The following is a 72,089-nucleotide window of genomic DNA, read 5'->3' on the forward strand; positions in this document are numbered from 1 at the left end:
CAAGTAATTTGTAGTGTATTTATGTTCTAATGACACGTACAGACAGACGCGAAAAAAATAAATAATACGAAAGTGAGAAAACGAAAATATAACAGATTTTGGAAAAAAAAGGGTAGGGTAAAAAAAATGTCCTGTACCCAAGTACCTATGCTTACTATTAAAGCAATAATTTGAGAAATATATATTAAAGGTTATACTAATATGTGAATATTATGAGTCCAGGTAACTCGATCAACTTGATTTGTACGTATGAAAAATTATATTTATTATCTGGTCATGTCCCGCGTTTTTTTTGTATTGTTGTTATAATAACAGTGTAAGTTAAGACCAAAAAGTAGACCAGGAAAATACTTTATTATCTTTAATAGTTAATTTTTGGAGATCATGTGTCTGTCATTTATTCTGTTATTCACATCTTTTAAACAATTATATTTTATACGCATCATATCAATCTATCAATTAGGATACATTATTTTATTTGGCTTAATAACATATTATTGGTATTTAGTGCGACCGTGCACCTTTCGGTAGTCTCGAGTGTTTTCTATTATAGCAATGTTTAAGTCGTCATGTTGCGGGATTTTCAAATCCCAAAAGAAGAACACACTTCAAATTCAACATGATTTTCGATTTGGTAACCGCATTACTTTAATATAGATCATTAATTTTTTATATATTACATAACCTTACACAATCAATTTACTTTTTATGATTAATCTGATAGATGCATGCCCAATATATTTTATTCCCAAAACCTTATTTAAAAAGGAGGGGACATGGTCAAAGCGTCGTGCAAACCAAATTATTGTTTATTGTCACGGAATAATTACAAACTGTGCTATAGTTTTTAAGATTATTGGATAATTGACTTGTTCTATAGGTACATGTACCTTACTTACCCAGGTGACATATCAGTTGTACCCTTGATATTCTCAGATCTGCCGTGACATCACAACATGTAACTGACCAATCAATGATAAGAATTTGTGTTATGTAAACAATGTGGAGAGGTGATGCGGGTAAGAATCCTCTAGATTTTCCATAGACTTCAATGCAAATTAATTTAATTGATATATATTGACACCAGTTGAATCTAGTAATTTTACCCACTTAATATTGTTAAAGACACTATATAATATCTCCATTTTGATTTTTATCATATTATATCCTCTGGTTAAAAAATAATCAGCAAAATAAATAATCAGTTATCCCCTTCAAATAGATGAAAAATCTAGAGGAATCCTGTCTGCATCACCTCTTGAAAAATTTAAATACCAGGATGTTCGGATCTGAGAATTGGTATTAATTCAAATCACAGGCACTTGTTTCTATCCATTTGAAGACCCACTATTAACGTATATATTTACCAGAAATAATGGTTTTAAGCGGAGAGGTGAAAAAATTACTTGGGTACCTTCTCGAAAATATACGTTGATAGTGGTTCTTCCAATGGATAGAAACAAGTGCCTGTGATTCAAATGCTTAATGATATATTAAAAGAAGATGTGGTATGATTGCCAATGAGACAGCTGTCCACAAGAGACCAAAATGACACAGACATTAACAACTATAGGTCACTGTACAGCCTTCAACAATGAGCATAGCCCATACCACAAAGGCCCCGATATGACAATGTAAAACAATTCAAACGAGAAAACTAAGATACATGTATATGTACATTGTACATGTTGTATATGAAGATTAATTAGATTAAAGTAAACAATGTGGTATGTTTCCAAAATAAATGCTATCCGCTAAAGACCAACTGATGTTGATCCAATTACTATAGCCAAACAAATGATACATACATGTAGGTTACCATACTTCCTTCATTTATATTATGATTATTGAGTATTTTTTTGGAAACATTTCAAACCTTTACATACTGTTTATATATATGTTACAGTAAATAGGTGAAATTAGGAATTACATGTAATTACTAAAATTTAGAAATTACAGGTAATTCCTGATGCACTTAGTTAATACAAGTAATTCCTTAAACGGCCCAGTTATTACCAGTAATTACTAAATTTAAAATGAATATTTACACCTATTTACTGACTGCTAAAACAACCATAACTTTTGATCACCTGACCATAATACAACATTGTTTTAGCTGTGTAATACTAACTAGAAGATCAGTTAGTACTCTTAAAATTTTGAATGGTTGATATGTATAAAAAATATCTTAAATAAATATGGACTTTCAAATATTTGGTTAAATCAGAGTAACTTTAGTTTTAATCCAAAATAGTTTAAGTTGAGCATTATAATACAGATAATTTTTGACCAACTCCAAGTGTTTAGTAATTACATGTAATTCCTAATTTCACCTATTTACTGTAACATATACATGTTACTACAGTTCAGCGACTCAAGTTTAAAAGGCATTTATATAAAAGAATTTAAACTTAAGGTATTCGGCCCATAATTAGCCAATAAACAACAAGCAAAATAATTTATATTTTTATCAAGGATTGTGAGTAGGGGTATCTAAGAGTTCTTAATATGAAATAAAAATCCGCAAAATATTTCAGGTTAACAACAGAGCTGGGTTACAGTGACCCCCCTTTTTTGTCCTCATATTCCAAATAAGGGGTTTAAGTAGTATGTAATTTTAAAAAACCTATATAGTATAATTTACTAATCTTTCTTTCAAAAGGGACTTTACATGTAACCTTGTAACCTTAAACAAAAAAATTTAAAAAAAAATTTGCTTTTCTATTTTTAGAACAGTGTTATTGTTACTAATAATAGAAAAAGGGGGAAATTCTAAAATTTGTCAATCTTATATCTTCACCAGTTCAAAAGTAAATATTTAAGCAGAGCATTCAAAATTGACATTTAAATTAACTTTACATATTGTTGCATCCTAAAAAAAAAAATTAGAAACTTTTACCGTACCGATTTCGAGAATTTTCATTTATAATGTCAAGGTCGCAGATCCTAAATGGAGAATTGGTATCACTGTTCTGATGTTATTTGGTATAATTTATGTAAATCTTTAGAAAAACTCAATATACTTTATATAAACTTATAATAATAATTAACTTTGATAATTATGACATGTAAAGGTCAAAAGGTCAAAGGTCAAGGTCATTTTAGGAGCTAAAATAGGACAATAATCTTCCTTTTTGCTAAATTTTCAAAAGTGTATCTTCCTATTGGTCCCATAATTTTCATGACCTTTGTTAATAAAGACCATTTAATGATATCCAAAGGATCAAGGCTTGGTTTCGACCTTTAGGGGTCAACAGGTCAAAGGTCAAGTAATTTTAGGAGCATAAATTATACCATGATCCCTTTTTTGGTCATTTTTTTAAAGTAATCTTTATTAAAAGAATTGCTTCATCTGCAATTCATCTGTTGTGGGAAATAAATTTATGACATGTGGGTTTTTGTTAACTTTATGATCTGCAGTACATAAAGAAATAACTTCAACATTGAGATCAAAAGGTCAAAGGTCAAGGTTATTTTGGGACCTGAAATTAGACAATTCTCTCGTTTTGTTGAAAAATAAGTAATTGAAACATGTTAAAAGTTGGATGAATTAAAAGTATAGTACTTAGTATACATATTTATTTACTTTCATTTCTGTATGCCCTTGAAATTTGACCCTTTGACCTAAAGATTGAACCCTATCCTTTATCTAGTGAATATCAACTAATGGGATCTATTGGTTGAAACATTTATTTTAGCAACATAGTAAAATACATGTATGGATGTATGTCCTGTTTGTATATGTATGTGAAAAAATGAATAATGTGTTATATAGTGGCAAAGATATTTGTTTGAGGTTTTTGAAGAATGTAAACATAGACAATATTTAAAGTTATGCCAAATATTTCCAATTTTGTCACTGTGTAACACCAGACATCACAAAAACAGCATCAGGCTTTATTGAGTCCAGAGGATAGCTATTATTTGATTTCATACCAGCATTAACTACAGCTCACTAAAGAATACCCCATTATTCCTGTTTCACATTGAACTCAGGTCAATTATCTCCCTTGAAATATGTCTGATCAGGTTTATACTCCTTCATGCACATAGTAAAACATAAATTCAATAAAATTTCAATATTTATTTGCAAATTATACTTATATTTTTTAAATAAAGTATAATCATGGTCATGATGGTAAAAAGGATACAAATAAATAAGATCATATTTATATAATAAAAAAAGACTTTTTCTATAAAATATGTCAGTAAAGCAAATTCTAAATTGAATTACAAATACATGTTCAGTTTAAAAAAAAAAGAGAAAGCTTACAAGAGTGGACAACCAGAAATGTCACACCTGTTTCAATGTTTATTATCGACTTATATTGAATTTAAAAAAATAATGTTACACTATATATAAATGTAATACATTAAATTAGCAAATTTATGTATTTGAGATAAAGGTGACATAAAATGTTGATACATGAAGGCTGAATAATCATTTCATACAACAAATTACAAGAAAACTGAACTTTGACTAATAAATCACACAATGTGGTCAATTTGAGAGAAAACAAGTAAGCACAATTCATTTTTATTCTAAATGGTAGCAACTTTTAGAAAAAATGTTTATAAAGTCATTTATGAGTTCACAGAAAAATAATGCATGATAGAATATTTTGAATACACAAATATACCAAAAAAATTACACATACATACAAATTTATAATAACTGCTCAAACATAGTACTAAAGTATAGATTATAATACAAGTCATGACATAAAAGATCACTTCTTCAAGCAATCTCACAATTCTGAAAACATATTGCCCATTTTTTGTACCACAGAACACATTAATTTTTTATCATTAGAAACTCTTGGCTTACCAAAAGCAGTTTTAGACATAAGAACATCAATAAGTCCATCTTCTCCTTTACGAGTATAAATAAGTTTTAAATGAGCACAGTTCAAACCTGATCCAGCAATATTCTCTGCTGTTGTCATTTTCATTACACCGCTAGCAATCAGGGGATGAAAGCTTGGCAAGTTTTTAGCTTTTGCCTTGATGAAGTTTTCTTGCAGTAAATGAGAATTAGAATTGTAACAAAGTTTAAGCATTAGTTCTTTAGAAACATTAGCAGCAATAAGTATTTTATCAAGCATATTTACATCATCCACAGCATTGTGGGCATTATATTCCTCCTTACAAAAATGTTGTGCTAAAAATGGCTGATTATATTTTTCTATTTTGGGAAAGTTTGATCTAAAAAGGGCCAATGAGTCTATAAATCCCATAACAATCTGAGTAAAATTATCATACATATTACAGTTATAAACAGCTGTTGACAAAACCCGAAAATCAAAATTTTTCCCATTATGTGCTACAAGTACAGCATTACTGAATTGATTTAACCACATAAAAAAATCAGATATGGCAACCTTTATATTAACAAAGTCTAGTTCAACCCCTTTGTAAAAAAGCTTTCGTCCATCCCAAACAATACCAGTCACCTTTTCGGCTTCATTAGACATTGGTAGCTGTGGTGGTATGTAACGGTTGAAACTGGTTTGAGTTCTGTGTTCTTTGGCAGCTATCTGTACTATGTGAGGAATGATGTTTCTTCTGACTGAAAATATACAGAAAATCAATATCAAAATTTTAGTTTTTCCAGATGTTTGTCCAAGTTTGTTGACCATTTTGAAGGTGTTTTGTTTTCATATTGTCTACAGTATCCCTTTGTAACATAATTATAATGAAACTGGACTAAGTGCAATTATAAAGATATATCCTCTATTGTAACGATTATGAAGCCATGATAAACAATGAAAGATATTACAAAAGTTATTACTAGTTCTATATAGATTATTGTTGGTCATCTTCACGAAATTGATTTTCTCACTATAGGCGTTAACATGGAGAGTGAGAGATTGAGTGAAGAGGACCTATCATAATCTGTGTATTGCTGTTTTGCCCATGACTAAAGTGACGCTTGCATTGACAATGCTTAGAGATCAGCAACAATTTGAATCAATATCAATGTTTTTGTTCAATGAAACTTTTTTGCTTTTGACCTTCAAAGGAAAAATTAACAAAACAGCAATAATTTGAAATATTGATGTCAATGTGCAAGTAATTATCTTTAAAATTATTCTTTTTTCAATTTTTGTTTCAGAAAAATACTTACTCAAATCTGTAGTTTCTAAATCAATGATGACAAAAGTTGGGTTGTCTAAAGAGGACACTGCCGTAAATAAAGGCTTGGGGATAGCATCTGGAATCCTCTCAATGTCCTCAGCTTGTTCACTAAAACTTATTTCTATAAAAGACAACAAAACACATGCATTATGGTATTAAACAAAGGACCCTTTCCATCAATTTCTAAACATTATTTATACCAGGGATTATGTAACTTTTGATATTGTCTTACATTTGTATATATGCGATACTACTCAAACTGCAGTTAGGAGCTGTCTTAAAACTAGCATTGAGGTGAGAATGAGTTCTCTTTGTTGAAAATATCACTTATTTTACAGATGAAGAACAGCAATAAAAACATGGTTCCTTTGCGGGAAATTACGTTCCTTTTTTTTTTTCTTTTTTTTTTTTTAACTTTTCAGGATATTTTTAACCATATCCATTTTAATCCATTATAATATATTCATGTTTTTGGAATTCCTAGTAAATCCTAATAAAACAACTTGACTCATATTGCACTCACCAGATTCATAGCTGGCTCCTTCTGTTGCCTCACAGGCTCCTTTGGATGTAATTCTTTCTTCTTTAAGTTTTAATCGTCTTAATTTTTGTTCTGGTAATTTTGATTTCTTTTGCCGTTTTTCTCTTTCATGGTCTTTCTTGGAATTGTAAGGGACTGTGAAACTTCCAGGAGAAAGTCCATGTCTTTTGAATGTCTGTAATTACAAAAAAGATGTTTATTTATCAAATAGTTTGGTATTATATAATTACATCTTTAAAGACTTTAGACTTTCTTTGGGGAGGCTCAATCTTCAATAATCAAATTTAATTCAATAATTTGTTTACTCCATTAGTCAAAATACAAAAAACAGGATAAACATTGAAGCAGAAGAATGCAGATACCATAATTTATAATTTTCAACAAATATTTTGTTTTGCTAAATAGTAATGCATTTTAATGATAAATTAAGTTTGTCATTTATATTTACACCCGTATTTAAAAAAAAAAATGTGACTTAAATTTACAGATAAATTCTATTGTCCAATTGCAGAAATATGTTACCTAAATAATGAATTGTAATTGGATTTCCAATGGAAATAGTCACTACATTCAACAAGAGTGCACACACTGAAATGTCTCGCCTTCTTTACTAATCCTTGATACTATCTTGATAGACCTAAATATAAAGCTTTGTTACAACTGTAACATAAACTCAACATTAACCAAGAAAATGAAACATTGATCAATGAACCATGAAAATGAGGTCAAGGTCAGATGAACCATGCCAGGCAGACATGTACAGCTAACAATTCTTCAATACAACAAATATAGTTGACTTATTGCTTATAAATAAAGAAAAACAGACCAAAACACAAACACTTAAAACTTAGGAATGGACCGTGAAAATGAGGTCAAGGTCAAATAAAACCTGCGTAAATGACATATTGATCATAAACTATTTCCATACACCAAATATAGTTGACCTAATGCATAAAATATTAGAAAAATAGACCAAAACTAAAAAACTTAATTTTGACCACTGAACCATGATGACACCTGTCAGCTAGACATGTACACCTTACAATCATTCCATACACCAATTAAAGTAGACCTATTGCATATAGTATAAGAAAAACAGACCAAAACACAAAAACTTAACTATAACCACTGAACCATGAAAATGAGGTCAAGGTCAGATGACACCTACCAGTTGGACATGTACACCTTACAGTCCTTCCATACACCGAATATACTAGACCTATTGCTTATAGTATCTGAGATATGGACTTGACCACGAAAACTTAACCTTGTTCACTGATCCATAAAATGAGGTCGAGGTCAAGTGAAAACGGTCTGACAGGCATGAGGACCTTGCAAGGTACGCACATACCAAATATAGTTATCCAATTACTTATAATAAGAGAGAATTTAACATTACAAAAAATCTGAACTTTTTTTTCAAGTAGTCACTGAATCATGAAAATGAGCTCAAGGACATTGGACATGTGACTGACGGAAAGTTTGTAACATGAGGCATCTATATACAAAGTATGAAGCATCCAGGTCTTCTACCTTCTAAAATATAAAGCTTTTAAGAAGTGAGCTAACACCGCCGCCGCCGCCGGATCACTATCCCTATGTCGAGCTTTCTGCAACAAAAGTTGCAGGCTCGACAAAAACAATTCTTGAAATCAACCTTTGAAATGACACCATGCACAGAAATGACATGCAAGACAGAAAAACAGAAAAAATAACATAAAAATTTCATTTTGATTAACCTCGGACAAGTAGTTTCTTCCTTCATTAATACAGGCAGCAGAGGCTTTTACTCGAAAGTCCAAGCTTTCACTCTCTCCATAGTGCAGATGTTTTGGAGCACGCAAGGAAGCTGCTCTATTTGCATGCTCACATGCCTGGCTAGACCCTAAATCTGCATAAGAAGCTGCCTTCAAAATGACTGGCTCAAAAAGGTTTTGCAGTTTTTCTCGTAAAACAGGATCTGATAGTGGAGCCTTGTATGGTAAGCTTCTATGAAGGTATTTCACACTAGGTTTCCTTTTGTAGCCACAGAACCTGGGTTGACACAGGCTATGATCCCCAAATTGGTGTGGAATTAATGCTTCCAGGTTATTTTTCATGTCATCTGGTTGACCTTGATTTTTGGCAAAAACATATTTGATGGATTTTGTCAAATGTCTTATGACTAAGCTGCTAATTTTCAAATTCTTGTTATTTTTTTGTAGATCATATAATCTGGCAACAATGTTTTTGATGGTATGATTTTTGTCAAATTTTTTAGTAACTGTTAAATTAAGTTCAGATTTTAGCCTTGCTATCAATGTGTTATCCCCATCTCCCTCGATAGTCTTTACAGGGGTTCCTTGTTCCAGCAACTCTTTGACAGCCTGCATTCCTGCTTGGCTTTCCATCAATCTAGCTGACCCTCTGTGATTCCACACACATCTGTGTGGTCTTGGTTTTCTACCTGGCCTATTTCTCTTCCACCATTTGCATGTTCCACACGTACGATGCTTAACAATTGTTTTGATAACTTTATTACCATACTCACGCTTGCTCATCAAAAATGTATGACCTACAGACATATAAATTTTCGCTATTTTATATCAAAAAATAGAAATTAGATGTGAAGGAATTGATTAAAATTGGCCTAAGGCCAGGATTTTTTAATTTATTGGTTTACGGATCCGCCGACCCGATTTTGCTGATTTCCAGAATAAAAATAAAATTCACTTTTCACGCTTTTTTATTCCCGCCGACCTTAACAAATGCATTATCCCTGAAAAATAATTAAAATATTTTTTTTCCTGAAATGAAATGCATTAATCACTAACAAAATTGACAACACTTTCTGGTGTGAAAAAAAAACCCTTCCAGTTTACGTTTCTAAATATAGACAAATCAATTATAACTGACCTTGAAATGTCGTTTGCGCAAATAATTTTGCGGAACGAAACTTGTGTTTAAAACCAATTACACAATAAGTTCGTTTACCTTATTTGTCATCAGTCCGTAAGATGCATCATCTCATAGAAATAGACTTGTCCAAATGTGGACAGGGTGAAGGCATCAAATTAAAGAACTGAATATTAACAAATCATTAGGAATTTTCTTGTTTTTATAGGTAATAAAAAAATGTCGTTCATTTGGATAAAAAAACGGGAATGCAAGACAACAGATTAACCCGATATCGTTTTTCCAGTGGACGATTCTATTGGGTTTTTGACACGTGTGTTGAAACTTATTTTCGTACGACGTTTATGCATTTTTTCTTTATCAGTTTTCGTGCTTGAAGATCATTATTTACCAAGTTTTCTGGAATTGATTAAGAGCTACGCGAATCTATTTTTCTTGTTTCTGAAATGATGATTTAATTTCGTCTTTGTCCGTGCATCCCCTTTTTTTTTACTGTAAATTACTAGACAATGTCATGCGTAGTTTATAACAGCTGAGCAATAATATTTCATCGAACTAAAATTTTAGAAATGATGATAAAATAGCATAACAAACATATTGCTAGAAAGGTGAAATATATATTGATTTTGCATATCTTTTTGTCTTCAAAGATGATTTTTTTTCTTTTTTTTTTTCCCGACCGACCGACCCGACCTTTTCATGGGGAAAATCCGTAAACCAACAAATTAAAAAACCGTGGCCTAATAGTTTCAAATAAAAAGATCTCTATTAGATGATTTAACAGAATATTCATGGTAGCCAATATTTATATTGTTTACCACATTTATGCTCTTTAAGACCTTGACAATCAATAGACTTCAAGATTTTGTAAGAGCTAAGTAGTAAGTATGTACAAAATGGAATGATGGACGGTAGCATGACCAAATCTCTCTCTGTCAATGTCTGGCAAAATTATATACTTTTAAGATAATTAAAAATATACATTACCAGTTAAACTATCAAATCCCCTTTTCTGCCATCCATGGTCAGTACAAACAGTCATTCCAGAAAAATTAACAGCTGGCACAGATTCATTTCTGTTGAAAAAAAGCAAACAAATTCAAAGATACACACTAAAGAACAGCAATCAACATGTCAATATTTCAGTGGAATAAATCACAGTTGGTGTGCTGGGTCACCAGACACATTTTTTAAAACTAGATACCCTAAGACAGCAACCATTTGATTTTCAGGGGGGGGGGGGGGGCTATGTTTTTTTGGAAAAAAAAGTTTGTTTCTAGTTTTTGTTTGTTTCACCCTCAGCGGCCACTATATGTAATGCTAAAATTGAAAAAAAAATTGTTTTCGACTTGTTGCAAAAAAAATAGATTGTTTTTCGCCTGCCAGGTGAACTAAAAAATGGTGGAAATGATTTCTCTGTCTAACATGACATCCCTAAAACGCTTTTTTGACAAGGCAGTATTAAAAACAACATTATTTGGCTGTATTGGAGATTGCACTGTAATTTTCAAGATAAACAACAATAAAGGCACTTTTTATTTGCTTCAATTTTCTGTTTTGTCACGTGATCTGGTTCATCATGATCATCAGTATAAGTACATCATTGAAGATGAAAAACAGCATCGAAAGCATTGTTTAAGCCACACATTCTGTATGTATGTGCCTGTTCAAAGTCAGGGGCCTGTTAATCAGTGGTTGTCGTTAGTTTATGGGTTACATATTGGTTTTTATTATTTTGTACATAAATGAGCACGTCAGTTTTCTTGTTTTCTTGTTTTACATTGTCATTTTGGGGAATTTTATAGCTGACTATGCGTACAGGGCTTTCCTCATTGTTGAAGGCTGTACGGTGACCTAACGTTGTTAATTTTTTTGTCAATTGGTCTCTTGTGGAGAGTTGTCTCATTGGCAACCCTACCTGCTACATTATTTTTTTATTTTTTCCTATGCTTAAATAAATACTAATTTTATGTAAATTATAGATTTTGTGTCAATCTACAGTGTAGTTTTACCATATCCTTTCTTATATAAACATTGTGTAATTAAAAATCAGTGTAACTAATACCTATTATTTGAATTAGTATCTGTCATGTCAGTATGACTATCAGTATTAGTATCTGTCATGTCAGTATGACTATCAGTATTAGTCTCCAGCATATTCTCAGTTCCATTTTCATCCTCTGCAGCATTGCTGTAAAATATTCAATACACAATTTCTATTAATAAAATTCACATCAATTGAACCAAGATCAAACAGCAATAAATTTATATCAATTTCTTAACCAATTTTTAAGCTTACACAACTTTTTGCAAATATTGCGATTTAAAAAAAAACCCAATGATTTAGATATGTTATGAAAATCTATTTAAACCATAAAACATATTCTATATATGAGGGGGGGATAGGAGGGGTCCTCATCCCAAAATCCCGGGCTTAGAAACACGAAATTAAGAGTTCCCGATTTTAAATAAATTGAAATCCAGACATCCCTAAATTCAAATACAGAATTTATAGATCCTAACAATTAGGTCAATCCTGATATCACGACTTAAAAACACCAGATCCTGGATTCCCGATAAAGGTCCTACCCCCTTCCCCATATATGGCTATGAAGTATTCTATGATACAATTTTGATGATTCCTAATAACAATCACACACAAAAATCACCCCCCCCCCCCCCCAAAAAAAGAAAAAAAAAAAAAAAACTGTTGTTCATTTTATTGAAAATGTATGTTTATAAGGAATAGTGCTATAACTCATCACTTTAGAACTTCAATAAAAAGGTGTTTAACATGTTCTTAATTTGTGTTAATAAGGTCATGCATTTGTACAAACTTCCTTCTTTAAAATAAAAAAAAAACTCCTTTTTTTTGTATGCTTTCTGCATACATGATCATAAGTCTTAAAAAAACATGTAAACATGAAAACTAACCTCTTTTCAGCTTCAAATGCCTCTCTGCATCTTTGATCCATACTTAAATTGGCAAAACCTTCTATCATTTCCCCTGCTCTCCTCTCCATAACTTTTAAATTCTTATGTGAAATAGGTGGCAGGTTCAAAGTGGACAGTACATTGTTTACCCTCTGAGGACCACCTAAGGCATCAATCATTGCTGAAAAAAAAGTAAAACATTATATATACATCATTGTACATTATAACAACACTTGTACATGCATGTATGTTTAATTTAAGTGCAGACATTTTTGACAAAAGCTTTTCTCAGCAAAATCAATTTGAGTTAATATATGCTGATCATATTCCTCTGTAAATGTTTTATAAATGAAATGTATTTTCACAGATTAAAATAAAAATATTGTCCGTTCATCTTGCTTTTTTTTATATATAAAAAAAGCTGTGGAGTCTAACATCTTTTATTTCCCAAAATATCATGCAAAATTTCCTACATGTAAGCAAATATTACCATTTGTAAGAAAATAATAAAAAATGGTGTCTCAAGAATAATGCTTTTAAAAAATGATAAATATCTCTCATATATTTCTTACTAAGTACATGTACATGTAACTACATTGAAAAAGTTTCTATTGTAGGAGTAAAACAACTTTTCATATAAAAAATTAAAGTAAAAGAGATCTTGAAAATGATTTTGGCTTATAAACATGATAAATACTATAATTCAGTCCTATTTTTAGCAATCTGCTCATGAATAAAACATTCTCTGATTTCTCATCCAATGTCTTGATGAAAAGAGGGAGGCTTTTTTCAGGTGTTTTTAAGCTCAAAATTGGTATCATGTAGAATTTTTTTATTTTGGGATTATAGACCAGATTGAATTTTGTTTATCTCAAGACCTCAGGATTTCTCTATACTTGTGTTTAAAAGCCCAGGATTTTTGGATCAGGACCCACTTATTCCTCTTAAAATACATGTATGGGGTACCCGTGTGTGAGCGGGTGAGTGGACTAAAACTTACATGTATTTATTTATTCTGTCTTGATATTATGACAATGAAATTGAAGGAAAACCAACCATTTTTCTGTTTCATGAAAATCAACCCGGAAATTGATAGATACAAATCTGGGTCTGTTCGCCCTGTTACACATTCGTCCTAGATCCATTCGCCTATTTTTTTTTTGGCATTGTTGTTAAATTGCAGAATATTCATTGGTCATGTTCAAAGTTTGTTGAAAAATCGCAGAATATTTGCATTATATAACTAATAACTAGTAACGAACTCAGGGTGGAAAAAACTAGGACGTACCAACCTACGGCAAGTATGTAATCAGGGTGAACATACCAGATACATGTACAATGTTAAATGATGAATCGGAATGAAGGATAGATACAAATAATAATTAATAATAAATAAATACTGAAAGGCATACTAAATTGTTTCTTACCTGCCCCAAGCTTAGTATTCACACAGAAACTTGGCATGCCCTTGGAACTTGGGTTTTCTTTGTGCGTTGATCCATATGGAACCCTGTTCAATTCCTGGCACGATGTGCACTGGATATAAAGATAGCCACCAAGTCCACATTTCATCTCTCCTTTTATAGTCTCGTGGCTTAATATAAGAGGGCCGTTATAACACCTCGAACAAAATTTAAGATGGTCCAGTAGTGTTCCCCATTCCACCAATCTTCTCCCCGAATGCCAGGAGGTACTGGTATTTATCTTTGTACTCCCCAGAAGTTTGTCAATGCCGGGGCAGCAAACGGCACAGCCTGTTGCCCCGGCTATACATAAGTGTCCCACACCATAATTGTGGTCAATTTCAATGTTTTCTGCAACTTCAGGTTCACTTGTTTCTTGTAGTGTCTTTGAAAACCTCCCCCGTTTGTCGCGACAGACGACCGAGTCGGCCATTTTGTGTTATTGTTTACATTGGATATGATTATTACGTTACTTCCAAAACACATATTCGGACTTAAAATTAGATATTTCAACTAAATTAATCAATTTAAAATGGAAACTGAAAGAATATTTGTATTTGTCAAATTTTTTAAATGTGAAAAATAAAATTATGGAAATCGCCGGAAAATACCGAGGTGAAAAGATAAGATCGACCTCGGTAGACTTCGACTAATTTTAGTCACGTGGTCTATTATGGGTCGGATACCTTAATATCATTTTATATGAACATCATGTTGAATATTTACATTTTCTCAAAAAGTTTTTATTTTACTTAGCTAATAAAGAAGATGATGGATTCCCAAACAGAAATCTTGATGACAGTGAAAAAATTGAAGAATTGCACCAATTGTTACAGAGAATCGATTTCAAGCAGAAACAGATGCTCAAAGATAAGGGAATACAACAGCCATCCATGTTCCTTCACATATAAAAGTATATATTGTATATATATATTTTGTCTACATTTTCTGAATTTATGATTTTAAAAATCTTTCAAAAGATATAAATGTACATTGTAAGTCATGTAATTCAAATAGAGACGTGCCATTGTCTTTGATAAAAGATAGAGTTACATGTATGCCTTTTTAGTATTATCAGCTTATATACTTACTTAGCCTTGTTAAAATCTGTAAATATACCTTATGTATATTACATGTATGTTGAAGTGTCTGTCAGAATATATACATATATGCATGTGATCATAATGTTTCAAATAGCCAAACATTGTAAAATATATATATATATATATATATATATATATATACAACTCGTCTAAACATCAACCCAACAATGTTAGATCTGTAAATTTGCTTTCACAAATTTTTGGTTCTACCCTCGCCGGGATTCGAACCCATGCTACTGTGATATCGTGACACCAAATCGCCTGCACTGCAGCCGTCCCGCTAGACCACACGACCACCTGGGCTATATACATGTATATATACAACTCGTCTAAACATCAACCTAACAATGTTAGATCTGTACATGTAAATTTGCTTTCACAAATTTTTGGTTCTTCCCTCGCTGGTATTCGAACCCATGCTACTGTGATATCGTGACACCAAATCGCCTGCACTGCAGCCGTCCCGCTAGACATATATATATATATTGAGTATTGGAAATCCTGTACACCCTTTCCTTAGACCAAGTTTAACAAATATAATATGAATGTTTAAATTCAACTAATTATCTCCTGGCAATACACATTTATTTTAGGAACTTTTTATGTTTTATTTTGCAGTAAGCAGCTGTTTGTGATGCTTATAGGCATAAACAATCTAGTCTGGACATGTAAAACAGCAGCTGGTTCTATTTTGAAGTAAGCTATTTGGTGATTACATTAATTTGACATGACCAAACCAAGTCTTGGGATAAATTAATAGTACTCATTGTCATGATTGTACTAGCTTTTTATTGTTTTATATATTTTATGAAAAATACTGTTAGTTGAGGCCTGCAAAAATTAATTTATAAGGAGATGAAGTGTTGCTGCCAATGAGAGTAGAGATATCTAACAAATAGCATGAATAGAGTCATGGAGGATTGAATTCATACTCATTTTTATTAGAGTGTTACAAAATAATTGCAGGAAAAAAAACAACAACAACAAAAATCTAAATAATTGTGTATTTAGTAGAATTAGCCAAATCAAACAATAACTGTTTTAAATCTTGTATGAAATTTTCACATTTCTATTGATTAAATATTATTTTATAGATCAAATAATAAATAGATAAAAGGGCAGTAATCCAGTCTCAGATTTTTGTTTTGGTTATATTGTATACAGCTGATTGTATTTTAATACTATTTACAAATACTTCTTATATGTCAAAAGAAAAAAAAATTGCTGTACCTGATATTGTGATTTATATTGAAATTGATAAAGACAACAAACTCAATAATGAGCTATTCCAATATCAATCTCCCTAGGGAAAAAATGGGGTGCTACCTAATTTTAGACCTCCATAGTGCCCATAGACACATCAAACACTTGCCAAAATATAAGCCTGAACCCCTGAGGGGATCACACATTAAATTATAAAAGTTGTATATATTCTACACCGTGAATAAGACCAAACAATGATAGAAGGAGTTAGTTTTAAAATATAATTGAAAAACTAAACTGATACAAATCAATAATTTTTTTGATGTTGATAAATAAATCACAATGTGTAATAGTTGTAATAAATTGTTATGCCAGCCTACAATAGTAGAAGGGGTTTATGTTTAATGATCCATGCTTTTGTTTGTTTATTCTTTCATCTGTTCTGCTTTAGGTTCAAGTTTTGGTAAAAGTTTTTGGTCAGGATAGTTGTTAATGATGTTAACGACCAATCAACTTAAAAATAAATATACATGTGCCTTATGATATGATCTTTCTAAGGATAAATTAATGGTTTGACCCCAATTTCATGGTCCATTGAAAATAGAAAATTTATCACAACTTCTAGCTATTCTTTTTATAGAGTTATTCCACGAGATATTTTTGGGTCACTCATTAGAATATCTTTTAAATATATGATTTTGATTACAACTGCATTAAGATAGAATAATTGCATGCATAAAATTATTGCTTTTGTCACATATATATCACTTGTCAATTTAATGAAATTAAACATTTTTTTTTATTACTTTATTACAGAAGCTACAAAATAGAGCTAAGGCCCTTTAAGCCAAGAAACTGCCAGTGTCAGAAAAGGACAAACTTAGAAAGGCCATGCAAATTGTTGGGACAGTAATTCTGTAGATAAACTCGCCTGATCACAACTGGGATTTGACTGTCACAAGATTTTAAATCTTACATGGATAAACTATAGTCATTTACTAGACTGTAAATACCAGAGACAGCTGAGTGCACAGGGCAAAGAGCTGAGGTCCAAGTAAATCAGAGAGGCCTTGTCACAAGAAATGTACAGAACTTGCATGGATTTTTACTTCAGGGCATATGACACAAAATTGAGAGATATCAATAAAAATTTCTTTAAATTTTAATAAGGACCAATTCAAAGGTACACTTTTGGAATTTGCAAGAACAAAAATACCTTCATGTTTACTTTTGAATTATAGTTGACAGTTTTCAGTTTAAGGGGGGAACCCTTAAAATGAAGTGGTTTGGTTTATTGAATTTGATTATTTTTTAAAGTAAAAAAATGAATTACTGCTCTTTTATTTCAACATTTGCATTTTTTATTAAAATTATTTACAAGTACAGCATATCGGTGACATCAGATTATGTTAATGTGTTTGGTTAAGCTACATATTTCTTTTTACTTAAACTTTCTGTTGCCTTTTCTAATTAATTAAATGCTGAATAATAATTTGAGTGTTGCTCATTTCAGTGTCTTGTATTTGCTGTCAAGATTTTTCCTGTAAGATTTCACATTATTTATAATCGCTTGGTCAAAGGGAGATAACTTTTTGAATCTTCACATTAGATAATCTGCGAAGAGGATTATGTAAAATGTAAATAGTTCAAAATTAATTTTATGGTTCAAAAAAATCAAAATAAGTTATTGCCATTCATTATAAATAAATTTCTATCAAAAATAAGGCTCAAAGAATTTTTTTATTTTATTTATATAAATAATAACAAAGTACACACATCATGCACATGTTGACTTCATAAAATTTGTAAACAAAAAAAAATTGAAAATAAAACTAAAAAATTTTAACTAATCAGGAGACAGTCAATACACCAAATATATTTATAAGCATATAAACTTATTATTTTCTTCAATTGTCCAAGTACATATTCAATATTGATAATTTTTCTTGACATTACATAATTTTGTTGATAAAAGTTTATTTGTGTGCTATTTTATTCAATTGTACATATTTGAAGTATTTCATTACACCTTATTATTTTTATTCTTGCATACAGCATTTGGAATGAATTTTAATCAATGTTCGAGTAGCAGGATGTTTTTTTTGTCGAGCCTGCAACTTTTGTTGCAGAAGGCTCGACATAGGGATAGTGATCGGGCGGCGGCGTTAGCTAACTTTTTAAAAGCTTAATATTTTAGAAGGTGAAAGACCTGGATGCTTCATACTTTGTATATAGATGCCTCATGTTACGAAGTTTCCATCAGTCACATGTCAAATGTCCTTGACCTCATTTTCATGGTTCAGTGACCACTTGAAAAAAAAGATCAGAGTTTTTGTAATATTGAATTCTCTCTTATTATAAGTAATAGAATAATTATATTTGGTATGTGCGTACCTTGCAAGGTCCTCATGCCCGTCAGACGGTTTTCACTTGACCTGACCTCATTTCATGGATCAGTGAACAAGGTTAAGTTTTGGTGGTCAAGTCCATATCTCAGATACTATAAGCAATAGGGCTAGTATATTTGGTGTATGGAAGGACTGTAAGGTGTACATGTCCAACTGGCAGGTGTCATCTGACCTTGACCTCATTTTCATGGTTCAGTGGTTATAGTTAAGTTTTTGTGTTTTGGTCTATTTTTCTCATACTATATGCAATAGATCTACTATATTTGTTGTATGGAATGATTGTAAGGTGTACATGTCTAGCGAGCAGATGTCATCTGACCTTCACCTCATTTTCATGGTTGAGTGGTCAAAGTTAAGTTTTTAAGTTTTGGTCTTTTTATCTAATACTATATGCCATAGGTCAACTATATTTGGTGTATGGAAATATTTTATGATCTATATGTCAGTCGCGCAGGTTTTATTTGACCTCGACCTCATTTTCACGGTTCATTGCTCAGTGTTAAGTTCTTGTGTTTTGGTCTATTTTTTTAAAACTATAAGTAATAGGTCAACTTTATTTGTTGTATGGAAGCATTGTTAGCTGTACATGTCTGCCTGGCATGGTTCATCTGACCTTGACCTCATTTTTATGGTTCATTGCTCTTTGTTTAGTTATCTTGGTTAATGTTAAGTTTATGTGACAGTTTTTAACAAAGCTTTATACTTAGGACTATCAACATAATATCAATGATAAGTAAAGAAGGCGAGACATTTCAGTGTGTGCACTCTTGTGAATTTACGAATTATGTTAATCATGTAAATAATGTTATGTTTTTTGTTTTTTGCTTTTTGAAGTTTTTAAAATTGACAAATAATGCTAGCAGGGGAGATTATTCATTAATATTTTTATGATGCCAAACTTGAAATTTAGAGGTGCCTATGTTTGCTATTTGTTATAACCCAATTGTTATGATTCTTAAATAATCTATACAAGTAAGCATGTTAATTTGTCAATAACCATTATTTTATTAATTAGTTTGAATTTGATGAGGTTCTTTGATGTAGAACTTGACTTTTTTTAAACAAAAGTGTTTTTTTATTTGTTTTAAATGTTTTTAAAATTGTATAACAAACTTTTTGACATTTTATTTTAATTTATCACCAAAACAACTCTAATTTGTCTGACAGTATCTGAATAAAATTAATTTGTTAGATACTTTGTTTCTTTTATTGAAGTATATACAAAGGGAGATAACTCAAAATAGTTTTTTTTTATTATTCTGACCCGATTAGAAGTGATGAAAATAACTATGCCCTAGACAGGATGACAATAAGAAAATGCTAGAAATTGTTGTGTATGGTTATGCTTTGTCCAAAAATTTTTGTTATCTCCTGTATTGTATATTGCTGCCATTGTCAAAATCCAAATCACACATAGATAGCCTTGTCCTATAGTTTATATCTGGTGTTTGTGTTTTTTGTATGTCTTAGATTCTAACTCTTCAAGTTCTTATATAAATTCAGATGCATTGCCATTCTTAACATATAGGTAAAGGCATATTTACAAAATGGTATTGAGCTATGCAAATGAGTGACATGTATTCGTTGGATTATTGTTTAAGTTTCATCTGAAAAATACAGTCTTCAATGTTACTGACAAATTATACATTTGCACATTGCCATTTGAAACCACAAATATTATTCTACTGTAAATACACAGAGCAGCAATCCATGCCTTTCAAGTCTAATACTTTGTAAACATGGATCAGAAAAGTTGGAGGATCAATTTTATATGTACAGTAGCTACAAAGTTATCACCATTAAAAATTCCTGTTTTTCCTAATTTTTGTTTTTTTATTTAATTAGATATTTTCAAACCAGATATTTGGGTTAAAGTAAAAACAAATCCCCAACATCCCTTTTCCAAAAAGCAGAGGGAAAAATTCTGCCTTTTCTTTATTATTCATTTGCACTATTGTTTTGTAAGTAGTTATACAGGATTATATTGACTTTAAATTGCATTAAATTTGATGGAAGTTCTAATTTAAATATTAAAGTCATAAACAAGAAATTTATTTGAATTTACATGTAATTAAATTACATAATTAATTAAATTTTATTTATATTTAAAATTCTTTAAATTTGAAATTTATTGAAATTTAATTTATATTAAAAGATCTTTAAATCTCAAATTTATTCAAATTTAAATTATATCAAAACTTCTTTAAATTTGAAATTTATTCAAATTTAATTTATATTAAAAATTCTTAAATCTCAAATTTATTCAAATTTAATTTACATAAACATTTCTTTAAATTAGAAATTTATTCAAATTTAGTCTATACTTAAATTCTTTAAATTTGAAATTTATTTAGATTTAAAAATACCTTTAAACTAGGTTGAAATTTGGGAATTTATTTGCAATATTAAATTTAGTTTAAATCTATATTAAATTAGAAATTTTCCAGCAAAGTAAATGCATAATATTTTTTGTAATTTGAAATTTAATATGCATAACATATACATTTAATTTTATATTAAATGCATCATTTCATGCAGTGAAATGCTTTTCAAATTTGTACTTGTTTGAATTTTTAACTATTTTGATCTAAGCGTCACTGATGAGTCTTATGTAGACGAAACGCGCGTCTGACGTAATAAATTATAAGTCTGGTACCTTTGATAACTGTATATTCATAGTCGATTTGTTAGTATTTCTTTTTACATTTATTGACGTTGCATCGACCCGAAATATTTAACAAACCTCTCATTGATTGCTGCTTTTTCATTTGTTATCCCTCCAATTCACCACTTTGTGAGATATATAATAATTTCACATTGAAAAGTGCGAAAAACTCTTTTAAGATCAAAGATGGTAGTACTAATTTAAAGTGTAGCCATTCTTTTTCAGATAACATTGAAGACTTATTTTTCAAGTGCTGCTGTATCAAGACATTTAAAATGAAACAATCACATGAAGCGTGCATGGTGGTTCAAAATTATGAAAATCTTTAAACATTTCTGCTTTACTATTCTATTCACCGATTATTCGGGAGGGTTTCCATTGCTCAATTGTCAGTTTTATCTGTGTTGTTTTGTGGGCTATTGTTGATCTGTTCTTTGTTTGTCTTTTGACTAAGGTTGAGTTTTCCTTGGGGTTTCGCATTTTCTAGCTCCTTGGGTATCTCCCTTTTTTTCAAAGCAACTTAAAGACTGTAAAATTGGATCAGTTTAAAAACAAACCTCCTCCTTCAAATTCCTCAATGCAACAATAGTTATGTCCAACCAAAGCACTACAGTTCTGTACGTACGGATCATTCTTATAATCTTTCATAAAAGTTTTCGCATCGCCCCCATATTCAATATAATATCGGCGAACAACCTTCTAAAATTTGTCTTGATATCATAAAATCTCATTGATTTTTCATTATAAAAAAATGTATTTTGATGAAACATAAATTTCTGTTTTAATGATATAAAGTTATCATATTATGGTCACCGACTTAATAATCAATTTGTTACCTTGATGGTATTGAAAAATGTAAAAAAATCAAATTTAACGGCCTGCAATGCGATGACGTTACGACAATTTCGGTACGATGTGGGATCTTTCACAAAGAATGCAGCTTTGAATGATGTATACCGTAAATATAAAGTCGGTGACCTTATATGTATTTTGAATCATGACAATAGAAATGTGTGCTTTTAAGAAAAATCTATGAAGTATAAATCAGAAATTCAATGAATTTAAGACTATTTCTTTGAAGGTTTTGCGCCGAATTTTTGTGCTTTCTATGCAAATTTTTGCCATTTTGAAAGAATTTTGGAGTAATTCATGAGATAAATGCATTTTTGTTCGATATTAAGTTGTAGTTCTTGGAGCCAGATTTGCATGATGGATTTTTACTAAAATCTGTAAAATAGCCCATTGAATGTTTTTTTACCTTAAATAAAATATAGTAACTTTAAATTTTATTCAACAACCATGATATACACATTATTAGGAGCAAGCAGATAACATCACCTAACTTTAAACCATTATGTCATCATGTGTAATTCGATATTCTGTCTTTATCCTGCTTTACAATAAAACGAGATAAAATAACTGAATATCCCCCTCATAAACGTTTTAAATCTATCATGTAGCATTTACGGTAAATTAGATACACCCAATCATTTGGGAGTAACTCTACTTGCACATGTTGCAATATATCCATATTATTGAAACATATTATGGTTTAAATATTAGTATTACGAATATATAAATTTGTATATATCACTTGCAATTGGATATATGCTTTGTTTTTTCACAGTTTCAAATTAAATTGGCATTCAGATTCGAAATAAGAAATTATAATTTTAGATGAGGTGTTTTTGAAGAGATGGTATCTGGAAATGGTCAGAATTGAATAATACATACTATAAAAATTCGCTATTCTCTGTATATTTTGAAGCCATTCTTGGAATATTCATAAAATGAAATTGATCATCGAATAACAATGTGTACATAAATACAAACCATATCTGTTTAAAAAACCACAAATCAGAATCATGAACTTACATTACTTAAAGAAGTATCGATGTTCGATCAAATGTGAAATTATCGTAATTGAAAATCTTTTTTATTTAAAACACGTTCACGTTGCATGATTTTTACAAATTTTCTTTTATCATGCAGTGTATTTATATAGGCACGTACATGTACCATATCATGATAATAACTTATAATGTATTCCAACATAATATACCCACAATGTATAACAATTTACAATTAAACAAATACAAATAAAAAAAAAAGACCTATAATGAGGGATATAATGTTTTGTCTGGGAGAATAAAAATGAAACAAATAAAAACACAAAAAAGCTTTATACATGCATTATTCATTGCGATGATATTGTGTTTTTCTTATTGTAATAATTCAATAGCATTTACACAAAAAAAAAATGTAATTCCTGTGTTAGGTAAGGCAAATAGTCATTAAAAAAATTTACAACTTAACCTAAAAAATAAATGATATCTTTGTCATTGTTTTAGGACATCTACACCAGATAGAAATTGACCCGATTGAATTACATCTGTTAAATTATATCGGGTTGAAGATCTGAAAAATCTCAAAGTATTTAACTGAATGAGAATGATTTGATATAAGAACCCTACAATACATACTGTTATCCTATGGTGGTTAAGATTACAACACAATGTTGACTGCTGTATCCCTATTTTTGACATTTTTACCTATTATGTTTTCTACGTATGAAATACCTGTACAGATTCAGGAATATTACAGTTGAACCACACATTTGATGTGTTTTATCGTTTGATTTTGCCTTTTAATTCGTGACTTTCCGTTTTAAATTTTCCTCGGAGTTCCTTATTTTTTGTTATTTTACCTTGTACTTACATTATATTGAAAATATTGCAACATATTTTCGTTAAATATTAATATAACGAATATATATATATTAATCTTCTTTTTATTTTAAATTGGCATAAGGATTCGAATCTAGAATTATAATTTCTGATGAGGCTTTTTTTGAAGAATTGCTGTTGGGAAATCTTCAGAATTCATAAATACTGTTGATATTCGCCATTCTCCCGGAATACAATATTTTCTACTTCATAAATAAAATTGATCCTCAAATAAATAAATAAAAATCACATCAATTTAAAATCCTTAAACTATGATCACGAACTAACATTATATAAAGCCGTATTGATGATCTATCAAATGTGAACCAATCTATTAATTGGAAACAAACAATTTTTCTTACGTTGCATGATTTATATATGTTTATTTTTGGTATATGCAATTCCATGTACAATATAGAAAAACATAATATTTATTCAAACATAATATGAACAAAAAAGTATAACAGTATACAAATAAACAAATGCAAAAGAACTATACGGCACGATAGAGTTTCTCGTCTGATAGAATATAAATAAAACAAATAAAAAACACAAAAAAAAGCTTTATACATGTGTTATTTATTGGGATGAATTTGTTCTTTGCTTATTATTAAAGTCAAAAGCATTTACACAAAGTAATGCAAATTCATCTTAGGTAAGGCAAATTATCAAATACAAATCAACTTTAAAAATATATATGATTTCTTTGTCCTCGTTTTAGGACAGCTGCGTCAGGTAGAAATCAACCCGATTAACTTCCATCTGTTAACTTAAATCGGGGTGGCAATCTGCTACGCAAAGTTTGCAATTGTTTGAGAATGATTTGATATAAGAACCATACCAAAACATACCAAAATTGATCTTGGACTTTGTATTTGAAAGGCTCTGATTCCTTTCACGGATTTGGCTATACTTTTTTTGGAACTTTTAGATTATAGCTCTTCATCTTTTATATAAGCTTTGGATTTCAAATATTTTGGTCACGAACATCTCTGAAGAGACATGTATTGTCGAAATGCACATCTGGTGCAGGGAAGTTGGTTCCGTTAATGTTATTCCTAAATATATCTAAGTCTTATACAAATAATACTTATTTGAACCGTTGTTTTTTAGAGTTAATTGAAAAGTATTACATAACATTTAGACCGTGATATTGTATAAATAAACTCATCATAGATACCAGGACTAAATTTTGTATATACGCCAGACGCGCGTTTCGTCTACAAAAGACTCAACAGTGACTCTCAAATCCAAAACAGTTAAAAAAAAAGCCAAATTAAGTACGAAGTTGAAGAACATTGAGATCCAAATTTCCTAAAAGTGTTGCCAAATACAGCTAAGGTAATCATTAAGTTAAATATGTGACTTATAGGTCCAATGGGCTGGGTGTAATATTGACTGTACACACAACTGTACTTGTGTTATATTTATTGATATAATTTCACATGTCACTTTAATAAAGTACCTACTTACTTAGTTACTTATTTCTTTCTATTTCTATCCGACGCAGCTCAATTATTATAAAGAAGAATTTTTCCTCCTCATATAACTGCCTTGTACATTGTAATAGGAAACGTGTTTTCGCACATTTCATTAAGAAAAATGATGTTATTAATTTTCTACTTCATTTTTGTTCACATTTACACATTCTGTTTTCTCTTTATTTATTTTTCTATAAATATTTTTTTGTTTTTTTGTGTTCTGTTAAAGTGGTCCTTTTAAAATTTTTATACGATGATGACGTATGAAAATATGGGTACATAAGTCATCATTGTTATACGATGATGACTTATGTACCCATATTTTGACTATTTTATGTATTGTGTCTGTTTAGTTAACGCATCAATGTAAATATAACGGAATTTGATGAGACTGTCATCAAAGTGAGAGGGTTAGCGCTATAAAACCATGTTTAATCCACCATTTTCTACATTTGAAAATGCCTGTACCAAGTCAGGAATATGACAGTTCTTGTCCTTTCGTTTCTGATGCGTTTTGTTATTTGATTTTGCCATGTGATTATAGACTTTCCGAATTGATTTTCCTCTAAGTTCAGTATTTTTGTGATTTTACTTTTTAAGTGATGATAACCTATCATAATCATATCAAATAAACTCTTCATAGATACCAGGATTTAAATTTCATATTTACGCCAGACGCGTATTTCGTCTACAAAAGACTCATCAGTGACGCTCGATTCAAAAAATGTTAAAAAAGCCAATTTAGAGTTGAAAGTATCAGAGGAACATTGAAACTCATAAGTCAATCACGAACTGAATGCGATGGTACAAACATGAAAACGAATAAACAACAGTATACAAATCACAACATAGCCGGATTCGTAGTTTGAAAAGTTACAGCACAGTAAGTATCTGTTGCTATGCAGGCACAATGAACCTGATGATGATTGAATAAAACTGAAGAAATTAAGATAGACATAAAAGCCTGAAACATGACGGCCTTGGTCCTGGTGTTGCGAGCATCTTTGCTTTTTGTTGGGAGTTGAATTAACAACAACACAAAAAAACCTCGTCCTTTGCTTTTGATTCCCTAAGTGATTTTGTGTTCTGATTCGATACACCATATCTTATCTTTTCCCCAATAGAAAGAAATTGTGATGTTATTTCGTTCCATTTACCTCATTATCATTTCTTTTATTTTTTTTTAATCAAAGGTATGGATAACCCTGTTAGTGAATCTTTTTCTTAATGATATATCATCATTCGTAAAAGACATAGGCTACGACAGGTCGTATCTACATGTAATTGGCAGCTCAAGTATTCAAAAGCATATCTATCCATTGATAAATTCAGACACTATGAAGATTTTTTTTAAAGCTTTTTAGGAACATTTTGGCTATATTTAAAGGCAACACTAGTATACTGATGTTCCAATGTCCTAACTCGATTGAGGGAAATCAACTCTGGGTTACAAATTAAACTAAACCCATGGGAACCACATCACCTATAAAAAGAAAACAATGGAATAACAGAAACACACAAGTTCATCAAAAACAAACACCAACATACCATACATAGAAACGGACTATTTGAAAATAACTGCCATATTTCTGACTTTGTACAGGATATTTTAAGAAAATGGAGGATTGACCCTGGTTTAAAAGATAGCTTAACTTCTCGCTGGTATGACAATGTTAAAATATTTCGCTAAAATGCGGGTGCCATATTGTTTGCATGTATCCCATTATTTTATTATAGTTGGAACATCTTTTGTGCTAAAAAGATTTGCGCATCACTTAGCTTCTATCGTCGGTTAATTTTAACAAATTGGGCAGAGTTGAAATGTAAAGAATGTTGAGCGCTATACCTATTGTCTACTTTTGTCAAACTGTTTAATGACTTCTTGTAGAAGTTATTGCCCTTGCATGACAAATTTTATCAATTTGTTTTAAATATTTGCTCTTAATATAGAAAAAAGTATGGAGAGAAATTCTAATAGCAAAAAAGAACAGCAAGACGAACCCTACAAATAATTCCACTTTGTTTAAAACATTAGATAAATCCTTATTAGTTTTATTGCCCTTTAATGACGATTTTTAAAAATTGCTTTTGCGTTTCTGTCTAAGTTCTTTAAAAAACATTATCCTCTAAAACAACAGAGCGCAATTGATTTAAACTTTGCCACAAACATAGTAATGGATTTGCTTTTTATTTTATTTTATCAACTTGAAAATCATACTAATTTGAAAAATAGCTAACAATAGATATCATGTTATATGGATAATAGATACAAATATATATCTTAGTGATGATTGAAAAGGTTAAACTTCACATGTAAGGACGTGTTCACACTAACCTAAACTCGGTATTGTGTTAGCGTAAAACACACATAAACTAAACACAATTACGTTCCCATTGATAAAACTCAAAGTTTACATGTCGTTTAGATCACGTTTTGTCTACAGTCGATAGTCAACGTAGACCTTGTGTAGGTTATCTGTACACAAACTAGGCATTTAAAACAGCAGTTTTACCATGTATATTTAAGGAAGAAAAGATTTCTGAATAAAATTGATATTTATAACAAATATTAATAAAGTTTTTTACAGAAATATTTGTCTAATCTTGATATTCATTTGTTAAAAAAAATGTAAGTAGCTTTTGTAACCCCTTATCAAGACTCAAAGCAACATCATTTTCGAACACATAATTCATTTGAAAATGTCTACCCTAATCGACTGGACGTACACAGAAATATTTGTCACTGGTCTTTACTGAAATAACGATTCACTCCTAAATACATTACTCAAAAAGTATGAGCTAAATATATTGTTTGTCTGGTATCTCAGATAACATTCACTTAGAAATATAACAAAAAAAAAACATTACCCCCTGTCTTTGCCAAATACTCATTGGAGAAGAAATACCTTTAAAAAAACAGAAGAGAGAAATGCAGTGATCCTTAACATCTCATTACTTTTTTTTCGTCTGTAACAAGTGTAAGCACGCTGCTGCAGCGTACGTTTTTTCATGCGTAATCTAAAAATCTTCAGAATCTTTAATCTACTGCAAATCAGTTAATTAGCTTTTATAAAGGATTAACCCCTTAACTTCCAAAAGGAGGGGAGGGGTATGTTTTTTTTTCATCACGAACGTTTTTATTCAGTGGTTTTTTTTATGCTAGCAGTCAAATATTTGTTTTTACAAATTTAACACTATAATGTATGGGGAAAAATTGGGGAACAGAATATTTTTACGAGCAAATCCATTCCCCCCCCCGCCTTTTTGAAATTAAAGTCGCTTCCTCACTGCTAAAACAATGTGCGAAAAATTTGCATTCGGTTTCACGTAATAAACATTTAAATGACATATAGTTTAAAAGTTTGAACAAATTTTACGTACAAGTAATTAAACAAGGTGTAATAGATGATATTAGATGTGAACTAATTTGATATGAAACCAGTGTACATTACATTAAACAAACTGTAAACGTGTTTACTGTACATGGCGTTTGGTGTGAACACGGTCTAAATGATTCAGAAATGATAAATCTGTTTTTTTTCTCTTAATAGTAATGAAAACATTACATCTTAAGAAAATTCTAAAACAATAACAACGAGTTCAAAGGAATTCAAACTGTGTTTAAACACTTATATAGCATATAAGCGCCTATTAAAGTTATGTATGTTATATGTAAATTATCTGCAGCAGCGATTGGTCCATTACAGAAATTCCCCCGACACATTGAAACACAAGTTGTAGTTTCACTGTCTATTTTATATTCACACAAAGAATCGTTGCTGGTTTGGATATTCTTCAGTTTTTTTAAAACTGTTGTATTAAACGACCAAGTAACACCATCGCAACATGTTCTGATATACGCTTTCACAAATCCTGAAAATATAGAACATATATAACCTTGACTTGATTTGCATTGTTAATATGCAATTTGATTAGGTTGTGTTTCATTTATGTCGTCACGTATCCCTTATTAGGGATTTTTAATTGATAACAAACAATGGATATTTTATTGAATTTTTATCTAGAAAACATCGATCAGTGGGTTTTTTTGAACTGGATTTTTTTTCATACACATGTCATCATAGAATAAGCGGGATAATTATTATGGTAACTATCGTTATCATTTATCCCTCAGAAGATGATAATATCAATTATATAATTTCTACTAGGTTAAAACAAAGCAACATTTGAGTGTAATCAGTACTTTTGATAGCCTGCAATTAACAGTAAAAGTATGCGAAACACTGGGTTCCACGGAATCCTTATGCATTGAAAAGTCTGGTGCTTTCAATCGAAAACGAGGTTGGTGATCCCATTTTAATTGCATCTTTTCAAACCTTTTACCTACTCAAAGAAGATAGTTTTGGCAGATATACATAGAAGAATGTGTCTTTAACTTGCTGATGTATCTGGACTTTTAGCGCGCATGGTGGTTAATGGTTGTTGAAAGCAAAATCTTTAATAGTTCTACTTTTATACTGTTGACGGATTTTTTTTGTCGAGATCGTGTTGCTCAAACTATAGTTTTCTCCAGTGTGTTCTCTGGGTCAGTTTGTCTTTTCTTCTTTTGTCTTTCGATCATGGTTTTGTTCATTTTTGTTCTTTTTTTTAATTTCCATTTAGTATCTCCACCTTTTTAAAAAAACTTATCGACTGTAAAATTATTTGTTTAAAACATACCTCTTGCTTCATATTCCTCTATGCAGCAATAGTTATGTCCAGCCAATACACTACAACTTTGTACGTACGGATCATTTATAAAATCTCTCATGAAAGCGTCCGTATCGTTCTTATAGTCATAAATAAGCTTAGTGTGAAGCTCTTCCATCCTGCCTGTGTTAACCTGACAGTCATTTTTACCCTCTTCGCTGGAGGTGTCTCTGCAGGCAAAGCACATACGAGTTTCACATTGTGTTTCTGAAATATTCAAGACGTTTGAAATCATTTTTACAACCAGTAAGGATTATTTGGATCTCAAAAAGATTTGTATTGTATTTTGCTCCCGCAATTTCGTTTTGATCAGATTAGTTTTAAACCATACTTAAATAGAAGCAGACTTCAGAAACGTTAGTCATCTTTGTTTTTTTTCGACACTCTTTACACATAAACCTTAAAGAACAACCAGCTCACAACTTATAATGACTTTAAAAGGCCGTGCCAATAAGCATAGAACTTCATACTGTACAAACATGGAATGTGCAAAAATTTAGATTTTGTTTAAAGTGCTCTTAATTGATTCGTTATATCATAAAAAACATTTTAGAGAAAAAAAAAATTCTTCGATTACATCATTACATCTCGTATCTAAGGAAAATGTTTCCTTAGTTACGAGTCCAAAAAGCGTACCAAAATTAGACAAAAATCAACACATTTGCAGGCTACCTACAGCAAAAGTGTGACTAGGAGTGTGTTTGTTGTTAAAAGTATAAAGTAAGGTTACCACTGCAAATCATATAAAACATTTTTATCAGTGATGATGCTTTTGTAATACGTTGCTATGGCAACAGGAAAATGCAAAGGAATTCAAATTTGAAATATAAAGGAATACGACCTGATTTGTATCATATAAATACAAAATTCTGGACTAACAGTGATATGATGTATTATGTAATCCTAATATTAAATATCGATACTGTTCATTGAAAAAATAAAATTGGGTAGACTCTTAAGAGAATTTTTTTGCTGACGGTTTCAAAAATGCCTTTTTCGCCATTTCTTCTGAGTTTTCTGAAGTGTGCCAGATATAGGGTGAAGACTTGAGATGACCTGGCGTCACCCTACTACTTATCTACTAACATTATTACACTGTTTTGTTTCATGTTATAACTGTTTATAGATGGAGTATGCCAATTATCAAGTACTGGGGACTAATAAATGTGGATTCAGGGTTTGAAAAAAAAAGGGGGGGGGGGCTATTTTATTTTTGAAATTGGTTTAAAATGTCTAAAAATTTTACCATATTAATGGGCATTTAAAATTCACAATTTTAACCCTGTTTTAATTCACCAACCCTGGTTATGCCCCTCTAATGTAATACTAAGTCCTGAATTTCATAAATGATTTTGATTGTTTTAAATATCAAGTTCATTTATTCCAACCTTTCCAATTACACAAATGAGAATGTTTTATATGTTCAACAGTTGATAACTTTACAGAGTTGGTCTGATTAGAATTCACTATAATTATTGATCTAACTTCTTTTTCTAATTAACGCACCCACAACATCCTATTAAAATAACCTAAATGTTAATTATTTGCTTTATTTCAACTATGGTCAAGCATCTTTAATTCAAAACCTGTTGATTTTTAAAATCAGTCAATTTACATGGTATTTGCTGGAAGTTTCTGAACCATTTTGGTTCGAAATTTTACACTATTGTTCAAGACTAGTAGGGTTAAACTTGTAAACAAATTACCCCCTCACCTCACACATAAGGTAAGTGCCTGTCCCAATTCAGGAACATGTGATTCAGTGGTAGGCATTTAGTTGAGTTAATGTCTCTTTGACAAACACCCCATTTTCATACTCAATTTTCAAAGTCTGCCATAAATATTATTTCTTAGTTTATAGTTAAAGCCTAAATAATGCATGGGTTTTCTAATTTATTTGCTTTAAATATTTGTTCATGCTGCTGGTTTTTAACATTGTTTATAGCTTGCTATAGAGAATGGGGTTTGCTCAATGTAGAAGGTTGTAAGAAGATCAATAGTAGACACATCAGATTTTGGTATTTTGTGAGTATTTGTCTTATTGGCAATTATACCACAACTCCTTATTTGAGCTCATCTAAAACACACAAAAAATCTGTCATTTTACTGACTCTTCTCTCATTTTATAACTGATATATATCAATGGAAGGAATATACCTAAAACTTAAACTGCATTAATGTTGTATCTATTGTATTAGTATAAAGAGGTAGGGGTAGAAGCGGTCCTCATTCCGAAATCAATAAATCCTGAGGTCCCAACTTTAAATTAATTTAAATCCCGACATCGCAAAATTAGAAAAAAATATTCCCTCATCCCGAAAGGGTAAATCCCGCAATCCCGAGCTTAATCACACCTGAACCCAAACTAGACCCAAAGTCCCGTTGAAGGTCCTATCTCCTCGGGTTTTCCCCCCATCAGGGACGGTTTTGAATACAAGTATTGTTAGGTCAAATTTATTCCAATATCATACATTCTTTTCTATTCATGTGATGTCTCTAATTTCTGATGAATTAGCTCTTAAAAAACTCTGATTTAAATATATTTGCGAAGAATATAAACTTTTCATCAATGCCAACTCGAAAGAACATTGATCAATTTTGCGGGACAAGGTAATGCAGAGATTGATCACCAAAAAAATTACAAATATGAATAGATTGTCAATCATTTATGGAGTCCCTTAAGTGCCATGTAAATGAAATAGATATTTTCTTTTAATCTGGTGCAGACCAGTTTGAAAAATCGTGCCGAATTTATACTCGTGCACAACTTTTAAAAAAAAATGCTTCGCCCATAGCAGCCTGATACGACCACTGAGGTAAAACACTGAACAGTTGGTGCATTTTTGGACACACTATTGAAGTTTGATACAGTTTGAATGGATTGTGATCAAGTTTTTGACATAATATAGGTTTCTGACACATAATAAATGTGGCGAAAGATCTTAAAAATTTGAAATAGGCAAAATCCCGCTTACATGTTTAACCCCACCGCATTATGTATGTATGTGCCTGTTCCAAGTCAGGAGCCTGTAATTCAGTGGTTGTCGTTTGTTAAAGTGTTACATATTTGTATTTCGTATTTTTTTGTACTTAAATGAGGCCGTTAGTTTTCTCTTTTAAATTGTTTCACATTGTCATTTCAGGGCCTCTTATTGCTGACTATGCAGTATTGACTTTGCTCATGGTTGAAGGCCGTACAGTGACCTATAGTTGTTAATTTCTGTGTCACTTTGGTCTCTTATGGAGAGCTGTTTCATTGGCAATCATACCATATCTTCTTTTATTTTTTAACTTTTATACAAACTATTGTTTAATTTTCAATTAAAGATTTCTTGCTATTGCAAAATACTTTGCGATCAGATATTTTTTTGCTTATTGCGCAATACTGTGGAATTGAACAGTTCTTGCTATTGCAACAACTTGTGTAATTGAAGATTTTCTGTTATTTGGTAATTTTACTATGACGCAATATGTGCAATTGAAGATTTATTGTGCAATACTGTAAAATTGAAGATGTTTTGCTATTGCGCAATACAGTGTAATTGAAGATTTCTTGATATTGTGCAACATTGTAATATTGCGCAATACTGTGCAATTCAATATTTCTCAATATTGCGCAATACTATTCAATTGAAGATTTCTGACTATTACGAAAAACTGAATATTTTTATATCTATAAATCAGAAATGATCAATGGGAAAAAACAAAAAATATATGACACCCCCACCCCCCTAAATTTTTTTTCAACCCTTCTTGGGAGTTATTACCCCCAAACTTTCCATTGATAGTATGGTACCTTGTGCTAGAATTACAGAGATATCCAATCAACTAAATAAAAGTAATTGTCAGGAAAATGCAAAAAAAACTTCTTATTGTCCCTTTTTGGTCCCCGATTCTTCTTTACCTGATGGTACCAAAAGCCCGAAATTCAATCCCTAGCTTACTATTTTGATATTGAACCATCTGGAAAATTTCATAGAGATCCATTCTCTTAAATCAAAGTTACTGTCCGGAAAGCAAATGTGTCTTCTGACGACGATGACGGCGACTAAGACGACATCATACCAATATACGACGCCAAGAAATGTTTGCAGTCCTTTAAAAACTAGTGACCACGACTTTCAAACAAAGTTGACTGATTCAATAAAGATGAGTGCACAAGTTTGAAAGTCGTGCGAAATATTTTTGAAAGTTATGCACACAAATTTTTGAAACTTATGCGCACAATTTAAATTTGTTAGGATGACGTTAGACGTCATGTACATTCTTTAAAAAGTCGTGTGCACCAGTTTTAAAGTCATGCACACGAATTTTCAAACTGGTGCACACCTGATTAAATCTACAGCAAACAAAATATTTATATTTACATGTCACCTTAATTTCACTTTAATTTCTATTTGAAATGACAACCCTACAATAAAGTCAATTGAGTATTTTTGTTTACAATCTTATCTGACAGAGGGAGGGTTGATACAAGCCATTATTTAAACCCTGAAATTGCAGAAAAAAACATCAAAGTAAAACTATACAAGTCTATCAAAAGTATAATAACTTTATTGATAAATCAACAGGCTATGCAGCATTGAATTTTAGACCAAATTTGCTTTTATTTGGCACAGATATTTAGCAGGAGCTATTTTTGTAAAAAATTACAAAGTTTACTAAAAGTGTGGAAAAACTTTCTGCAAAGGCCAATAACTCTTTATGGGTCAATGGCAATTAGCAATTGAGCGGCAGTAATTCAACATCGGTTTGTCTATGTAATTTGAAAGGCCATATCTCCATGGCCAATTTTGGTTATGTTGACTTATTTTTAAATCTTACTTGTATTATGACTTTATTTTCGAATGCAGAGGGCCGAAAATATTTATGGTCACCCTCTCCTTTAGTATTGAAAAATCAAAGAGAAGTGTTTTTAGGGCATACAATACAGTTTTGATCCAATATTGAAATTTTGATGAAATTTGCATATTTATTAATACCAGTCCTGATTAAATCAAATATGTAATAAAATATATACCTTCATGTGCTACTTTTTGAGTAAAATAAGGTCGCAATTTCAGATGTTTGCACAAAATTTGGATTTGTGGACTTAATTTTCCATCCAAAGAAATACATAACTTTTTTTTATTTTAAATGATAAATACAAGCTGTTTTTCATTAAATTATCTGTAATTTCTGTTTTATAAAAAAAATCTTTAAATTCATGATTTTTTTTAAATAACTCATATTTATCAAATATTCATGAATGTAGAAAAAAACGCATTTTGCTGTTTATTTATTAAATTTAAAAAAAATGCATTATTGACACTTTCTTGAAACTTGATACAAATAATCTTCATACAAACGTTATTAGTTTGAATGATAAAAATCAGTCGAATTATACATCTTTTCCCGATATTTCCCAGTTTGACGTCGCGAAAACAATATCAGCGTCAAATAAATGTTACCTCCCCTGTAACTATATCGTATGCCATTAAACTTGGATCTTGGTCCAGTCACAACTTCCCACAAGAGCCTATGCAATTTTTCGCGTATTGCTGTTTCAAAGAAAGATTGAATGCATAAAATCATCGAATAAAGTTGATTCTTGTTGAATTATCATGAAATAATATAATTTAATTACGGGTACCACATGTGGAGCAGGATCAGCATTCTCTTCTGGAGCACCTGAGATCACCCCAAAACTTTTTGTGGGGTTGGGGTTGCTTAATCTTTAATTTCTGTATTGTGTTTTATTAACTATTGCATGTTTGTCATTTTCGTTTAAAGCCATGGCATCGTTAGTTTATTTTTGATTATGAGTTTGAATGTCCCTCTTTTACACCACATATGCTGGTTGCTATGCAATAAGTAGTGTTACATAAGATATTTTTCAATATAAGATCATTATGCACATGGTGCATAATTGATCTTTTTATGTTAGTTTAGTTTTTATCAGGTATTTATACTTTTAAATTGTGCTTGTTATCCACGAATTGAGCGTTGGTATTTTAAAGTATCAGTTGGTTACTAGGCATTTATGTCATGAATAAGTGTTACTAAGGAGAGTTTCGCATATCTTAACGCACAATTTGACTGTTATTGTGTTTTATCTTATCACCAGCAGGCTTCAAGTGACTTATTTTGTACATTTTTGTTAAAAATCATCATTAAATATTTTCAGCCTCAGTAGGTTGCTATTCAAAAAAGATGGTTGCCATGGAGATTTTATGCATACTTTTCTACTCAATTGAAAACACCTTTATGTGACACTTATTTTGTCAGTACAAATTAAATCATATGTGCGTTTTTTTTATGATAGTGACCCCTTTTATGTGACGAAATTGGTAGTTTTTGTACAAAATTGCTTCCGAAAGAGCATAATGTTGGGTAGCTGCCACCAATAAAAATTCAAAAGTCTACCCAATTTTATTTTTTCTTTGAATTATATGATAGTCATTCATTTTTGTCAGTACCATATTTTATATTATATACATCTGGATTTTTTACAATTTTGACCCAACAATTGCTTATTTTTGTGTAACATTTATAAACTTGAACCCTTTGATTTTCCTGTAACCATAGCAACCATAAATAAACATTTTTTTAAGAAAAGATTTTTTTTAGCTTATAATTTTAAGGTTATATAATTGAAATATTTACTTGCAATAACCACTATTCTTTATTCTGATATTATATTTCATGTCGGAATATCCTGTTTTTTACCTCAAATAGTGTCTCAGATTCACTAGTTTCTATGGTAACCATTATTTAACTGTCAAAAAAGGTTTTTTTCCTCACAAATGATCGTTATTGTTTGTCGTATGATCTTTTAAGACTAAGATGTTTATCTTAAGCTAGGTTTGATGAATTTTAATTTTTTTCACTTTCCACCTGAAGCTCTATGCTTATTGGCACATCCTCTTAAGTCATGCTATCATTTCATTTAGTTAGTCATAATGAACTTATCATGCTTAACAATAAAACTGGGTCAAAGTTTTGAACCCCTTTCCCCTTTATTAAACTTTTAAAATCTTTCAGTTTATATTTATAGATTTTGCAGCATTTTTTTTTCTCAAGTAAATTACTCTTATTAAGTGTTATTTGGTGGTTTTTTTCCTCTGAAGAATAAATGATTTCGAAGATTTATTTGAAAAAAAATATAAAAAAAAATGTTAGTCCAAAGAGTTGGATGCAACATTGTCGATTACTAAAGGATTGTTGCTAATTAATAATTTTTTATGTTTACAATTTTTACATTAACCTTAATCAAAAGCACATAATCTTCCTCTTGTATTTACAAAGTATGGAAATAACTGCAACATATTTAAGTGTGAACGTCTATGTGATATTTTTTGATTACAAATTGGCATACAGATTCCATCCAAGAAGTTATGATTTTTAGAATAGCTTTTTTTGAAGATTAGTCTTTTTTACATGAATATGCATACAAAATAAAAGATAAAACAATAAAATGGATAAGATATACATAAAACCAGTATAATTTGCATTTAAAATCCACAAACTAACATATAGCAGTATCAAATGTGATAACGTCTTTGTTACAATTATAATCATTTGAAAAGAACAGATTTTTCCACGTAGTGTTATTCTTGGAAGTTGTATTGTTTTTATCGTAGTTTATTTTTAGTGCATGTGTAAGCGTGTATCATATAGAATAGAAGATACTTTGTTCTTACCCAATGGGCACACAAGGTATAACAATTAACTATAAAACAAGTACAAAAGCTAAAGGAAAAAAGTACTCGACTGAAAGAATATGAATGTAACAAATAAAATAACACACATTACACACAAAAAAACTTCTTACATGTATAATTCATTCTGATGAATTCGTATTGTACCTATTGCAAAATGCAATAATAAATTCATAATATGATGGATAAATTTTATATCAATTTTAAAGCCAATGAATATATACTCACAAATTATAAAATTATTAATACACGGAAAGAAGAACTGTTCCTCCTCGTTTAAATGGCTAAATATTTTCACTATAGGGAACGACGTTTTAACTTCAAAAAAAGGGGGGAAGGTTTAGTGTGTTTACCTAAAAAATATTCTGATCACCAATTTGATGAAGCAATACAATATTGTGGTCAAGCAGATGACAAAAAAAAAAAAATATTCTGAATCCAGATTTTCCCATACCTACATAATAGCGTTAAATTTTGAAAACAGACATTTGAATGATAGCTTCAAAAAACTGAAACAAAATGTTAGTGCTTTGTGCCAAAATACATTCTGACTCGGACAATTTCTTTTATCACATTAAAATCGTCCTCTTACTAAATTTCTTTAAACAGCGTGGTGATATTTTTTGCTATCATCAAATTATTTGTACAATCATGTACAGAACACTTAAATGATCGGTTCGAAATCCCAAAACTTACCGAAAATAAGAACAACGAAAAATAGAGGTCCTACGATCCAAACTAGCTTCATTATGACGACATCCTAAATTGACAATTCGAAGAAAAACGCGGAGCCGGTAGTGAATTGTTTCGAATCACTAGTTTTCATAAATATAGTACAAACGTAAAAATAAACGTAAACATATCCTGTCCTTTGTAAAAAAAAAATAGATACAGAGAAAGGTATTATTTCTTGTATAATTTTCTGGGTGTAATTGCGTAGCTAATAAAGTATAATTTCTGAAATTAATATAATCCGCTGTATTGACGGTAGAATTCTTTTTAATTTATTTGTTGTATTAAAATCATTGAAAAAAGAAAGAATGTGAACCATTCCGACGACAATAGGAACATAAGTAAATGTACATACATACAGACAAACAAACAAACAGTATACGAAGACCTAGGTGCATTTTGTATGTAAATACCTTATGGTACGAAGTTTACATCTGCCATATCTACATTGTCCTTAACCTCATTTTCAGTATCTACTTACAACAAAATACCTTCGAGATATATAAAATATCTAAGATATGAATTTTTTGGTTCAACAAATAATAAAAGTGAAATAGTTTAATAATAATTAACTTTTAGCAGCAAGTATTGGTCAATTATGACAAAGTAAGCTATGAAACATTAATTGATAATGAATTATTAGCTTGCAAGTGAAAAATTCGACCTCATTGAATCCTTATTAATGTGAACTTCAATTTGACCCCTTAGCTAGCGATGGAAACCACATCAATCGTGCGTAATAAGTCTTTTAAAGGAAAAGAAAATAATGTCAACATTGAAACTGATTTAAAGGTAAATTATTTGATTGACTGATTCGATCGACAAAAAAATCGTTCTTATATACAGATAAAAACATTAAAATATATTTTAATATGAAATTAAATAGTCCTAGACAAATACAATTACACAATTTTGCTTAATCTATTGATATCGATACCTTACATGGTCATCGGAGGTTTTACGAGGTCAACTCATATTTATTTAGAAGGTGTTTAGACTTAAATACACACGAAACGAATCTACAATATATCGAACCCATGCTTTGAAAACGATTTTAGACTTTAAATAATTTGAATACATGTTTTACATTGTTATAAATAACATATGAGAACTTGAATCAAATCGGTGAACATGAATTTGACAGCTAGTGTCCATTTAAGTGAAATAGTCACTTACTATAAGTAAAAGGATAACTATATTTGGTATATAAGTTCATTGTAGCGTATATATATGTCCGCCGAGTAGCGTTCAACTGACCTTGGCCTTCTTCCATGGACTAGTGATCAAGTTTAAAACTACGAGGTCATCTCAGTATCTCATAGAATATGAGCATGATGTAGCTTATATTCGGTGTATGAAATGATTCTGAGATGTTAATGTCGGACAGGCAGATTTCATTTGACGTTGACTTTAATTTCATGGTTCATTGAATAATGTTTATTTTCTATCGTTAGTCTTCTTGTCAGATATTTTAAGCAATAGGTCAATTTTAGTTCTTATATGAAAAGATTAAAACATGTACGTGACTGTAATGGAGGGTTCAAAAGACCTTGGATGTATCTTCATGGTTCATTGGTTAATGATATGTTCTGTTATTTTGTCAATTTATCAGATACTATAGAGCAATAGGTCAACTATATATGGCTTGTGGAATGATTGTAAGGTAAACATGTTTGTATGCATGGTTCATATGACCTTGACCTATTCTCATGATTCACTTGTCAATATTGTAGTTTGGTCTGTTTCTCATGAACTGTTATCGATAGGGCCATACTAGTGGTGTATTGAAGGATTGCAAGGTCTACATATTTGTCTAGCATTGTTCTTAAGGCCTTGACCTCATTTAGATGATACATTGATCAATGTTAAGATTTTGTGGTTAAATCTGTTCCTCATGTACTTTTACCGATAGGGCCACACAAGTTGGTGTTTCTAATGCAACAACGTTTGTAACGTTCATTTTGATTGGATAACGTTACTTTTTTACATGGCATCAATTGCTAGACAAACATGTAGACCTTGTAATCACTCCATTTAGGAGATAACTGTATTGTATTTTAAGCTCCGACGGCATCAATTGGGGATTTGATGGTCGCAAATACCCGTTTACTGTCTCCGCTAACGCGTCGCCAGTAAACTTAATTTCAGCCCATCAAATACCCAATTAATGCCGTCGGAGCTTAAAATACAATACAGTTATCTCCTAAATGGAGTGATTACAAGGTCTACATGTTTGTCTAGCATTGTTCATATGACATTAACCTCATTTTATTGATTCATCGATCAATGTTAAGATTTTGTGGTTTGATCTGTTTTTTTCTGTACTTTTAGCGATAGTACCTTAATTTGTGTGTGGGATGATTGTAAGGTGAAACTGTCTGTCCTTATTTTTTTTTTTAAATATAGAAATTATGTACCACTACTGACCCTGACAGTGTCATCTACGCACGGAGTAGTTTTATTTAGTTTATACCAGTTTGTATAACCCCTATTAAGATTTGTGACTTAAAAAATGTCAGGTTACTATTTAAAACTTGGTTCAGTAATGTTTTTATAACATTAAATTGTGTACAGATGAATTTGAAAACAACGTACGTATTGCCTTAATACAAAAAGTTTTACTTCTACCGAGCAAGCCCGATCCTACCTAACATCCATTTTTGTACTGAGTTTACTTTAATCAAGCATAAACTAGTATATGGTAATTTTTAACAGCAAGGAATATAAAGCTAGGTATATGTACATTCTGTTATGAGGAAGAGAAAACTCTTAAATTAGTGTGTATTATTATTATAATGTGACTTATATATCATGCTTAACGGTAGAACATTTAAATTGGATCTGTATCGTAGTCAACTCATACTTAGATTACTTCTAAGTTCGAAAAAAAAATTTGAATATATACTAGACATTATAGGTAAACTTTTTGACAGTCCCGATCTTACCTTAACCTCGTATCAATTGTTCATAGGTCAAGTTTAAGTCTTCGTTTAGGACATTTTAAAGACACTATAAGGAAAGTGTCAACTGCAGTTAGTTTTGGAGTGTTTGTTATGTGTGTTTGGTTATTTGGCAGTGTTCATCTGACATGGGCTCACTTTTATTGATCATTGATAATGTTAAGTTAATATCATATCTGTAGTGAAACTTTTGATCATATTCATTTTCAACAGAAAACTCAAGCAGGCTAGACATCTTAGCGTGTCCACTCGTGTTTTATTTGGCCTTTTTAACGGTTTTTTATTCGAGTGTCTCTGATGAGTCTTATGTAGACGAAACGCGCGTCTGGCGTTTATACAAAATTTAGTCCTGGTATCTGTGATGAGTTTATTTATAGTGTTTCAACTACTGAAAATAATTCAAGGACAATGGGCGAATGTCAGATAAGAACCGTTGACAGTAACTAAAGACAACATATAGATTGGTGTCTTTTGTTCCGAGATATAAGAGGGGACACCATTATTAATTAAAGTTGATCAAAGGTGGTCATATCATAGATGTGTTTAGGGCAATGAAAAGAGAATTAGGACACAACCAAAGTACTTTCTGTGAAGCAAGTTATAACAAAGTTAAATTCTCATTTAAGACAACTATAAATCCTTTATGTGCCTTCCCCATTAAATTTAACGCCTTTTTTCTCTTTTAATATTGTGCTCTGTATTATTTTTGTATTTTTTTTTGGTTGTAAAATCTGCTTTTTTAACATTGCTTCCCATTTGTGTGAATCATGACACAGTTTTGATGATATAATTAATTTATATCCTTATATTTTCTTCACAACTCCATTTTTTAGTATCTATAAATCAATGTCTTTGAATATTTATTACATTTAGATTTATGCTTACAAGTGTTGTAGATATATTAAACATTTAAAATCTAAAGAATAGCTGTTCATTGGCAATCATACCAAAACTCCCTATATTTATATGATAAGGAAACTCATCCATTTTATTAACCAAATAAATATAATATGGTGGTCATCAATCACCTAAGTACTTTTAAAAATAAACTTATTCAGTCAACTATAATACCATACCGGTTAATTTAGTCTTTTTACATCTTGTTTTCCTATATTGAGGTGCTAAATTATAAAGAGAATAACAGGCCCAAAATGTAAGTAATCGAGAATAAACTGTTTCGCCGAGAACAGCTGGATAATTTTTGAACAATTTAGGCAAAAATTAACACAATATTCACGCTTGATACAGGTCTGACTTAGGTCTGTAATTAAATATTTGACACATTATAGGTTTCTAACAGAGAATAATTGTAGTAAAAGAACGTAGAATTGGATATATGATTCGAATTTATATTCATTTTTTTTTTATTTTGTGCAATAAACTATATGCTGTTGAAAATTCACCCCACATCCTTTTTTAAAATTTAAAAAAAGTATTTGAAGAAATTTTCATTTTAAATCTGAAATGAGAACAAAATTGAATTCTCCAATTTTTTTTTAATTGTCCAAGCTAGCCTGGTAATAACGCAAATCGGAAACTGTTTACAACATCCTTATAGCTTCCACTTTATGAGCAAGCTCAGCTCTGTTTACCATTCTGGAGCCCATGAGATAAAAAGTAAACTGATGGACTGAAATTAGTTCTAAAAGCTAGCTAAACCTCTCACTTGTATGGCAGTTGCCTCAAATTCTATTATAATAAATTCGATGCGTGAAAACAAACACATATAACAGGTGAAAATGTCAAAAATAGGGGTACATCGGTCAACATTATCTTTCAATCTTAATCACTAATGAAACAAACAAATATTAACAAGGGAGCAAAAAGGCATACAAAAATTAAACTACCTCATTTATTGCTCGTTTGATTATACAAGTTTAAGAACTGGGACAGAATCCTTTCCTCAGTACCTTGACAGGTACATGGTTAGGTTAACATTAACTATGACGTAGAGTCGCACGTTTGACGTACATCATGTTGCTTTTTGTGGACACTTATTTTTCTTTATCTCATTTTCCTTGTTTTGTTCCAATCTTATGTTATTCTATTGTCAACTGTTGACTGTTCGTGACTTTTGAATCTGCTTTTGGTATTTTTGCGCCTTTTTCTTCTTTGTATTTTATAAAACAGCATCTGGGAAACTGTTTTGGTCGAAAGATAATATGCGTCATAAAATAATAAGGCGAATGTACAATTCAGTAATAATTATTAATGATATTTAAAGCCATGGTGTTTATAGAAATAGTTCCTATAATAAAACAATCGATTCGGTGATAATGTAAAAATAGTCTCGAAATAGAATATAGACTAGAAACTCAGAAATCTTGTAGGTTAACTCTATAGTAAGCAGCGATATAGAGAACCTAATAATGACTTTTGATAAGGTTAGTATGCGATTGTATAAAATGTTGTCAAACTGATATTCACTGATGTCAATCATACTCCACATTCACCGGAAACAACAGACAAAATTGGTTTATTCAATTTTTCAAGTGTAAACAATGCTTTTAATGACAATTATCTACCTAAAGTAATTGTACATAAAACATTTCATCGAACTTATGCATGCTAAGCCCAGTAGTCAGCACTTTTTGTGCTGACATGAATTGTCATTGATATGGTTATATTTATAAATTTACTGTTTACAAATTTTTGAATTTTTTGAAATACTAAGGCTTTTCTACCTCAGGCATAGATTACCTTAGCTGTATGGCAAACCTTTTAGGAATTTTGGTTCTAAATGCTCTTCAACTCCGTACTTTATTTGGCCTTTTTAACTTTTTTGGATTCAAGCGTCACTGATGACTCTTTTGCAGACGAAACGCGCGTCTGGCGTATATACTAAATTTAGTCCTGGTATCTATGATGAGGTTATTTACAACCACTGGGTCGATGCCACAGCTGGTGGAGATTTATGTCCCCGAGGGTATCACAAGCCCAGTAGTCAGCACTTTTTGTGCTGACATGAATTGTCATTGATATGGTTATATTTATAAATTTACTGTTAATAAAATTTTGAATTTTTTGAAATACTAAGGCTTTTCTACCTCAAACATAAATTACCTTAGCTGTATTTGGCAAAACGTTTAGGAATTTTGGTTCTAAATGCTCTTCAACTCCGTACTTTATTTGGCCTTTTTAACTTTTTTGGATTCGAGCGTCACTGATGAGTTATTTGTAGACGAAACGTACGTCTGGCGTATATACTAAATTTAGTCCTGGTATCTATGATGAGTTTATTTAAATCATGTACTGTTTACCATGGTTAATATCACGTTTCTTCAGATTGATATGATGTTTTATTCCAAGTCCAATTTATATGAAAACCCTTCTACAATGTACTATTTGTCTAAGGTCATATTACAACCTTCAAAATGACAGGCGGGTTTTATGCACGCAGTATTTACAGGTGGCCACAGGCTTACCAGCACAGGCTTGTAAAGTTACTATCAGCCCTGCAAGAATTTCAATCATCAGACATTAAATATATACATAACTATTAAAAAAGTTATACCTAGCCTGTGACTGAATAATTTGATCATTATAACAGTGAATTTTCCGTTTTTTTCATTTAAATACAATGTTAAAGATATCTTGGTATATAAAAACAAAAATATTACAACTATGTTAGTCTTTTATCACAATAATTTCAAACCCTGTCCCAACAGTCAGTAATTTGATTTCAAATGTAAACTTGAACAGAACACAATTGTGTATAAAGAAATCTTTAGTTATCCCTAATAACTTCCCTTCAGGGGAAACATGAAACAAATGTTCTCGTGCATGCAAAGCTTTTTCTCTTTCACTGATATGTTTCCAAGAAACAAGAAAGCCACCTGAAAAAAAAAAAATAATGAAATCACCCTGCCATTCTGAACCAAACTTCGAGACACTTATCATAAGGGTGTTTATCTAAAAAAAAAAAAAAATTAATCATGCCAGGCATGAAAACATAACATGGCTAAAGTTAAATACAGTAAAATGTGAGTGTTGTCTTTTAATAATGATTTCTAATGAATTTTAACGTTTTTTAGCCTATTATCTTGCAAACTATATCAGAGAGAGAATGCAAATTGATATACCAAAATCATTATTCGACTTGTCTGACATAGAAGTGTATACCATTATTCTCTTTTCGCTTAAAATTAGGATTTTGAAACCTAAAATACATATCTGAAACTAAGTAGAAAGAAACGAAACTTGGTTTTTTTTATCCACGCTTTAGCTTAAATCTCAGGTGAATAAATCAGGCTCAATGATGCCTCAAGTCTGATATCTATTAACATGATTAATATTAAAACTGTACATTTGTGTATTTCAAGATCAAAATTGACCGAAATTCTGCAACAAATTCGTGAATTAATAGTCAAATAAAGGATTAAAACAACTTTCCTCCTCTAAATTGGATGGTATCATGTTAGTAGTTTTAATCTGTATACTAGCCCCCAAAGTTGACTGAGGAATAGTCATATGGTCACTGGTCTTCTGAACATCTACAGTAAAACCCTAGCCGCTGTTGGGTCGACGTTGGGTCTCTGTTTGGCTGTGCTTGATGAATAAGTAGCCAGTCATTCCCTGTCAAAATGAAGATACTAAATATGATGCCTCTTGTAAAGAGGGTGGCATCGTCTTTGCATGTTAAGAACATTTCAAGAACTTTTTAAAAGGTTAAAATTCTCCGGACCTTCATTCCAGAAAAATGTTTTACAAGACCTTCCTATTGATTGTAGTTTTAAGTTGTTCTCCTCCTGAACATAATGAAATATTTGCCATTAGACGATGTTAATCAATCAGCAATCAATCAATCTGTGTACAGTATGCATATGTTTTACTTTAATTGTAAATCAAAACTCACAATTTTTGCTGACAAAGCAGAAATCTGTAAGATAACCAGGCAGATGTATTGCTGTAATAATAGAAGCTTCATAGAACCTAAGACAAACAAAAAATTATATTTCAAAATTGTGATAAGGTCTGAATATTAAAAATATGTATTTTCCTAATTTCCTTACAGTAAAATGTAAATACCCTCATTTTCAAACATAAAATTTATGACAAGAAAATATACTTCATAGGCCAAACCTGTCAGATAGTTTTATTAGATATATATTGTTTTTTCTAGCATGTCAGTCTGTAATTCTTACTCTCTCAAAGTAACATTAAGGGCTGTTTTTATGAATTAAACTTAATTATCAATAAATATTCTATTCTACACATTTTGGATTGTGAGAGAACTTACTCATTATTTTGCTGTTCTGGTACCTCAATGACCAACAATAGGGTTTCAGCAACCTGTACAACTTTGTCAATTGTTTTGTCATCAATTGTGATCCTCTTTGTCTTTAGAACAATAACATCAATGTCCGGAGGTAAATTGATGACATATTTGTCCCTTTCTAACATTTGCCTGTAAATGTAAAACAAAAATATACAATCAAATTGGTGATCCCTACTAGCCAAGAAAGCACAATTCCCTTCAGCTGCAAAAAATGGTCACCAGGCATTTGAAACATAAACAGACATATTTTGTAAGACAATCCTTTATTTAGTAACTTAGTCACATACAACAGATATTTTTAGTGTAACTTAGTCTTATAATACTGATATTTCTAAAGAAGCTTTGTCACATATAACTAAAATTTTTATAGTAACTAAGTCACATATAACTGATACTTTTATAGTAACTTAGTGTCATATACAACTAGTATTTCTATAGTAACTACGACACATATAACTGATATTTTTATTATAAGTTCGTCACATATAACTGATATTTTTATAGCAACTTCGTCACATATAACTGATATTTTTGTAGTAACTTAGTCACATATAACTGATACTGTTATAGCTTCTAAGTCACATATAACTGATATTTTTATAGCAACTTCGTCACATATAACTGCTATTTTTATAGTTACTTAATCAATATAACTGATATTTCAATAGTAACTTAGTCACATATAACTCATTTTTGTATAGTTACTTTGTCACATATAACTGATACTTTTATAGTTACTTAGTCACATGTAACTGATATTTTTAAATAGGCGCTATATATTTATATGTTATTTATGTTAACCTATATGAGTTCACAAAATGTTCGTCAGTCAATAGTTTTCAATAGCTTGTAACTTATAGCCCTGATAAAAGATATAATAATCATATTTTCTTTTTATCCTGTTTTTTTTTTTCATTTACAATTTATTTAATTTGCGGGTCTCACTTATTTAGCAACAAGATACAACCTAAAGACAAATTCATGCGTGATTTTTTTTCTCTACCTTTATTTGAACCCAACCATTTTCCGTAATTTAAACTTTAATTATTATATATCTCTACGTTATGCTTCTTGACAGTAATTAAAAGAAATGTTACAAATAGGAAATCAAGGCAGGAAGTATAACCTGATACCTGTACACAGGTGCTCATTGCAGTCATGATCTAGGTCTGTTTTCAAATAAATAATAATTTAATGTCTAAAAATAAAGGAAACCCCTACTTACAACGGATATTCATCTTTTTCTTCAGGGATTGTACTACTGTTGATTGTTATATCCTTATTACTATTTATTTGTCTCGATTCATACAGTTGATGTTTGTTTTCATGTTCATGTTCTAAAGGGAGTCATTCTTTTGTTATTCTTTTTTTTCAATCTTTCATCAAAAGAAACATTTTTAATATACCATTAAGGATCAATTATTTTTTAAGCTCATTTTCCATTCCTGCTAAAATCATCATAGATACCAGGACTGAATTTTTTGTATTAACGCCAGACGTGCGTTTCGTCTAGTGAATAAAAAAAGGTTAAAAAGGCCAAATTAGATACGAAGATGATGAGGATTGAGGACCAAAGATTCCTAACAGTTTTGCAAAATACAGCTAAGGTCATCTATACTGAGGTAAAAATGCCTTGTTATTTCTAAAATTCAAAGTTTTGTAAACAGTTAATTTATAATTATGACCATGTCAATGATAATTCGTGTCAATACGAAATTGCTGACTATTAGGCTGGTGATACCCTCGGGGAATAAAATTCCACCAGCAGTGCTCAAAAACTTCCTTAAAAAGGACGAATATTTGTTTTTTCTTTAAAAGTATATTGGGTTGGATGATACCACTTTAATAACAAAATATAAAAAAGTAATGAAATCAAACATAACTTAACATCCAGTTGATAAACAGTAAACCTGATAAGTATATATTATAAATCTGTGCTAAGTGGATATGATGGGATGTAGTGCAGAACATTTGAACATCAACTGAAAAATTAGTATATATATTGCAAGTTACCTATCCCTTCAAAAAGTTACTTCAAATGCAATGATCATTGCAGAAATCTGTCATATCATTCATTACACTTAAACTTTTGATATAGTCAGATGGGCTGCCTTAAAAACAAAACTCAAGAGATATGTTTTATACATGTATGCTCTAAATCATCTTAGGTTGATATGGTTGAAGGATTTTATTCATATTAAAACAAATATTGTCATTTTGAAGCCTTTTATAGATAGCTCTTCCATGTGAGCCGAAGTCCGTACTTTTTAGTCTTACAGGATATATTCCAATTAAATATTGATATAAATGGGGAATGGGTCCAGGAGACACAGAAAAGTCCCCACTTGTCTATCATATAAAGTAATGAACGGACATAACTGAACTAGAGGCTCTCAAGAGCCTGTATCGCTCACCTGACTCTACTTGGGTTTTTGAAATCATATAAAAACAGATAAAATTTGGCTACAAAGTAACAACACTTGGCCAGCACCTCATAAAGAAAGGACTATTAATGCTAGTTTGATTTCATTCAATTCCGTGGTTCTCTAGAAGAAGACTTTTGTATGCATTCCCTATCAGGTTCTATGTTAAACTAAGCCCCCCCCCCCCTGGCAGCCATCTTGGACGATGGATCGGAGACAAAGTAACAACACTTGGTCAGCACCTCATAAGGAACATTTATGCCATGTTTGGTTTATTCCATTTAGTGGTTCTCTAAAAGAAGTCATTTGTATGAATTTCCCATAGGGTCCTATGTTAAACTAAGTCCCCCACTGGCGGCCATCTTGGATGATGGATAAGCTACAAAGTAACAATACTTGGTCAGCACCTCATAAGGAACATTTATGTCATGTTTAGTTTCATTCCATTCAGTGGTTCTCTAGAAGAAGTCATTTGTATGCATTTCCAATAGGGTCCTATGTTAAACTAAGTCCCCCGCTGGCGGCCACCTTGGATGATGGATCGGCTACAAAGTAACAACACTTGGTCAGCGCCTCATAAGGAACATGCATGCCATGTTTGATTTCATTCCATTCAGTGGTTCTCTAAGAGAAGTCATTTGTATGCATTTCCCATAGGGTCCTATGTTAAACTAAGTCTCCCGCTGGCGGCCATCTTGGATGATGGATCGGCAACAAAGTAACAACATTTGGTCAGCACCTCATAAGGAAAATTTATGCCATGTTTGGTTTCATTCCATTCAGTGGTTCTTTAGAAGAAGTCATTTGTATGCATTTCCCATAGGGTCCTATGTTAAACTAAGTCCCCCGCTGGCGGCCATCTTGGATGATGGATCGGCTACAAAGTAACAACACTTGGGCAGCACCTCATAAGGAACATTCATGCCATGTTTAGTTTCATTCCATGCAGTGGTTCTCTAAAAGAAGTTCAAAATGTAAAAAGTTAACGACGACGACGGACGACAGACGACGGACGCCAAGTGATGAGAAAAGCTAAAAACGGTAATAGTGCTCTACGCAAATATGTACTTAATCTGAGTTTTGTGGTAACAACAGTTGTGTATAAGTTTATAACATTTAAATTGAGGTAAACTTACGTAAGAGAAAAGAAACGTAAAATTCAGAAATGTTTTCATATGTAAAGGGGCATAAGTCTAGAATATTTCAGTGACACCACCAAAATTCAAAGTTGAAGTATTTTATGGTAATAAACATTATGTATAAGTTTCATAGCCTTTGGTAGAACCTAACTGCAATTAGAAAACGAAAACGAAAAATTCAGCATATTTTTTGGAAAGGAGCATAACTCTAGAACATTTCAAAGTGCAAATAATATTCATAACATTTGGTTGAGGCATTCTGAAGTTAGAGAACAGAAACCAACTGTAGGACGTACGTTCGTATGGACGGATGTACGTACAGACGAACAAGGGTAACACTTCAAAACGAGGGCATAGAAAAAGAATGGAAATGGAAATAGGGATATGTCAGAGAGAACAACCCGACCAAAGGGTAGAAACCAGACAACGATCACGAATGGGTCTTCAACGCAGCGATAAATTTAACGACCGGAGTCGGGCATCAGCTGGCCCCTAAATAAAATAAAATTTTGCACTAGTTCAGTGAAAATGAGCGTCTTCCTATACCCCAAAAACATTTATATGAACTAAAATTAACAAGTGAAAGTGTGAGCTACTGCTCACTGATGATAACCCCGCCCGAATATTGTAAACAGGAAGTTGTTGAGTGATGAACTGAAAATGCATTACACAGTAAAGCTGACTTATATAAACCCTGAAACTAAATTTGAAAAATCCTTGTATTGCAGTTCCTGAGGAAAATGTGACAAAATTTCTACTTGGCTATCATGTGTAAAATGATAAAAGTGTTCGGTAAACTGGAAGATGTTGAGTGACGAATATGAAAACGCAAAAAAAATGTTCATGGATCAGACGAACGGATGAATGGATGAACTGGACTGACGGACAGAAAGAGGTAAAACAGTATATCCCGACTTTCAAAGCAGGTTATAAAAATACATACAAGACTACCAAATGCCAGAGCTTCTTAAGACAGGCGCAGAAATGCGGTGGGGTTTAACATTTTTTGTGATATCTAAATTCTCCCTTTTAAGCCTGTAAATCCAGAAAATCTGAACATACATGTCATTGGTATATAGATCACAGGTATATTACATTATTCTGTAAGTCATCTTAGATATAAGTTGATTTGTTAAAGAAAGAAAAAAAAAACATATTTCAAAAATACCCTGAAAACAATTTCAAGTATTTCACAATATATAATAACTAATTATCAAACATATTTCTCAAGTATATATCACATTATACATGTCTCTTGAAATCATCTGAGTTCATATGTTTAAGAAAACAATTACATGTTAAAATAAAAATGCACCACTTGCACTATTATTTTTTATGTACAAAGGACCCTGAAATTTTAGTCAAAACTCTAATTTGGTATTAAAACGTGAAAAGTCATATCATCATATCATAGGATACATGTGTACTATAAGTTTCAAGTTGATTAGACTTCAACTTCATCAAAAACTACTTAGATCAAAACTTAAACCTGAAGCGGGCACTATCATTTTCTAATAATAATAATAATAAGAATTTTGTACTCAAAAAGAGGAGAGTTACATCATATTTTAAACATTTTTTTCTAAAAGAGGGGTCCACTTATTTTGAATAATATTAAACTGTTAAAGTAAATGTGTTAACATGGTTGAAGTCCAGGAATATTACTAAATTCTTGGACATGTTTTGACCATTTAATACCAGATAGATATATAGTTCTATGAGAAAATATGAGCCCTTTTATACAATCAAATATATTATAACTTATATTGATCCCTCATAAAACATGAAGAAAGGGATATTTATAACATTAAGGGGTTGCCCCCAAACTGATTATGATTTGGATGGAGAATTGTCTCATTGTCAGTCACACAAACATAGACCAGATTTAATTATTTCTTGGTGAACAGGGAAAAAATACTTCAGAAATTAAAGAAATGTCAAAGTACAAGTGATAAAACAAGTTTTAATATTGTCAAAACCTATTATTTTATGTTTACAAAAACAAATTATAATCGCTCGCCTTTACTTTTCAAGCTTCGCCTCAAAAATTTGCAAATTAAATATTTTTTTATTAAAATTTTCAAATCGCTCGCCCCAAATTTTGGAGTCCAAAAATCCGTAGAACAAGAAATTAAATTGGTGTGGCCTTAACAAACAATAGCATAGTTTATTGTCACTGATGCAATGAAAGATTTATTATAAAAGCGTATTATTCTATAAGCTGTATTGCTGTTTTGATAAAGTATTATCATTATCATAACTGCTGATCTTCAAGTAATGATTATTGAAGCAATAGTATTATTTGATTCTCAGTGATGTTTTTATAGTAGTTTACCTGTTGTTTTTAATGAGCTGATATATTGGTTTAAAATAACAATATAAATACGTACTACAAAATACACAGGAATTCAGTTTATTTTGAGAGGACAGAACGGAATAAAGTTCTATAAAAAAGGAACTTATAGTTTAATTTATCTATATGCATCCTTGCTGAAACACAATCCAGTGCATATAATGAGAAACAATACTGATGTCTTTCTTCACAACAGAACTCCTGTCTTTGTTATATCAGTTATTGAAGGATTCGGAATAATTATCTTAAATACAGTCCTACTTCTTGTTTCATGCAAGATTAAAAAGGAAATCAGAAATCAATTACGTATATTTTATACATTTCTTGGAGTATCGGACCTACTGAATGGTTCCCTGTTACTGGTGAATTCATTCACATACTTTTACAAAGATTTTTCTCTTTTTCAAAACTACAAGTTTTGTTTCTCAATTGCCTTATTGGCCCAAACCCAGATGTTTATAACTGGATATTTACTTTTATTACTGACATTTGTGAAATTCTTTTCTATCATCACTCCTCTGAAATGTCTAAAATATGTCACACGTGAAATGGCCATTCGTCTATCTTTTGGAGTGTGGATTTTTACTTCGGGACTTGTAATAATTCCATCACTGCTATGGGTACAAAATCAAGTTTATACATTAGGACAAGAATGTGATCTGTACAGTGCATATGGAGACAAAGTTGGACAATTTATGACTTTAAAAAAATCAGCCATGGGAATTTTTATTTTTTCTCTGATAATATTGAATTCAAAGATTGTTATGACCATAATAAAGCGAAACAAAAGGGTTGGGGTTTTGAAAGGTAAACTAGACACTTCCACTTATAAACCTGATACCAAAGGAGTTCTAGGAAGTAAAATGGACACTACTTCTTCATTGGCTGGATCATCAGTTGGTGCACCTGGTATTAAAGGAGTTCTTGGAAAGAAAAAGAAAACAAGAACTTCCACTAATGAACCTGGTCACAACACATATATGGAGGGTAAACTGGGCACTTTGGGTAATGTTGACTCTGGTACCAGTAGAATGTCAAAAAATGTACTGGATACCTCAATTGTAGTTGAAAAACCAAGTAACAATGGAATTCTGGACAGCAAACCACAAATCAACAGAGTTATGGATGGGAAACTAGATACTATGTTAAACACGTCTGTTCTAGATCCGGGTATCAGTGGACGTCTAACAACAAAAATGGAATCATCCACTACTCTTGATGAACCTGGTACTAGTCATAAAATATTTAACACTAACATCCCAGAAAATTTGTCGTTGCCAAAAAGAAAAATATCAAAGTCACAAGTAAATATAAAAAGTGAGTTGGAAAGTCAAACTATAGAAAAGAGAATAACAAAGGATCACAATCAAAAACTTAAAACAACGACCAAGCAGCGAATGATAACATCAACGACCTACAATTTTCTGAAGTCGAAAAATGTTAAGGCCTATTTAACAGTTCTCATGCACGTAGGATTTCATCTTCTAAGTGGTATGCCATCATTTGTATTTCTATCTAACGGACAATTACTGCCTTATTATACCAGTAGTAGAAGTATCAGATTTGTTTGTGCTATGTGTAGATATTTTGTATCATTGATAGATCCCATTCTGATATTACTCCGAACACCAGTATTCAGGACAACATTGAAGACATTGTGTAGTAAATGTATACAAAGACAACCTAAATATTACTGACAATCATAACAATATATCTATCAATTTATGTCATGGTTAATTTGTGGGTATTTGGAAATAAATATAAGCACTTAAAAGGTAATTGTAACTGGAAATTCAAATGGAATACGAAAAATTTGAATCCTTTCATGATAAATTAAAGTAGGAATAAACTTTATGCTATGTTTAAAATTGTGGAAACGTTCTAAAGTTGTAGATGCAGTGAGAAAATTAGACACTTGGGTATCACCAGCCCAGTAGTCAGCACTTATGTGTTGACAAGAGTTATCATTAATATGTTCATAATAATAAATTTACTGTTTACAAACCTTTGAATTTTTTAAGTACTAAGGTTTTTCAACCTTGGTTGTATTTGGCAAAACTTTTAGGAATTTTGGGTCTTCAATGCTCTTCAACTTCGTACTTTATTTGGCCTTTTAAACATTACTGATTCGAGCGTCGCTGATGAGTCTTTTGTAGACGAAACACGCGTCGGTCGTAATTATAAAATTTTATTCCTGGTATCAATGATGAGTTTATTTTTAAATCCTAGACGGATTTTTTAAATAATATTTCACATCATATCCTTGTAACTAACTTGTAGTGAATAATACATTAATGTTTTTATTAATTATAATCCCTTAACCATACTGAAGTGTAGTTTGTCTTTGTGATTCTGCTCTTTAGTCTTTTTCCTCTGTTAGCACCACGAATCAGCACATGAACCTTATTAATCAGTATAACCAAAGTAGAAAGGAGAAACATTTTGGGGATATCTTAATATATTCCCAAGGCTTTTGTTGGTTGCCTTGATTTTTTATTAATAGAATTTGCACTGAATTTTTTAATACTTTCATTTAATGACTATAAAAGCAATAAACAGGATAAATCTTAAACAAGTACTGCAATGTATTATATAAAAATAATAAAATTTAATTAAAACAAGAATGTGTCCCTTGTACACGTATGTCGCATCCGCACTATCATTTACTATGTTCAGTGGACCCTGAAAATGGTGTAAAAACTCTAATTTGGCATTAAAATTAGAAAGATCATATCATAGGAAACTTCTGTAATAATGTCCAAGTTGATTGGACTTCAACTTCATCAAAAACTACCTCAGTCAAAAACTAAAACCTGAAACGGGACAGTCGGACAGTTATCCCTGTATTTGTAATATAAACCACTAATAGGACTTTTTAAATGCTTAACAGTATGTTATGAAATTTTACAAAGTAAAACGTTGTCATATTTCACAAGGTTATTGAAAATTGATTTATTTTGTTTGTTTGTTCATTGTTGTTTGTTTGTCTATTTGTGTGAACAACTGAACTAGATTCAACAAAAAAACATGTTGTTTTAAAATGTCAGTCTCTCTTGAGTGCTATATAATCTTTTTAATAGATATAGATATATATATGAAGATGTGGTGTGAGTGCCAATGACACAATCTTATGACTGTTTTGTAAATCTTGATACAAATAAAACATTTTCTGTATTTCTTCTTCTTCTTCTTTCAGTACAGAGTCGGACTCTTCTTGAGTGTATAAATGACTCTTGCTCGTGAAATCATGAGGCCTTCCCTCCTTAATTAATAAAAACTATTTACAGGAAAATTATTTACAAATAAAACTATGTACATCTGGGGTCAAAGGATATCTAGATGTGTGAAGCTCCTGTCAAGGCCTCTGGTAGGATGGTAAGGCTGGCCTTGAACTCTTCTAGTGTAGCTGCTGTTGTGGCTTTTTCCGGTAGAGTGTTCCATTCCCTGGTTGATCTTGGGAAGAAGGAGTACCTGTATTGGTCTTTTAGAGTGTGCTGTTGGTGTATGCGGTGGCCTCCTCTGGTCCTTGAATCTCCGGGTTTGTAATAATTAGAGGGGTCAATATCCACCAATCTATTGCGGATCTTGTATGCCATGGTGAGTCGGTCTTTGCAGCGTCGATCTTTAAGAGGTTCCCATTTTAGTCTCTCCATTAAGGAGCTGACACAACCTGGGGATACGTCTTGGTATTCATTGTACACGAACCTAGCTGCCCTTCTCTGTACTTGTTCTAGGTCTTAATCAAGGTTATGTTGGTAAGGGTCCCATACAGTGTAGGTGTATTCCAGGGTTGTTCTGACCATGGTGATGTAGGCGTTAGCTTTGACTTCTGGTTTACACCGTCCTAGGTTCCTTCGCAGAAAGCCTAGTGTCCTTGATGCTTTGCCTACCGTCTGGTTGATATGTGTCTTCCACTGTAGGTCATGGTTTATGGTGACTCCCAGGTATTTCCCATGCTCGACTGCATCTAGTGTGTGACCAAGTAGTTGGTAGTTCCTTATCAGTGGGTTTCTTTTGTTGGTAATCCGTATCACGATGCACTTCTCAGGATGGAAATTCATCTGCCATCGTGATTCCCAATCTTAGAGTTTGTTAAGGTCGTCTTGGAGTGTCTCGCTATCCTTTACATTCTTTATTTTTCTATAAACTAGGCAATCGTCTGCAAATAACCTTGCCTCAGAAGATGTTGATTGTGGCAGGTCATTAATGTAAGCCAGAAATAATAGGGGTCCGATGACTGTTCCCTGAGCCACCCCTCAGATGACGTCTAGGGGGCCAGACTTATGCCCTTCAAGCAATACGGATTGTATTCTCTTGCTTAGGAAGTCTTGTATCCATTTGAGTGTTACTCCACGTATTCTTTAATAGTCCATTTTTTGGAGGAGTCTCTTGTGGGGCACTTTGATATTGTTTCATTATACTTTAGTTAACTTTACATTGAATTTCATTGTATTTGTCCATTTAGTGTTATTTTATTTTAATTAAATATATGTTCACTTTATATAACATGTATAAGTCTGCTTTTAATTTAATTTTATTATAAGTAATTCATTTAAATGTATATGTATTTATTCTATTTGTCTCTCAGTATTCAATTTTATTTTGTTATAATCTAGTTAAGGTTGTACCCAACTCTTTCGCTAAAATCAATTTGGCTAGTTTAATTTTCATTAACTTTTGACAAAGTATTACTTTGAACCTTTGAACAAAAATATAAAAGTTTCAAAAATTTTAACCAACCAGTTTATAAGAAAAATTACACTGGTTATAGAGTAGTTTAACAAACACTAATTTAGATCATTGAGAAGCTTAATATCGCCTTAACAACACAACATAATTAAAATGTTTAGCTGATTTTACAGAGTTATTTCGCTGTAGTGTTAGGTACCGCCTTAAATGTAATTTTATTTTATGCATCGATTTTTTTTAAATCTTTTTTCATTATAATTTAGTCAATGTTTGTAAATATCTTTTTGCTTTAATTCGCTAATATTATATATTTTATCTAAGTGAATGTGTCAAATTATTAAATTGTGATAGATTTTATTTAGGTGACTGTTTACTTTTATCTAATTTTAATTTTCTTAATAATATAACTAACATACCATGTATTCATGTGTATATATTTTGTACAATTAAGGTGTTACCTAACACTACAGGGATATAACTCCGTAAAGTAAGCTAAACGTTTTAATCACGTTGTTTTGTAAAGGGAATATTAAGCTTCTCAATGATCAAAATTGGTGTTTGTCAAACTACTATATAACCAGTGTAATTTTTCTGACAAAACGGTTGGTTCAAAATTTTTGAAATTTGTATATTTTTGTTAAAGTGTCAAAGTAAATACTTTGTCAAAATTTTATGAAAATTAAACGAGCCAAATAAATTTTAGTGAAAGTGTTGGGTACCACCTTAAATATTGATTAAAACATAAAGCTGATTATTGAATTTTAACAATGTAATACATGTCCATCTAATTTTGTTTTTCACACATTAACAGTATGCAACACACTGTAATTTAACATACTGTTATAATACTAATTCATTAAGAATCATGTCAATTTCAGGGATTTAAGCTGTTTCAAAGTGTTATAAACATTTCAATGTAAAAAATATTAAGACAATGTGATTTTAACAAAATGAAAATACAATTCAATTTATTTTCATAGTCTGATTCAAAATTATTCTTGACAATGTAGATATGATTGAACCAATAAAGTTGTTTTAATTTTATTTTCTTGCCAAGTCTGAAATCTTGTCAGTTTAACAATGAGAATATTTGATATGATTGCCAATTAGACAAATATTCTACAGAGTTTAAATTATGTTATGTTGATGTTTGTTGTTTTTTTTTTTATCATAAGGGAATTAGATTGATTGATTGTTGATTGCTTAATGTACAGTTTTTGGCGGGGTTCATGTTGTCTATTTTGTGTCATGTTTACTATTATTTGTATGTTTGTCTTTTTTTTCATTTTTAGCCATGGCGTTGTCAGTTTATTATCAATCGATGAGCTCGACTATTCCTCTGGTATCTATCCCTCTTTTCGACATATTTCATGAACTTTATCTCCCGTAGTAGCAGCAATTTAGTGCTGATAATTTCTTGTGTAGGAATTGGTTAATATTGAAGAACAAGAGTGCACACGCTGAAATGTCTCGCCTTCTTTAGTAATAATTGATATTGTGTTGATAGTCCTAAATATGAAGCTTTGTTACAACTGTCACATAAACTTAACATTAACCAATAAAACTAAAAATTATCTAATAAACCATGAAAATGAGGTCAAGGTCAGATGAACCATGCCAGGCAGACATGCACAGCTAACCATTCTTCCATACAACAAATATAGTTGACCTATTGCTTATTGTTCAAAGTCATAATAAACGAGAGACCGGTGAAAAATAATGTAATTCCAATTCTTGAACCAATGCATACAAACATCATAAACTTAGTCTTCTGTGTACTCTTTTATCATGTGTTTCGTATATGTTTTGTTTAATCGTAAATTTTTTCTTCAATTGGTCAGTGTTGTTGTGAAAATATGGCAGGCAACTAAAGTCAACGATTGTCACCTGTTTGGCAACAATAAACAAAAAAGCATGGATCTTGAGCACATGTTTAACATGTACAATCATATAATGGTTTATTTTAAGGACATCCATGCGTATTGCGATCACTTGATTTTTAAGAATGGTCACTTTGCATACGAAAAATATGTCGGGGAATTGCTTCCGGAAGGAAGCAATTAAAATAAAGTAAACTTCTTTTAAGGCGAAGTGTACGTAATTAAACTACACAATGGATTGTTTTTTTAAATTTTACATGTAGATTCTGCTTGTAAAAATAAATCGAAAAATAAAATAAAAAAAGGGGGTAACCGTTTTCGTTTTTGAGATACGAGCTGTTGAAGTTAACAGCATCATACACCAAAATTACAAAGGATATATAGGGAAAATCCTGAAATTCGGCAGGAATTGTTACATTTCCAAGATTTTCTATTATATTAGACAATCGATTTTTTTAAAATTTATGCGACGATTCTAAAATGTCTGAGGAATCGATTGGTGCAAAGAAAGTCCTTAGCAACCGTGCTACTTTTCAAGCTATACCCTGTTAAAGTTGAATCTTGAGTGTAAAAAAATAAAAAGCAACGACAACGTTATTGACGCTGCCGCAACAGTTACGACGCTTCATATAGTTCTATACTTGTATGAAATATAAACCGTTTTGTTGGAGTTTGTGTTGCTCGGTCTTTAGTTCTTTATGTTACGTTTTGTGTACTATTGTATTGTATTTGTCTTTTATATTCGGGTGCGTGCGGAGATCGCCAAGCTAGAAAACGGTTGACATTTTCTTTATTATGAACTAGAACTATTCGACCTTCCATGGTGCCTTATTTTTGTTAAAATCTAAACACTGCGACGTGTTTTCAAAATCCTTGTTCCCATGAAACTTCATTTCATCAAGGTCTCTTCTCAGAATATCAGCCATCTGTCTGGCACAGGATAACAAATCAATATTTAAGTAAATTTAAGTTGTGTGGTAATTCTTAGTACATTTGGGTAAATTAATCTTATCTTTGTGCAGCATAAGCATCTCTATAATTCAACACATCCCTGAGCCACGACATTATATATTTTATGCATTGCATGCGCTTCTTTTTATCACAATCCAGACCAGCTAGTAACCGTTGTATAACTTTACACGTCTGAAGACGAATATTTGCGTGAAACATTTTTGTATGATTTTTATTTCTGGAAATCAATCTGAAATCTACAACAGTCCTTTCCCGAAAGTAGGGCTGGACCTGTACTTTTATGTGCATTCGGGATTTACACAAATTGTAACCCGAATAATTCAGTGTATTATTCAGCTAATGTACGAATACTCCATTTCTCGTGTGGGAGAAAATCGGACATGGAAAGGGGTTGAATTATTCGAGTTACTCAAATTGAAACTCGGGAATATATTTCTAGCTGTTTGGAATTCGCGGAAACAAATGATTGTTTTTCGGCATTACGGTTACGGTATTGAATCAATATGAGAGATACCATTTTTTTCTTTTAACAAATTCGAATACTAGTCAGTTTATAGGACTTAAGTTTGAAATAGGGGCGGTAATCCATTCATTTTATCCAATCAATTTTTTTTTTGGGCGGGGGTTGGGTTCAACATTGATAGTGAAAAAGCCTTGAAATATTTGATAAAAAACGTTGAATGTAAATTATATGAACTCCAAAGTCTCATATTATAAGACTAGTTAACCACAGGCTTCTCAATTCTTGTATGATCATGAACTAGGTGAAAACCTAGAGCTGACCGAGTGCGAGATCCTCATGGATAATCATCGAGGTCGTTAAACACACCTTGCAGTAAACTTGGGTTAAATTAAAAAAAAAATCGAAATGTAATAGTCTGAACACATTTCACCTCTCATTCCACTAAATATCAAATTGCAGTTACAAGTATTACAAAACTTCCCTGACCTCTTTTCTTTAACCATAATAGAGGGAAAGGGGGCGGAGGGATCCAGATCCCGAAATCCCGGGCTTAAATACACGATATCCCGAGGTCCTGAATTTAAAAAAAATTAAATCCCGACTACCCGAAATTCGGAAATAGAATTTCTCGAATCCCGAAAGGGTCAATCCCGAAATCCCGAGCTTAAAAACACCCGATCCCGGAGTTCCGATAAAGGTCAAACCCCCCTCCTTTTCCCCCCGTAATTCTATATTCTATTTATTCATAATCTTGAATTGAGACTTGATACTTCAAAATTACATTCTCTAATTTTGAATGATGCACAAAGCTAGACACAATAAAAGAAAACAGATTTCGCTATATATCTCTTCGAAATTTGAATTTGTGAAAGAAGAAATGACATGTAATATTTTATCTTACATGTGTACTTTCAATTCCAATATGGTTCATAATTTAGATTTAGTTTTCCCATAAATTTAGGACGGAATAGAAGACACCTGTTTACTCTCTGCACATGTAGAAAAAGTACTGTTTACAGATTTTGAAGAGGTATGAGCACCGGGGTGATATAGAAAACATTCGTAGAACAGGAAGGCCAAAATCATTTCATGAACGAGACATGAGAAAACTTTCCCGTTGTGTAAAAAAACATCGCCGTAAATCTTTATCTGAAACTACTAATATTTTTAATGAGAGCATTGATCGACCTTTCTCTAAACGAACAGTTGAACATAAATTACATTCTGATGGGTTCCACAAGCGGTCAGTAAAGACAAAGATGTGTATCTGTGAGGTCAACAAGAAAAAACGAGTGGCATATTGCAGGAGAAATTTACATAAAACTGTTAATGCACACTGGAGTACAGTAATCTTAGCGATGAGTGCAAGGTAGTCATTGAGCAAGATTCTCGTGTCAGTGTCTAGAGAAAGGTCGGAGAAGAGTGGCTGACGGATTGGATTTGCCCTCCATCTCATCTCTTAAGTATAGATTAATGATCTGGGGGTTTATCACTTACCATGATGGTGTCGGAACTATTACTGTTGTTGAAGGGAACATACACTAGTAGCCAGATTAAAGTCTGAAACGGTCATTTTGGTCTGATCAAGTCTTGATCGACTTAATTTACCGCTAGAGAAAAACGTTCAGACTTTTTAGATTTTAAGACACTGTTCAGATATGTTGGTTTAGTCCGTTCAGTCATGTCAAGTTTATCAAGATGGAAGGCTCTAGCGTTAAATCAAGTCTGTTCAGACTGTTTTGGACAAATTTAGACCAGTCATAAAAAGAAACATTCAAAACTTTCAGATCGGGTTAAGATCCGTTTAGTGTGTCAGAATTATATTAGGAGTAACGCCCCCTCATGTGAATAATACAATGTATTATAAATGCTAGAATAAAAAACGTATATTATTTTTAATTATTAAACATAAAATCATTCGTTTACCTTTTATTTCTGCTGGTCTTTTTTTTAAGGGATTAGAGAATTAATAATATATACATACAGTTTTGTTAGTTTGTTTTGTTGGGGAAGTAAATGATTCGCCAATAACTGTTACTGATTTTAACTATTTTTTTTATTATTTTCTGGTGTTAAAATATGTATTTATCTACTTATTCTTTGAAAAAAGTAATTGCAAATTTCAACCGTTACATTAACAAAAGAGTGACAACAACATCTTATATAAATTTCATACGTCCAAATCACGTTTCTGGATTTTACTTCATCAGGAACGATCAACGCAAAATACAAATATTTTATATGTAAGATCATTTGTATCGTTAATTTTGTTATCCTCAGGCTCTTAATGCTGCATCAGGGAACCATGTCTCCGTTTGAACTAAGCTTCTGAATCTGCTCTTAGGCCGTGAAGTGAGAGTGTTAAAATTATAAGTAACATACCATCGGTAAGAAAAGGATGTCGATGGGGTTTTACAGAATAGGGAATGATCGACTGTAAATATGAATAATAGAGAAAATGGAACAAAAAACCAAAGAATAGAGACTAATAAGGTGCTTGAATATAAAAATTAAATTGATAATAATAGACAAAAAATAGAAAGACTAATAAAAAACGGCCTTAACATTAAAGAAAACAGAAATGAAGGACCCCGTCCAGATCCTCATAGATTAAAACAATATAACCTAATTTTAAGTTCAGCATCGAGTATATGTCTTAGTACATCTATTTGTAAATGCGCTTATACTTTCTTTCATTTGAATAAAAAACTTATTTAATATAAAATATGTATTTATTTGTTTGTTCAGATTGCACTATTATAAATAATTCTTCTTCGTCTTTTTCCTCTAAACTGTAAAAGTAACGTATGTATACGTTAATATTCGGTCTATAAACTTAAGTTCGATGGCACGTGCCAATAATCTAAAGGTAACAAAATCAACGATCCATAAAATAACGTGGCAATTACAATGCCTATTTCACAGTTATATCATCATTCACCCGTCATGGTATCATACAAGTACCTCCGTATGTGTAGTATAAGGTTATAAATCATGTGTTGATAGCTTCTTTCTAACACTATTGACGACATTGTTCAAACTACATGCACATTACACAATACCGCAAATTTAATATAGTTAAAAAGATATACGATATGGAAAATGCATTTTTTTTCTATCAAAAATGTATGGTCATGTATTTTTAACTCTGGGTATTTATTTAAAATGTATTGAATATGTAAAAGATTAAATTTGTTCTCAAATATTTGCAAAAGAAAGATTTTCCGAAAAAAGACAATCCATAAAATAACGTTTTGTCCTTTTGTTCTTTTTTTTTGGGGGGGATGGGGGGGGGGGGGTCGGTAAAAATTCCGCAAAACACCCCTTTACTGCACTAAGAACAAAAAATTGCACTAAGGACCTGATGGAATGATTCAATTGACACAAAAGACATTGCATATACATGTATAAGTTAACGTTTTTAAAATAAATAATTTCAAATTTTATAATCATATCTTAAGTAATTTGAAAGTTATTTAATATTTTATCGACATGCGGCACACTCAGTTGATTGTAACCTATAGAAATCCATGTTCGTTCAACCATGACCCGTTTTGAATACACTAGTATACTTATAAAAAATGTATACATTATGTTATTTCATGTTGTTCTCGTTTTTTTTTATGGTATAGTTATAACTGCCGTATCTATTTTGCTTTCCTGTCTGTTATAGTTTTTACTTCTATGTAAAAGTGTATTTTCTACTTATTTTTGTTTTTATGTTTGTTTCTTTTAATTTCGTTTGCTTGTTCTGTAAGTTCACTTTTTTAAGTTCTCTAGTAATGTGTTATAAAAATATTTTAAAATAGTAAAACATGTATAGAGTTTGTTTACCAACACATACTGACATAGAAGATACACATGTTTTGCAAAGTATAACAGTTTATTACATTTGTGTTGAGCCTGCGACTTTTGTTGCAAAAGCGAGACATAGCAATCCACAAACCACAAATATTCACTCTGGTTAAAGTGTTTGAAACTTTAATAACTTTCGTAAACTATCCTGGATTTCTACTAAACTAGGACAGAAGCTTGTTTATGATAATAAGATAGCTTTAAAAACCCAACAAAGACTGTTTAACCGTATTTTTATTTATAACTTATTTTTTTGGTTTTCAAGTTCTGTTAGCTGATATACATTCACTCTGGTTAAAGTTTTTAAAAAAATCAAATTTTCATGTCGGGCCTTTTAATGATCGGTCGACTATATGGAAGGTGTTTTCTCGTTATTGAAGGCCGTATTGTTGCCTATAATTGCTTACATCCACTTCAATTTAGGAGGTTGGGCGTACATACACATGCATGTTTATCACGCCACCTTCTTTATGTGCCTGTCCCAAGTCAGTGGCTTGTAGTTCAGTGGTTTCCGTTGGTTCACGTCTGTCATATTGTGTTTTTTTTTGTAAATTGTTGTTTTTTGTAAATTAGGCCGTTAATTTTATTGTTCCATATTTGTTCATGTTGGGACCTTTTATATATAGCCGATTATAAGGTATAGTCGCCTAATATAGCTTACATGACTTTTGTGTACATGTATATCAAATTAATTTGATGGATAGTTGTCTAATTGCAAATCATATCACATTTCCTTAATCTTTTATCGAAAATTAGCTTTGATAAGTTGGACAGGAAAGGCCCAAGTGATAGTACAATAAACTCGCAAGCGATCGTACAGTCAATTACTTTATCCGATATTGAAAAAAAATTATTATTTTTGAATCTCTACTGGTGCAATGGCTTTTTTGACTTTCAGACAGGTAAAACTATATAACAGAAATGGTACTTTTGAAATTTCTGGACTCAATGATTTGTATACATTTCAATGATTATTGACATTTTTATCGCTGTTGTGTGACAGTTCTGATCGATTAATTAAAAGCTCCTCCAATGGACGTAAAACGTTTGTATGCTTACATCGTTTTTATTATTTGAAAGTTTATATATGCATATAGAATGTTTTGATAACTTAAGCTTCTAGAAGAAACGTTATATAGAATCATTTCCGTTCATCATTGGAAAACTTTCCATCTTGTAACTTGTTATATTTTCGAATGTCGAAAATGTAGAAACCGTACAGTTCCGTTCCCACACAATATAATAATGATGTAATCGGGTTTTGAAGATTCCCACGGATGCAACATTTTCCCATCTTAATGTCTTTCAATGTCTTATGAAAGTATATACAAATGTAAACTCCTGTGTTGTTAAGAAGGAAATAAAATATATATATCGGAAGTAATTTTTTCCTCAAATTATAATAAATCAAAATTTTCTTCTTTAGAAAGAAGTAATCTTACAATTTCCCTTAAAACAAAATAAAAACTCTGATAAACACTTAATCATTTTTTAAATTATTCTTTCATCAAGTTGAAACCATTAAGTTTATTCTACAACTATCATAAACTTATCAATTAGTAACGATCAAAAGACAATTGTTTATTGGATAAGGTTGATTAAACATTGATGCTTGGGAATTTACAATAAACCTTCGGTCACGTGCCTGCCACATGGCACGCGCTGATAAAAAAGTAAGTCAACTTCAAAATTATGATATGTATTGATACCCAATTTTATATTTATGAGTTATATACGTATATCTTCTCATATCCTTGTTAGTGATCTCATATGATAACATCCTTTTAATGTCCTTAGTGCAAAAACTTTGTTCTTAGTGCACCAGGGATTTGTATAGTCCTTCACTGCACTAAGAAGTCCTTTGCGGTATTTCTACACACCGTACAAAATTTGGCTGTGGTGTAAAATGTTAAAAAAAAATATACCCATAATAATTTTTAATTATTTAATATTAAATTATGCAAGGAAAAGTGTCTTTGTTTTCTGTCAAAATAATATACCTTTTTTTACATAAAGTTGTCGATAAATAAATTGGATACCCTGCGTTTCAATTGCATATTAGGGACGACATCAAAAGATCAATGTAAGATAAAAATCTTAATTCAAATAGTTTGGGGGTGGGGGTTGAACTGCTGCAAGATTTGGTTATCCGACATTGATTTTTACATATACACATGGAAAAAAGTATTGCAACACCAAATTGAAATTGAAATTAAAAAAACACTCTTTATTTTTTTGTGATATAATTTGGTAAAATAGAACTAGTTAAACATTATTTAAGTATCACCTGAGTTTAATCAATAAATATCGACTCGATCAGTTTTTATCTGCACATGCAGCTACTGTACCCGAACAGCAAAACAGATGTTTTTATCCTCATTGTTTTCAACACTTTAAATAACCAAGTTTTTAAAGTTATGTGATTGACACCTTGTAATGGGTCCTTGACAACTCTTAACTGCAGCAAGATGGCAGATTATCAGCATAAGAGAAGCAGGGATGTCGCTGTAACAACTGCACGTATTGTTGGTCATCACCTTCCACTATAAGTCGTTTTGAGAATAAAAATCAGGCAATAAACGCTGTTAAAGACCTTCCGAGATAATGAAGACCCCCTATACCATTTACTAGGGAAAACCAAGCATAATGAAGGTTGGTCAGAAGGAAACCCATTGCATACAAGACAATCCTAAAAAGAGAGTGGTGGCCATACAGGAGCCTTTTAACAAGAACTGTTCGAGATCGACTCATCGCTACTGGTTATCGTGCGATAAGACCATTTCGGAGACCCTTGCTAACGAACAGACACACAGTTTTCCGTATCCAATATAGTGCCAAAGTTGGAAATTAGCATCGTGGAGGAAGATCCAATGTTCAAATGGAATTCGGTTCATCTTCCTTGGCCCGATCGTAGCCCGGATTTGAATCATATCGAGCATATTTGGGACACTTTTGGGCGGAAAGTGCGCGAAAGGACACCCTAGTTCAAACACATCATGAAATAAACAATGCCCTTCATCAGAAATGGTTGCTGCTACCTTAGCAACAAATTAGTCGATTTGGGGCAGGAATCAGAAGACGTTAAGATGCGGTTATCCGTTTGAATGGAGGCTGCGCACTAAGTACTAGTTCTTTGGCGTATAACGATCAACCATGATGTGAACAGTCATCTGAAGATTAATTTTGAAATGTCTGACATTGTAAAGTTCGACTACAGTATAAGTTGTAAAATGCATTTTTTTTGTACAAAAAACACTTCATTTTGTTATTAAAATTGTGGTTATATAAATCATTTTTTTTCAAACATTTTTTGTTCGTTTCAATGCCAATGTTATCCTAAACTATGTTTCAATAATATTATACAAATATTTTATTATATTTCATCCAAAAAAAGAGGCTGATTTTTCAAGTTTTAAAAAATCAAGGTGTTGCAATACTTTTTTCCATGTGTATATATCCATATGGGTCAATCAATTTTCCCCAAATTAAGTTAAGAGGGGGTGGGGGTCAGTGAAAAACTATGTGAATTAAGTTTTTTATCCTTCATTGAACTTTTGATGTCGTCCCTTGTCAGATTGCTGAAAGATTTCCTACATGTACTAAACAGGGAATCCGTTAGTATTGAAAGCCCCTGTCCTTAATGATTCAATTTGTCGTTCTGCATTATTTTGGTGTAAGAAAGACGCACACATTGAGGCTAATAATACATAGTTATGTATTTTTATAACTTCACAAATAGGTTGCTACATTCGTTTCTCTTACACGCACACTAATAAGCTGTGATTTCTGTTTGAATTAATTTTTTATGAATATTTTATTTTGTTATATATTGTTTATTATAAGTTTCAAAAGCTGCGACAACTAATCTTGCCTCTTTAAAGGTCAAATGAATGTGAGCCATTTTCACTCTACTATGGCATGGAACTAGAAAACTTTTTGCGGGGTATAGTTATAATATAATTGTTCTTTATACTTATAATTCAACTGTAAGCCGAAAAATTCAATTTGCTCTCTGGATGTCTTTTGATTCGTTTTTGTTTTGTTTGTTTGTTTGCTACATTATATTCTGACATTTAATTTAATAAAACCAACAACAGTTACTCCTTATATTTTAAACGTAATTTACAGAACTCAAACTATATATAGGAATAAGAATGAAGGACGAAAATGCAGATTTATATGTAGTATAACGAAATCAGAATTCTGTATTATAATTAGATTGTTATTACAGCTCAGGGACTTTCTATAGTATAGAAAGTCCCTGTACAGCTACAGTAATTTTGTTCTCTTAAAAACATATTTGTCACTTTTACACTATTCACGGTCATAATCGAAAATTTAAAAATCGAACAATAAAAACAAATAAGCTTTTAAAATTGTGATTTCACAAATTCACCATAATTATGTCATGTCAGGAAATCTATTACTACACAATTGTATATAAATGTATATGCACTAATCTTTATGAACAAACTTTAGCGTTATAATTCCATCTACAAAAAAGAATGACAGTGGTTGTCTGTACCGCCCGGAAAACAATGCGTACTAGTTCTGTGTACAGGGGCGAATCCAGGCATTTATAAAGGGGTTCCAAAGCAAGGATAAAGGGAGAGGATCTAACCTTATGTTTCTATTAAAAAGGGGGCAAAACCCCCATGACCCCTAAAATCCTCCACTGTGTGTACCAACGACATGACAGTTTACAAATACGCAAATCGATACTTGATCTGAACGGACTGTTTTCGATTTTGTATATTAGAAGTAGGTGAACTATACAGCAGACATATATATGAAGAAAAAAAAGAGGAGGTACACGTATGAGTGCCAAATACGATATATTTCCACGCAAGGCACAATCTGTTAAAAGTAAGAAGTCATAATTTCAAAGCTGAAAAGTAAGCTATAAAGGGACCACAATTTGCTAATGTAAACAATTCAAACCAAATCAAACAAAATGAGAAGAAAAATATCTAATAAATAAAAGAAATATAATAGATTTAGATCCAACGCTGCAATTTTCGCTTAACATATTAGAGTTCACGTCCTTGTCGCGCATACACATGGATAACATCTTTATGATTTTATTGGGATTGGCAATTGTTCGAGTCCTTTAGATTTTATAAAAAAAATCCAATATCTCCATCAGAACGAAAAACAAAACGAACTCTACAAAGACGAAAACAAAATGAAACTACAACTGCTTGCTTCATAACCTTCAGAACAAAGTGAACAGTTTTAAAAAAGTCCAATATACTAAAATATGTCTAAATCAATACTTATAGATTTATTTAACATTGTCAGGAAAGAATTAAAAAAAAAGCCTAGTTGTTAATGTCTGTGTCATTTTGGTCTTTTGTGGATAGCAAGTTGTCTCATTGGCAATCATACCACATCTTCTTTTTTATAGAGCAGTTGTGATGGAACATGATGGATGATATAGCTTAATGCATGTTCTGTACCGGTCAAATAGTGAAAATAAAAATATTACTTAGTATTCTAAAGTAAATATCTTATAATGGAATAACGAGCTTTCAGAAAGATGTTTGTATACAAAATAAAAATAAGGAGATGTGGTATGATTGCCAATTGTACAACTTTCAACACAAGTTCAAATGAAGTAAATGTAAGTTATGATAGGCAACCGTAATGCCTTCAACATTGAGAAGAATACGTATAACGTATAATCGGCTATAAATTGTCCCGCTTGATGATTATACGTTGGTGTTTCCTATAGAGAAATAAATATTCGATTTAAATTAATTTTTACATCATAAAAAAGGTACAATATCATAAAATCAATTTTGTGAAAAACGATGAAATTTTAGTGACCCTAATATAAGTTTGAACCACTCTAAATCTTTCCCGTTTTTACGAGCACAAAATTCAAGGATACTTAACTGTCTTTATTAAAGTTGCTGCCCTCGTAAATATTAGCACCGACGGTTAACTTTACACTAGTAAGTTTGTCTTAAATGTAATTGACTTTGTGTTAAAACTGTCATCATCATTCATATAGTAATGGCTATATATTGGGTTATTCAATACTCTGTTCTTTGCATAGAAATAATTCTTCGTTAATCTGAGCATTGAAAGAATACTTCATATCACAAACTATAAAGATGGATACACAAAGAAAATGAAAATCTTAAGCCTCGGTCACACCTTACCGGATAGCACGAACGGAAGCCTAACAGATGAACATAAAAATTGTCCGTTGACAAAATTGTTATCCATTGGGAGTCCGTTGATGTACTGACCGAATAAAACGGACGTGTAACGAATGACTAACGGACACACACCGGATATGCAACGTACGAGAACGGAAACGTACCGGACAGAACGGATGTCGAACGTATCCAACGGACGAGTACCGCATAAAACGGACACCTAACGGAAGCGTACTGGATAAAATGGATGAACAAGATATACGGAAAAATTAAAGGCGACAATAATGATACATGTAAATCGCATTAATATTCAAAATGTTTCTGTCTAAATGGTTTTGGTTTGTTCTTCAAAATGCCACCAAAGGGCACTGTCTTAGTGGAAGATATTAGCAAGCAAAATAGAGGGAATTGTGCAAATGATGATACAAGCATGAAAATTAGCACGAAGCATCATTATTATATACTTTTTAAGAAAAAACTGCTGGATATAAAAAAAAATCAATTTTTCAAGATGGCCACCACCTTTTCTAAAATGGCTGTTTTTTCCAGGTTTAAAATACCTATTTTTCTGGTAAACATTTTCTTTGACCTTCTTTTAGAATAAAATATTATCAGATTTAGTGGCTACCTTCTTTTAATGTGACATATATACTAGAAATGAATATTTTTCATGTTCAGGGTTTGCGCATGCGCGAAAATGTTTCAAAATTCACACAAAAACATTTGAACTATTAATTATATACTTACAGCTTTTGGATTTTTAATGACGTTATGAATTTGTTTGATACCATTTTTAATGTTATGATACACATGCGTTTAACAATTTCGCGCATGCGCAGACTATTTATAGGCATAAAGAGAGATTTGCACGCACTATAAGGGCACAATGATGTAAATCGTAGTTCATCTTACAGATGAGGATTTGGATTTTGTAAACATATCTTTGTCGTCATTTCATTTCTCTAAACATCTAGACTCTTCTGTTAAAGTTTGTGTAGCTTTTATGATGCCACTGGTTGTAAACACGTCCTTTCAGGTGCAATGATCAAGCATTCATTGAATATGGTGAAAAAGGTGGTTAACTTTCTAAATCCCGGGCAACCATTATTATAGCTGCAGATCAACCACTTTGGTATTGACTAAGCAATTTCAGTGGGAATGGCCAAATTGTACGGAGAAGATAAGTTTATCGTCATGTTTGGTGGATTATC

General features: G+C 31.4%; 1 protein-coding gene and 2 long non-coding RNA genes across 6 annotated transcripts; 1 reads left to right on the forward strand and 2 right to left on the reverse strand.

The window, feature by feature from the left end:
* Positions 1 to 4,069: 4,069 nt before the first annotated feature.
* Positions 4,070 to 14,667, reverse strand: LOC143075618 (uncharacterized). 4 transcript variants are annotated; one of them, XM_076251102.1, is made up of 5 exons: positions 13,936 to 14,667; positions 12,509 to 12,689; positions 11,640 to 11,765; positions 10,562 to 10,650; positions 6,662 to 6,854 (listed from the first exon to the last, which is right to left on the reverse strand). In XM_076251102.1, exons 1-5 carry the CDS (start codon positions 14,402 to 14,404, stop codon positions 6,787 to 6,789), a joined length of 933 nt encoding a protein of 310 aa, XP_076107217.1. In that variant the 5' UTR covers positions 14,405 to 14,667; the 3' UTR covers positions 6,662 to 6,786. The 4 variants fall into 4 exon arrangements, with proteins under 4 accessions (XP_076107216.1, XP_076107217.1, XP_076107218.1 ...); XM_076251103.1 differs by having other exon boundaries at positions 13,509 to 14,075; XM_076251101.1 differs by lacking the exons at positions 10,562 to 10,650; positions 11,640 to 11,765; positions 12,509 to 12,689; positions 13,936 to 14,667 and adding exons at positions 4,070 to 5,569; positions 6,128 to 6,259; positions 8,419 to 9,294.
* Positions 14,668 to 15,191: 524 nt separating this feature from the next.
* LOC143075619 (uncharacterized) lies at positions 15,192 to 19,876 on the forward strand. Its single transcript, XR_012978370.1, has 2 exons — positions 15,192 to 15,770; positions 17,094 to 19,876. It is a non-coding gene; the product is annotated as an uncharacterized LOC143075619 (long non-coding RNA).
* Positions 19,877 to 27,738: 7,862 nt separating this feature from the next.
* LOC143075620 (uncharacterized) lies at positions 27,739 to 38,750 on the reverse strand. The gene is made up of 3 exons (XR_012978371.1): positions 38,664 to 38,750; positions 30,238 to 30,474; positions 27,739 to 29,430 (listed from the first exon to the last, which is right to left on the reverse strand). It is a non-coding gene; the product is annotated as an uncharacterized LOC143075620 (long non-coding RNA).
* Positions 38,751 to 72,089: the final 33,339 nt, after the last annotated feature.

This window comes from Mytilus galloprovincialis, chromosome 5 (genome assembly GCF_965363235.1).
Source record: "Mytilus galloprovincialis chromosome 5, xbMytGall1.hap1.1, whole genome shotgun sequence".
In the NCBI taxonomy this organism is placed as follows: Eukaryota; Metazoa; Mollusca; class Bivalvia; order Mytilida; family Mytilidae; genus Mytilus; species Mytilus galloprovincialis.

Coding starts and splice junctions, on each gene's coding strand:
- LOC143075618 (XM_076251101.1), bottom strand. CDS start 9,243: ATGTCTGTAGGTCATACATTTTTGATGAGCAAGCGTGAGTATGGTAAT. Junction 6,260..6,661: donor AGGAGCCAGCTATGAATCTG/GTGAGTGCAATA, acceptor TGTCTTTTATAG/AAATAAGTTTTAGTGAACAA. Junction 5,570..6,127: donor TTTAGAAACTACAGATTTGA/GTAAGTATTTTT, acceptor GTATATTTTCAG/TCAGAAGAAACATCATTCCT.